Below are 72089 nucleotides of genomic sequence, written 5' to 3'. Positions count from 1 at the left end.
AATGCAGAATTACAAACGCGAAAAGGCTGACCACAGAGCACTTAAAATCAAATGAATGTGGCAGCTATTTTAAAGAATAAGCAACAGAAAGAGGGGAACCATCAACAAGACGATGATGATTTACATTAAATCGTTAAACAGACCTAGTAAGTTTACAGAGTAAATGTAATTATTAACTTCACTCACTGTTCATTGCAAAAGAATTGCCAAAAATGTTTTTCTAACATTTTCTCATAACATTTACATTTAACTGGAAGTGAAAAATGTGAATAAAAAATGAAATAAAGTGCTGGCTCAAAATCGTATGACTTATGCTGAAAATGTCTCGAATACTCAATTGATTTTAATATATTAATAAGGTTTTTAATTTCAAAGTGAGATATCAAGATAAATTAAAAGGAAATTAAAATAATAAAATAAATTAATTAATAATAATTATTAAAATAAAATAATTCCAATTAAATGGAACTATATCTTTGTCTAAATAGGAAAAATTACGCCTTGATTTTGAAGTGGGTAACCTTTTCCAGGTCAAGAAATAGTTAAATAATTCTGATTCAGAATGAAAAATCATGATGGAAAATAAAATTTGTATTGAATAAACAGATAATTAGAGACTAATTATAAATAAAAGTTATTCAGACTGCTTTATAATGTGAAAATATTTTGCGAAGACTTAAGGGAGGTGATATTTTGACTCGAAAACATTTGTAAAGATAATACTATGATGTGTGATTATGAGTCATCCAGAAAAATGTTGGCACAAAAAAATATTTTGCCCATTGCAATCTTTTTTCATAACTTTTCAATTCAATTCAAAGGTCAATGAAATATCACTTAATGAATATTATGAGATCATACCGCTCCTTATCTGCTGCAACTCATGTAGAGCCGCAAGAAGCCGGCTTGATAAGGTGCACAATCCCATCTTCTCCCAAGTGTCTTCTTTCTCCTTATCATCATGTCCAGCGATGACTCGCGCCTAAGGATAGAGCGGGTTAGTGCATACACAATAAAATAACACTTCCGAGGATTTGCACCACTCCAAAGCAGCACACAAGAACGTGACAGTGGCATCAATAGGAAATCATAGATTTACCACCTAGCCACAGCCACATTCCTGCATGACGCAATGGAATATGTAATGCAAACCCACGGCACAAAAATACTACAACTAACGCGCGAAAAAAACGTCTAGCCTTACGCAAATTTATGTTTATTGGCCTTAAGGGCCCAAAGCTAAGATGTCGTCTTCTTCTGGTCCCGCGATGCCATCCTGTTCTGTCTTCTCTTCTTCCGATGAATCTTCATTCTTCTCTTCACATCCAGCGATGGCTTGCGGACCTAGGGAGAGAGCGGGTTAGTGCATACACAAATAAATAACCCTTCCGAGGATTTGCACCACTCCAAAGCAGCACACAAGAACGTGACAATGGCATCGGTAGGAAATCATAAATTTCCTATCTAGCCATAGCCACATTCCTGCATGACGCAATGGAATATGTAATGCAAAACCACGGCACAAAAAAATACAACTAACGCGCGAAAGAAACGCCTAGCCTTACGCAAATTTATGTGTATTGGCCTTAAGGGCCCAAAGCTAAGATGTCGTCTTCTTCTGTTCCCGCGATGCCATCCTCATCTGTCTTCTCTTCTTTCAATGAATCTTCATTCTTCTCTTCACATCCAGCGATGGCTTGCGGACCTAGGGAGAGAGCGGGTTAGTGCATACACAAATAAATAACCCTTCCGAGGATTTGCACCACTCCAAAGCAGCACACAAGAACGTGACAATGGCATCGGTAGGAAATCATAAATTTCCTATCTAGCCATAGCCACATTCCTGCATGACGCAATGGAATATGTAATGCAAAACCACGGCACAAAAAAATACAACTAACGCGCGAAAGAAACGCCTAGCCTTACGCAAATTTATGTTTATTGGCCTTAAGGGCCCAAAGCTAAGATGTCGTCTTCTTCTGTTCCCGCGATGCCATCCTCATCTGTCTTCTCTTCTTTCAATGAATCTTCATTCTTCTCTTCACATCCAGCGATGGCTTGCGGACCTAGGGAGAGAGCGGGTTAGTGCATACACAAATAAATAACCCTTCCGAGGATTTGCACCACTCCAAAGCATCACACCAGAACGTGACAATGGCATCGGTAGGAAATCATAAATTTCCTACCTAGCCACAGCCACATTCCTGCATGACGTAATGGAATATGTAATGCAAAACCACGGCACAAAAAAACTAAAACTAACGCACGGAAAAAACTCCTAGCCTTACGCAAATTTTTATCCATTGGCCATAAGGGCCCAAAACTAAGCCGCAAATATCGCACACGTCCCCTTACGATGCTCCTCTTCTTTCTTCTGTGAATACTTGCGTCTGCAATCTCCTCTTCTTCGTGCAGTCTTCACTATTCCTTCCTTGAAGTCCAGCGATGGCTTGAATCTGTGAAGAGGTAAGATTAGTGCATGCACAAACAAATAAATAAATAACACTAACATGCAAGCCCTAACGCGACGCAACGGAGAAATACTCGCGAAGCACACGCAAATATAAATAATCACACGCAGAAAAATATCGCACGAAATCACACGATAACACACGCAATCGGATTCTTGCCGTTCTTCGAGCTCAATTTGATGTCTTCAATCTTCGTGGCTGGAAGGGAAAGAGTTACAAACATGTTACAATTAAGTACAAAAAAACACTCAGTTCAGGTGAGGGATTGTCAATGTCCACTCATTCCTGATACACACACACATTATCTTCCCTCTTCATTCTTCGAGGCCCCTGCGATGTCTTCAATCTTCGGGGCCTCAGCTACGTCTTCTTTCTTCATTCTTCACTCCTGCAATAAATGGTGTTAGTACAAAACCCACCCAAATACCTTAAAAGAGCTATACACACAAAAATACCCACATGGATTTCCTGCCTAAGAATGCATTCTTTGTCTCCTAGTACCGGTCTCATCCGTAGTAATTAACTTTAAAGTGCACTTTCTGGTACCTTTGTTTCAGCGCTGTTTCGAAACCTTTTTAAACTTGCTCCTTCGAGCCGTTACCTTTCGTGTACTGATGTTACCAAGAACTCGTGCTTTGATGATCGAGGGTGAATTCACTTTCCACCAGGAGTCTCTCATAACTCCAGTTGTGTGGTTCAGGTCGGCCCTAATTTACCATTTCACGTTCAAGATAACCTGATGTAAACCTGATGAAAATATACGGCAATTAACAGCGTCCGAGGAAAACTGCATTCTTCCCAGCATTCAACTCGAGTCGATGGATGGTGTTCTAATACTTCAATATTCATTCTGAAATTGAAAAAGCAAAAATGTGGATAAAAATTCGAGTCCAATCTCTCCGAATAACATAAAAGGAATTATCATTGGATGTCCCGCGAGGCCATCGTCGTCTTCTCTTCTTCAATAATCCTGCTCCACCCTTCATTCTTCCCCTCACGTCCGGGGATGGCTTGCACCTAAGGAGAGAGCAAAAATTAATTTAAATTCGGGGGATATTTATAAATATTGGAAATGGATGCTAAAACAAATGCTGCTTATTTAAAAAGAAGGACACAAAAAAAATTCTCTAAAAATACACTTATATTTTCAATGGCTTTTAAACAACAGGCTATTTTTTAGGGAGCTTGCTAAAGAGATATTGAATACGGTAAATATACTAAAATCTCTCCTAAGCGGATTAAATTATTGTACTTTAATGTGGAATACTTTCTATACACTTGATTTTAGCAGTGAAAGGTTTATATAAATATGTAAACTGGCTTAGAAATATATAACTTTAATAATTATTATAGCGACACTAGAGAATTCGTAGAATATGCAGTACCAAAGAAATACGTAGCAAACAAACATTTTGGGAAATATTACATCGTATCAACTATTTTGTTTAAAAAATAGGCAGACAACAAAATTTAAATATGTAACTCAAAACATTGAAGTTATTGACCACACGATGTTAGTATATTACAAGCTGAGCTAGATTCTTTAACTAAATTGGATTTGTACAAATTTTAATTCAAAGTTTCTTTGTTCCACCGAGATCACGATTTAACTTTATCTAGTTTATTTTTGATACGTTTATTTTTGATAAATTAGTACGGAACCTCATTTTTAATTCAATAATCGGAGTCAATATTTATATCTGTCATATCGACAATACTATTATCTGTTCATTTTATCTCTGCGGGTCAGCTTTCGTGAGATCCCGGACACTATCGGAGGGCCTCGCTGAAGGGGGAGGGGCCTTGCAAAAGGGGAAGGGGTAGTACCGAGAGAGAGAGAGAGCAGGAGAGACCTTAACGTTGCCAAATGTACACAGGCGCCCTAGTGTCACACTGAAAAGTTGTGACTCATACATGGCCACAGATATTTTGGGCCCGGCGGCGAAACAATGCATACAATGTATAGCTTCTTATTTAGAGGGGATTGAGGATAATCCCATCTCAGAAGCCAGGATATTGTCCGCTAAATGCGAGACCGCTAGTGAAAGGCATACATAAGCATAACATTCTGATAAACGGGGATTGCAAGGGAATTCGTGAGGATGAGGATGCAAAAATAATGGATAAAAGTAGCACGACGGGTATTTTATTAAATAATTTATTTTGTAACTTATTGCTGGAGTGATGTGGCTAATAAATCAACCTCCTCGTCTTCCCTCCCGATAGTGTCCATATTTTCGGAGTCACTTTCGGAGCCTTCAATAAACACGCTCGAATGTTACTCTTTTAAATCAGAGGTATACAAAACTATATAGGTTGTAATACCCAAAGGTAAATACAGAGTTGAGGAAAAGGGTTAGGGTTTGGTAATAAAGGGATCGGAAAAGTACTGAGAGGGAATAGGTGGAGGGAGGGAGTCGGTGCTGATGGGAATGCAAAAGGTGAATAAAAATTTTCTGGAAAGGCGAAGGAAAAGGATTGAAGTGGAAGAATAAGGAACAGTAAGTTATAAGTTGGATATCAATGGAAGAATCGAAGAGCACCTAGAGAACGCGCGAGATTTGGCAGCACAGCTAGCAGATTCACGAAGTTGACGCGACGGAGGTCTGAGAGCGACTGAAATTCCGAAGTGCTAGGCCACGCCTACTGTCTGCTGATTGGGAGAGGGAAAGTCACGTGTAGATAAACTTTCCCTCCTCTCACCCCAACTCGGTTAAGCCACACCAGCTTACCCGCAAAGATAAAGTGAACAGACTTTAGGCGGACATTCTTCTATTCTAAGTGCTCATTACGCACCGTTTATTATATCCATTGAAAATTGTAATTAAGTGGTTAAAATTGAAGAACTAATGAATAACATGTTATTTATGAGAGTGACCGGTAGCAATCCAGTGAAGTAAAGAACCGTGAGAATGCGTCCACTGGGCCCATTGCAGCGAATAAAAATGGCTATGGTAAAAAATGGGCGAAGGGCGCGACGGTATATGCAGTACTCTTAAGCAAACTGATGGTTAGAAGTTGGTGTTCGAGTGCTATCAGTGCCATGAAGAAAGTCACGGAGTGTCTGAATGCTAACATTAATACGAAGATTGACATTAGTACGCAGGGAATAGAAAATATATTGACATCGCTCAATCCAAATAAATCACCTGGTCCAGACGAAATCCCTTCTCGCGTATACAGAGAACTAGCCTCATAAATTGCCCCCTTCTTGCAGTTAATATTCAGTAAATCCATCAAGCAACACGAAGTACCTAGTGAATGGAAAATCAATGTAACGCCAATATTCACACATGAAGACGAGGAACAGCCATCTAATTACAGACCGATATCTTTAACGTCCATCTCATGCAACGTCCTTGAACACATCGTAGTCAGCTCGGTAATGAAACACCTAGACGCGCAAAACTTGTTAATGAGAACTCAACATGGATTCAGGAAAAGTAGATTATGCGAAACCCAGTTAGCGCTTTTCGCCCACGATATTCAAGTCTCCGGAGGAGACAGCATTCCAGTAGACGCGATTTTTCTTAATTTCAAAAAAGCATTTGATAAAGTATCCCACGGAAAGTTAATAATAAAACTGAAATTTGATGGTCTAGATCAGTGGTCTCCAAAATACGGCCCGCGCACTCGTTTCAAGTAGCGCGCGATTCTCGCTCGTTTAACTCTGTGAGACGCCGCTAGGAGCATTGCAGCGCTGTACTGCACGTCAAAGTCGCATTCAAGTGTTCGTAAATAAGAAATACGCTACCGGATTCTTCGGTAGGCGTTGGTATCGAATACTTCAGTCATCGGCAAATTCGATATCCGGCCCACGGGGGGGATTCGGAACTTGGAATGTGGCCCTCGCGGCCTAGTAAATCGGATACTCCTGGTCTAGATGAATATATTTCCTGGATAAGAGAACTTTTAAGCGAACGCGTCCAAAGAGTAGTATTAGACGGTGGAGTCTCCAACGATTTTAGAGTCTCTTCTGGCGTACCTCAGGGTAGTGTCATAGGCTCACTCCTATTTCTTCTGTATATAAACGACATTGGCGAAGTAGTACACATTAAGTTACGATTATTTGCAGACGACGCTGTAGTTTACAGAGAAATCCGTTCCAGCAAAGAAAGGGATGAACTAACGAATGACCTTGCTGCTATCCAAGCGCTGTGCGATGCATGGCAGTTAGAATTAAATTTGAAAAAAAAAAATGCGTACTAATGAATTTCTGGAAGAAGAACTCCTTAAAGGCAGTTGAATCCGTGAAATACCTAGGAGTTACACACAATAATGATCTATCGTGGAATAAATATAATCGGGAAATAACAGGTCAAGCTAATCGTAAAATGGATTTTGTTAAAAGAATATTACGAAAGTGCGACGACAAAGTGAGAGAAATCAGTTACTTTTCCCTCATTAGACCCCATTTATAATACGCTGCCAGTGTTTGAGACCCTCATGAAAAAGGCTTAATAACAGAGTTAGAACGCGTGCAAAGAAGAGCTGCCAGGTACAGTCACTTTCAAAAGTTGGTCCCCACGGCCAGCGCCAGCAACTACGTTTTCCGATGAGCTCGAACTTCCGGTATTGCCTATGCCTTCTGTGCTTTGAATTGGCCAGTTTGACTTACTGTCACCGTCCGCGAAAGTCTTAACCGATGCATTTTTCTCTATTCCAAAATTCTTCCCCAACTCCTGGTGCCACAACACAAAGCGAAGCTTAAGATCTCAGTGACGCGCACTGACAGTATTCTGGTCTGAGTAGTCTGGCTTGCACAGAGAAGTTTCTGCGTCGCAATACACATACATGGAAAAAACGAAAATCGGAATTTAAGTCTCATCGTGAAAGAGTATCTAAACGTTGTCAACAAAATATCCTTCTATATAACGCCTTTAACACTTTATTACCAAATTCTATAAATGAATATTGCTCTTTTTTTAAAGTATTTTAAACACTCTGATAGAGGCATTCATTATTCCTTAGCATTTTCTTGGGACATACATTATCCTACAATTTTCTAGTCGTCTCATCGCACGATAAATCAAAAATACTAATGTGTGCTAAAATATTATGTTTACTTCGGGATGATATTCATTCCAGTTGTTACTATAATTTCCATGAGCAAATATTTAAGCAATGCTTAATATATTCTTGGTATCAGTAAGTAATTAACTCACATCTTCATGTTGATCGAAAGTTCGAATGCCTTAATAGTTATTAAAGAGAGATTAAATAATCTCAACAGGTGCTAAAGAGAGAATGGGAACTTCTTCATGAAAACCATTCCCTTGAAGAAGTGGCCAGCAGGTGGTCATGAAACGACGAAGCAATTTCGAAACATCACTCGGCATACACCCGTAGTCTCTCTTTAATCACCATGAGCCGCGAAATTTTTAATCATGTCTAAATAGCTATCACAAAATATATTTTTTATAGTTATAAATCCATCGAATCGAATCCATTACATGATTTATTTGCCTATTTATTACCATTTTAAGTCACAATTAGTTTATCTTTTATCTTTACCCCTTTCATTGAGAGGTCTAACTAAGACTTTCCCCTTTTTCGTTTCATTTTGTCTGCTATTATCAATCGTAATTGGAACCTGGTGATATCATCCATGTCAACGCCCTTCACATTTTTATACATAAGTGATTTTACAGCAATAATAGAACTTACACTCACGCAATGAATACAATATGAATACAATGAATACACGTAATGAATAGTCAGTCTTGAGGGTTAACAGACACTTATCATATTCCTACAAGCACAAAACTACGCATGCATAATTTGCATTCGATAAAAATATATCGTATTGGGTAGCAGATGACTATTTCTGCGCATTTAAAAAAATATATTTACTACCAATCAATTATACTGGTTGGGGTGTGGCACTTTACGGTGGGGAAACTTAGAAGCTAACGCAAGAGAAGGAGAAGTTAAAAATGAAAGCAGTCGAGATGTGAGTATGAAAAACAATGACGGTGAGATGAACGTAGAGAAAAAGAAATGAAGAAGAGCTGTCCATAGTGGAGAGAATTGAGGTAAAGGGGAGGGATGAAAGTAAGGATATGGATAGAATGAAACGGCCTTATGTGAATGGGCGTTACCGTTAATTGGAGTGTTAAGTTCAAGTTAGGAGGGGCGCTGGAGGGATGATTCATAAAATCTTCCATGTTATCCAACATTATCAGGCTACCTTTAATAATAATCAAATACACTCCCATTTTCATTTCTTAAGGACAGGTAAATAATGTTTTTCCATGACCACCATAAATGGTTGACTCACAATCTTAATGCCACGATGATTTTGCTCACACTAATTTTCTTAAAAAAACACTGAACAGTACTTTTGTACGAGTATTCCCGAAAAAGAAGAGGACAACACTTCCTACGACGCACTGTGGCCTAAATGCCCGCCATTTTACTCAATGCACATAAATATCTCGCTGATTCTTTCAGTGAAAAATTATATTTAACTTATATAAAGAAATTCAAGCCAATCCGATTGCTCATCTGAAAAATATACTTAATGCGAAATTTATCTACTCTCATAAATCAATTACCTTACCGGTAGTTTTTGCCAGGTAAGTAATTAAAATACCTCCTCATATTTTCCACTTACACGATGGGGTTAAGTTGCGGTAGGTATTCAAAATGAAGGCACCACTTGTATTGCTAACAAACTAAAATTTGGGGAGAAACTGCTATTTCACTTGTAAACATTGAAAATACTTTGTCGCCGACACGAGTAAACGCGAGCATGGATGATGGTAACCGTGATACAAACGACAATATTAACATTGGTGTATATATTTGCGTATTATTTTTCACAAGACGATTTGGAGAAAAAATATTGAAGTATTATGCCCGGAATGCTCCGAAACTTTTATTTGTACTATGTGTGCTGTATAAATTTACCAAACGACTCATATGTTCCTCTATCTTCCTCGCGCGATGGTTTACTCGCCGGAAATATCCACAAATTCTTATCAGTGCTCTTCGATGGTGGAATGATTTGACTCTCGGGGGGGGGGGGGGGGTTTACGGGGCTTCCCTACCTCTGAAATCGTGCTCGGGGCTCTTGGCTAGGGTCAAAGTAGTCAAGTTGCACCAATTGTACAACCTGATCAAGTCAAATTGATCCCCATTGGACGAGGAACGCGTAAGGAATATGCGAAGGTCGACTTCGGAGAATAACGGAGACGGCAGGGATGGGTATGTGGACCGACTTTTAAAAGTGACTGTACGTGAAAGGTGGTTAAGATAGTCTTGTTCGGGTAACTAATATCTTAGATCTAGACTAGGGAATTGCTGTCAGACCGTAGATTGAAAAATAGGCTAAACTTTTTAGATAAATCGCTACCTGGGTTTGACAAGGTTATAACTGACATTATTGCAAAATTTGGTGTTTTCACCCAAGATAACTAAGTTTATGTTTCTCTATGTGTTGCACCGATTTTTATTCATCTATGTAAAATAATAACAGATTAAGAACAGTGACAAAGTTCCAACTGCAAGGAGAAAAAACTAATATTTGGTGTGACAAGGTTCTAACTGCATTTTACTTATTGTATAACTCGTATAAACATGTAAAAAAATAAAATAAATAACATATTTTTAAAAAGTAATAATTACTAGTGTATCTAGTGGATCACTAGTGTATGTGCCAAAAATCAAAAATAAATTTTTATTAATAATAGAAATAGAGCAGTTTAAAACTTTGACAAGGTTCTTCTCAAAACCAGCTGATGGTCAGTTAGAACCTTGTCAAACCAAGGTAGCGAAATTCAAGAGCAGTGTCTTTTCTAACTATTTTTGCCATATCTTACGGACGCCAACATACTACGGAAGATCAGATCAAATAAATAAAATAAGAGAGATTGACTGTAGAACAGACAGATTTAGAATGTCTTTTTTTCCGCTATCAATAAGATTTTATAAGGGCAGCGAGAAAACTCATAAATACATTAGATGACTTATAGTGCAGCCTACTAACCTATGTAAAACTTGATGTATGTTTCTGAATTTTATTATTATTTCTAACAGCATATGGTAGTATAATTTGTTAGTATGCGTGACGTTTTTTGTACTATGTTGTGTGCATGTGAGAATCCAATTGCATGCTGCATGCTGGAGATTGATCACCCCCTGCCAAACACCCTAGAGGTGGCTCGAATGGAATTATGTAGATGTAGACGTAACAATGAAGTTATTAAGGCTGTTAGCAGCAACAACGTCCCCGTTAAATTTCCAAAAAGTCCTCTAATATCGCCCATATCCGATGTCGTGTACGTCCCAGAAGCAACTATTACTATAATATTCGAGAATATTTTCAATCTAACATTTCATGAGCATGAGATTCGTCTACATGACGCAGTGATTAGTTACCTCTATTAAATAATAATCCGTAATCATGAGTCCCCTTTAAATAGCTTACAAGGCTTGAAATATGTCAAATGAAAGTGTTTTTTTCATGAAACACCAGAAAGAAAGAGAATGCAGCGATTTCCAGCACAGAAGCAGAATACTTGACCCTCACTAAAGGTACCGAAGAATAAACTAATCTAATCTTCTCCATGGAAAGATGATTTGTGTACTCATTATCTTCAATGATAACCAGCCTGCGCCGAGAATTGCGATGAATGAAACTAGAACTAAACATATTGATGTACTTCTTCGTTAAAATTATTTAAATGAGATCAACGACCATATGAAGTTCAGAATGCAGTTGGAGGAAGACGGAGAACTTCCACTTTTGGACGTTCTCGTGGAAAAGAAAGAGAGTGGATCACCATGGGCATCTCCTAATCACTCAGCACATATAAATGGAGTGATGAACACCTTGAGTTACCGCTCCAACACAAGTATCGATCAAAACAACTTTCCCAAAGAAAGGCGGAAACTAGGAGGCCATTCTACGGGGAAACGAATTCGACGACAGAATTATCTAACGAGCATTTAATAAGGTCATGAAAAGGACAAAAAACCGCAGAAGCCGCAAACTCCTCGCCAGATAAACTGAGCGACCGAAAGAAAGTCTACTGCACATAAAGGGGACGACGGACAGATTTGGAATTATCCTAAGAACATGTCAGATAAGGACAATCTCCTCTTTTAACGTGTAGATAAAACATCCCTTCACACCCATCAAGGGCAGAGATCCACTACACGGCGAAGGGGTCTACCGGATCCCTTGTCAAACCTTTGGGAAGAACTACATCGGCGAAACACGCGGATCAGCGAGAACACGCCAACACCATAGAGCGATTCGACTGGGGTAGTCAACTAAGTCCATGGTAACTGAACACGCAGCGCTGAGCCACGCAGTCGACCTTAAAGGAACAGCAATTTTCGACTATGTGAGAGACATATTCGGAGACTCGTCAGAGAAGCCTTTGATATAAAAAAAAGGAGGAGAAGAAAAATCTTAACAGAGACATCAGCATTCGTAACTTGGCAACCCGCAATTCGGAAAAACACTCAACAACCGACTCCTCCAACCTCCCGCTACCATCCGCCACCCCCCGAATACCTATAGATATATATGAGTAAAAATCCCTACTTCACCTGATTCACTTGAAAAAGCGACAACCATTCGTCGGAATATGTTGAAGCCACCCGAAAATTGACGCAGCGGCATAGTCCTAAAATGTTTTTCATTTGCATAGTGATGATCGCTATCTCTTTGTTAAAGGGCTTGCAAAGTATTACAAGGCTGAAATTTGGTACACCCCAACGGAAGAAATGATAGACAGCATTTTAGCGAAACATTTGAGAGAATTTAAAGTTGCAAAATTTAGTAAAAGGTTCATTTCAGCACAAAATGTGGTCACATGAATATTGTATCTTTATTGGTGAAAAGTGTGTTCCAGTTAGGAGGAGATGCTGTGTTACGTGTAACTAAGAACCCACTTCGACGTATTGGCAGCACCGTATTGATGTGGTTGTGTATGTGTTCTATTATGTGGCCACTTCAGTGAGTCTGTTCCCTAACCCACGACAGAGCATTGCATCCATTGAATTTTTACGAGGCAATGAAGGGCTTAAGTACATTGAATGCAGGGTAAATTATTAAAGGCTGTAATCCGAACAGGATGAATAATTTAAGGCTGATTTCTAGGGCAATCATTAGCCCTTACTGATGGAGCTCTGAAACTTCCTCCCTCAAAGAAAGATATTTTCCCCAACCCAATGGATTGGCAATGGCTAAAATCCATCAGGAGATTTGCCTTTCAATTAGGTGTATCCTTATGTCACCATTATGGAAAATAATGGAATCTGCGGTTGAAGTAATGGAATACCTCTGTTTAGGTTTACAGTGATAACAAATCTACACTTTTCTCGCTAAATCAATTAAACTGCTACAATACTGTGACGTGGAAGGCTAGGGTCGACCACTACTGTATGTCATAGCGAAATAAAACTGCTCGAAGTGGGAGACCACTTGTGGAGTGGAAGCTACAGACTAATTCTCGAAGGGTAGCCAAACGTTAATGCTGGAATAGGTTAAATGTTTAGCAAAACCACCAGTTAAAAAGCCACCTAATGTGTGATGAAAGGTTGGTAATGGTCAAGATTTAAACTAAAGCCAATAAGTACTGTATCTCAGAATATTTGTAAGCCTACAAAAAAACTGCTAAAAACGCAAAAGTTTAGTAAGTGCATGAAGGTATCACGGAAATATTCAAGCAGGTTAGAGGTGAAGAATATTGAATAATTCTCTACGAATGTATTGCAATCACTTGCGAATTTCAAGACGGTGGGAAAGACGAGATGATGGATGATGGATCAGGGATGATGCATCCAAAATGAAAGACTGACAAAGTATATTGCTAGTGGTTGCGAATACAAAATTAAACAATCACAGCTGAAGACGATATGCAAGGAAATTTCTAGTAGAGATGAAACGGCAAAAAATACCCTTGGGATTATATAGACCCAGGCTATGTCCTATGCTATGCTATGCATGTTAGTGATGTTATTTCACCGAAAATAATAAAAAATCAAATACATAAGAGAGCGATGAAAAGCATTTGGCAAGCAGAAAATAAATAAAACTCGGTATCAAGTGTAATTTTAGGAGGCAGATTAGAACAAAATAGCATCGGGTGTGACCGAGAAATCGGAGGAAGAGAGTCAGAAGAACTTGAGCAGTTGGCTATTGGAAGCAGCTGAAGAAGTTCTTGGGAGAAGGAAAATCATCAGAATGGATCACGCAAAAAGTCTCGAATCTAACTGAAGGCACCACTAAAGTACAAGAATACTAAAGCTGAGGAATGCTAATTAAAATAAGGAACGATATTTGTCATAAATCTAGGGAGACCAGAGAAGCGTGGTCGGGAATATAAAAACATCGTGTGCATGGAAAAGTAGAAGCTCGCTTGGGGAACCTCTTCAAATAATTATGAGCGTAGGATGAATACCGTAAGTGACAAAAACGGAGAACTTATGACTGATGACTAATAAAAGTAAAGACATGGATGAATATCTGTATGAGACGTGTATAGGAGGGCGACTTAGTACGAAATCAATTTTAATGGATATCGATTATTAAATATTCGAGTGTAGTAAAAGAATAGCATTAAACTAGGAAAACAAACTTTGGAAGAGGTCGACCAGTTTCTCACTATATTCCTTTAATCGTGTTCTTCCTTGAATAATTTGACGCGTCAGTAGTGTGGATTTGAATTCAATGCTTAGAATTTCCAATGAAGTTAATTAACAATGACATGTGATTGATCCACAATTCGTTTAAAAAATCCAAGTAGGGGTGATACATTATAGGGCCCAGCTATGAAGAATCAAGCATTGGGAACAAAGTCAAGTGATCTGAGACTGTGATAATCCTCCCGCAATTTCATAATTTACAACTAAAAAGGCACCGATTACATCAAAGAAAAAATTGGGAGATTACATGGATGAATATGCACGAGGAGAAATTAGCTCACGCTTAAAATATTTAAAAAATTGAAAAAGAGTCTAATAAAAAAGGGCAGAACAACGACCGATACCATCTGAAAATCACCATCAGTTGTTAGAGTGTAGCAAACTACAGGAAGTTAAGAATAGTATAAAACTAGGGAAACATACATTGGAAGAGGTCAACCACTTCAAATATTTAGGAGGCAGATTACCAGGTGTAGAAACAAGAGAAAAATTATCAGTAGAATAGGCCAGGCGAAGCGAACTTTTCAGAAAACAATATTGCATCAATTTGCTTATAAAAGCAGGAAGTTTTATCATGAAGTTTGGAAACCTGCTATCAGACTTACAATTCGAGTATGCTTCTCAATGGCAATGAATCATGGGCAATGACACCAGTGGAAAAACTGATGGGTATGCGGCTGTATGAGAATTAATTGGATCATTCGAGTGAGGACTGCGGGATTCCATATAAGAGTGGGATAGAATAGAAGCCTAATCAATACTTCAAGTAGAATACACACCATTATAAACGAACATATCTTGAAAAACTGATCTTGATGGCCTGATGAAGTCAATCCTCGACGGAAAAGTGGATTTTAATTGTGGAAAAGTAGGACCTCTTATTTCGTACTTAAAGAACCAGAAATGAACGACACGAAAGAGTATTTGAGGGATTCAATCGCTCTCCACGTTACATGATTAAATATTAAAATGCAACCTCTCATAATTTACGCGAACTGCGAAAAACTTACAACAGCATTAATTCCTCCTCGTTGCCTTCATAGTCACGGAGATTCAGTTAACAGCTGAGAATTCGTAGCATAAAACAATATTATAAAGTAGTGAATGATGAAATATCTTAATAACAATTATTACAGAATAAGGTGATTTTTGCGTACCACGCAAGATTTAGTTGTTATTTAGTTACTAATAGAGACAAAGAGAAGCCGAAGATCTATGTATGGGAATATTCAAAGACCTATCAAATAATTTTCATGAAGTGAATTATATTGACTCACCATAATCCTTTAGCCATCCTCTTCCTTGACACCTCATCGCAGTGCCCCATTTGACCCCAACTGTTTCTCGGAACTGATCCACTACCCCAGCATTAAACGAGGACCTGAAAAGAAAAAGTGTGCATTAAAAGCTGGTAATATTCACGTGCTAAAAGTTTACGTTTTACATGGAGCATAACTAACAGTGTATATTGTATATTCTTGGTAAGTACTGTAAACGTTTGTCTAATATTTTATGATATGCTTGCATTGACGTTATCGAGGGGTTAGGTGGAAGAGGGGACTTTCCAGTTTCAACCTCGCCCGAATAAAGGCATTTTATTATTATTATTATTAACTAACGGATTATGATGAAATTAAAGGCTGCAACAAATTATCTTACTAACGAACACAAAGTTGAAATAAGTTGAAAAAATAAAGTTCCAAGTGAAGTGATTTGAATCCAATTATGACCGCCAATATTCCATTGCTTTTCCTCGTCATTAATATCATACGACCAATTATTGCGTAGCGGTTTCGGAGTGGCAGGTGCATGTAGTATTAACGAAATAAGTTGATAGCAATTTCCTAGGTTAAATACCAAGGACTTTTTTAAATGCCTCATAGAAACTATCACTATGTGGATTAACTCGACATTCAGGTACCAATCATGGAAAGGATGAATAAGACGTCCTGGCTAGCAACTGAAGAAATCGCGGATAGAAGCTTCATTTTGAAATTTCAGGTTCTCTCACAATCAGCAACGAACCAGCGTGGCTGGCACTAAATACACTGTTCCAAGTCTAATGTTAATACCCTATATTTACAGTCACTGCGATGAAATTCATCATTTTAACCTTCGACAAAAAGTAACTAATATGCTGATGTAATAGAAGTAAGCTACCAGAGTGCCGTGCGGATCATAATTCCTACGATTAAGCCGTTATCTTTGATGTTCTTAAAACCACGATGCATGTAATGATAAAACTATTCACAGATCACTTAGTCATTTCAAATGTAGACACTTCATAACGGAATGTAATTGTCATAATTTACACATATTCCAATCGGAAGTACTTAGTCGAGGGCCAAACGAGTTGAATGATCGAATATTCGTTCTGGCAACAAATCAAGTACGGAATTTAGTCCAATCTCACAAAATCGAAAAATCTCGACAAATTTAAATTCTTAGGTCACAAGATAAAGAATAAAAAAACAGGACGCTAATAATCGGCGAGGGTATTTACCTATCACTATCGTTCTTTAAAAAAAACACCCTGAAACTAATATTAACTTCGAGGAACATTTCACACGTTGTAATAAATGTGGGAATGTGGAGGCAGTTGGCGTAATAAATATTGTCCCTCAAAATACATGCCACTCTGATCACGATTACATATTGAAGTTGAACAAATTGTATTTGCGAAGTATCCTACACTTCAGAGAATAAATTGAAAGGGCATTGAAAATAATATGAAAAGGATTCACAAAAGAAGTAGTGATGGTACTCACCTCTATACCCCTAGAGAGCTTGCCGCGAACTGAAGTCCAGAAAGGGAGGGAGGGGATGTTCCGACACTCCGTCATCCATGTCACGTGTGCATGTGACGTCACGATAATTTACAACAGATTTATTTATTTAGGCAACGATAAATCTAAAAAAAGCGCTGGATGTCGTAAACGTCATTTGAGATTTTATCCAATAAAATACATCGATAAATACGGTCATGTTCTATATTATAAATAATGAAATATATCGCGCGGAAAATCAATAATACGATTAACCAATGAGATTCGTTCATTTGGTGCTGCTGTTATACAAAAATAGCGCGGAATTTCTCAAGCGGCCAACGGTCGAAACTCACGTGATCAATGTTCTAGAAATTTCTAGTCATCTGAGAAGGTCATTAGGTACGTTTGCAAAACACGTCATCGCATTACGAAAAACAGTACATCAACTCCGCATTCAACTCTCGTCCGCATAGCAGCAACTCCCCTTCCCCTTGTTTACGAAGAAAGAACACCCCATTCCCTCACCAACCGTCCTTTCGGTAGAATCACACTTTTGAATGTTTTAAATTTGTTAAATTAATTTCCTGGACTGTTTCAGTCGTTCCTTCGTTCGTTGAAGTCACCGTCTCATTATGCGGAAACGAGGATGGAGAGCGATTACTACAAGCTACATATCAACAGAAATACTAAGAAGAAATACAGCGTTACTGACTGAGGTAAGTGAGCCCAAGTTATTTTTATGAAATAAGGACCTGAGAAAATAATTTTAATCACGGCTATCCTTACGCATAAACATGTCTCTAATATAGCTCATCATGTAAACTTATTGCATACGACAGTGAATAGCGGAGATATGTGTTGTGAGTTCACAAACGATAAGAGCATTGCTAATCCTACTATGCGATAAGTATATAAGGGATAAGATTATTTGTGTTCGCTTTAGAGCATAAACACTCTCTACTTTCATATGCATGCGATCCATTTTATTGTCATCGATGTATCAAATTTATCGAAAATTTGAATATGAAAACCAAACTGAGCATTAGTAGCTTCGAAGCAACCAAGGTCGTATACATTGCTTAGATTAATACTACTTTGGATTTACGTATTTTTTCGGTGGAAAAGATTCCATGAAACGGAAAAATTCTATTTATTTGCCAGTTCCGAATGTGTCAGTCGATATTCTCATAATTGATGCTCTAAGTTTAATCGCAGAAAAACTTTCAAATGACCCCCACAAATTATTTCTCATCTTGTTAATTACTCGAGTGCAAACTATGAAACCTTTACAGTTCCAAATGAAGATCTTCAATCTTCGATATGATCAATGATATGGTATTCAATTAAGTCCTCAATGTGATCATCTTTTTTCATTATACCACAGATATCGATGAAGCATGCTAACTTGCATGATCGGTTTAAATTTGTTCATTTATAATGGCGTTAGTTAGTAGCCTTCGTCTTTCTTGGCCTCAAAATAGTGTCGTTAATCCTGAATAATTATGTCATTTTACTTTCTTGTGCACGACGATGAAATCAATAGCTCTTGATTGAAATATAAAAATAACATAGAAGTATTTATTTTTTCTGGTCATTCGCAGATTCGTTTCCCTGTCAGCCAAAGTCAACTTAAGCCATGTCTGGGTGGAGTAACCAGATGCTGTCATCTATCAACAAAGAGTTTGCTAAATGGTTCATTACGAACCAACTGAAGATATAAGTCACCAGCGATAGTTATTACTTCAAGGAAAGCATAAGGACGGACTGATGAAGTTGATTTCTTTCCGTTAAGATTCTTGGTCTTCATCGTCGTATCTTACTCGAGGTAAGTCATATCGTTAGCCTTTCATCAATTGAATTAATCGGTTTTTGTAACGGCGCAAATAAATTATCTTTGATATGGTAATTTTATTTTTCACTGAAGGTATAAAAACTGGCATTTTAAGTAAGTTTAAACCTATTTTAAATTAATAAAAGTTTTGGTTTAATTTTCCCTGAAATAAAACCATTTTCAGTTAGAATTGATGATGGATTTTAGGCGCCACTACGAGTTAGCTTATTAGAGATTCTGTGTTTAGAGAGGCTAAGTGAAGGAGATTCAGCAATCGCCAAGTTCATTGACATTAGTTTGGTCAACTCTACTACAGGGAATTTTCAATTGATAAATTGTAACTAAATGAGTTTAAAGATTTTAATCAACACATTTCTGCATGGGAATATTTCTGAATGTGTAATTCAGACTTTGGAAGCGAGGTTTGATTATCAGTTTTGTGTAATTTAGTGATAATGGTCATAGTCAACAAAAGCTGAAGAGATACAATTCGTCCGCCTTATAACTTTTAGACATGAGATAAGCCGACAAAATATTCGTTCAATATACCTGAATATTCTTTCACAATTCACGAGTTATGGCGGTACAACAGGAAAGGTTTCGTGGTTTCCTTCAGCTATCAAACGGTTTCGATTTTTCCGTAGACAAGGCGACGAAAAAAATATGGGGAGCGGTTCTCGTCGACAAACAAGTGAAAGAAGTAAATGGGGCAGAAATAATGAGTTGGCACTTACGGCTTGTGTTGTATCTGAGATTTAGACGGTCGGTATGCAAGGGATCAATGGAAGGTATATACCCTGAAAAACGGCGAAGATTAGCTTTAGATCATAAGCGAGTAACATGTCGATAAAAAGATAGAGCCAGGAATATAACCATAACTAAGAAAATGTATTCGGTCGAGCGATAGAGGTGCGTCCTTTGAAGTCATGCCATACAGGTTAGAGGTGGAAAAAACAATCTTAAGACTAAGAAAATTATCCAGCTATCACCATTTGGGGTGACATTGGAGAAGAATGCGGTCGAATCCGCATTCTATACATTTTGCGGTTACTGCTTCACGCAGGTTTGCACGGTCATGCGTTAACAGCGCAGAGGGAAGTGGAAAGAACGTTTATCTACTTCTCCCAACCAAACACCTTTCCCACTTTAACACACTTTTCCAAAGAGGTGATTTTAGTTGTTCTGTCTATCTGACCGTTTAAACTGAACACATACTATTTTTAGAACTTTGTCTACACGACACTGCTTGCACTTTCAGGCACTTAAATAGAGTACAAACTGTTAGGAATGGCGCATCAGTACAGTATCATTATAGGGTGCAAAATTGAAGTATTAGAACATTGCGAAGTTAATTATTATTTCCAAGGCATCGCACATCAACTTAGTCGAGCCTGTGAAAATTGGTGGCCAGGTCACGCGATTGCCAAAGTGCAATGATATCATTTAATGCCTAGTGAACAAATCTGAAAATCCTTCTTTATATAGCCCGCTACACTAAAGAAAACGTTAGCTAGATCACTCTTTTCATTTTCAATGAGACGCCACGCATTGGGTCAAGGATTTTCCTTCTCCTCAGAAAAAATGGAGCTAAATCACTTCTGTTTTAAATTATTTTCTGCAAAAACTGTTTTACCTTCATGTTGAATCAAACTGCAAGAGGAGAAGACTCCCTACCTTTTATTTGCTGGCGGATGCATCGTCGACAGGGCTCAGCTTTACAACAGCCACTCTCCAAAATACTTGTATTCACAAGCACTTCACATCGAACACAACACTGACAATGAATTATTTGATAAACCCTAGACACTTTCACTTCAGTCTTTAGATGAATGAACACTCGTTCATGCCGATGAGTAATACATTCAGGTAGCTTCACATAATTCCAAGAGACATGCACACTGCTTCCATCATTATGAAGAACCACCGTTATCGATCCAAGCGTCGAGGCAAATGCTTTAAGAGATCGTCGACACCTCGATTTTAGGATTGCACTGTCAATCACTGCATAATTTTTGTGTTTTTCATTCCACATTTCGTAAGCTGTAAAGAAAACAGAAGTAGAATTAAGCTATAGCACTAAAAATACGGTACTGATGAAAGGAAGAGTTCTTAATCATTATCCTCGGAAGGAACATGAAGGCTAAACCAACATTGTGGGTACAAAAACTACAATAATTGTGACCAAATTAAATTGCCAAATAATGTATCATTCTTAAATACAACAAGTATGATTAAATTTGTAGATTAATAGGTTTATTTACGAGAATAGGACTTACACGTACACTTCAGCGACGGAGGATACACCCCCCTTACCCAAACCGAACTGCTGTGAGACTCAAATTTCACTAGGTATGTTAGAATGAGGAATAGAGGGAAAAACCAAAACCAAAGTGACGCATAGCTTCTTACTAACAGTCCTGAGAGGTAATGGAGGGCGGGGAATCACTAAGGATATAAGGGGAGGTTGCCGCGTACAAATAGCTCAAGTCAGAGTCGAAATTGCTGGCCCGATTTTAAGTCCAAGTGCATTGCGAAGGCGTTCGGGAGAGGTTCGGTTGGTGCGTCGTAGGGTGGAGAGATGGTTGTGAAGGGGAGGTATTGAAGGAGAAGAAGAGAGGATGGGGGAAGGGGAGTCAGGGCACAACAAAAGGGACCATCTAAGCCCTCTACATTCCTCCATGACGTCGCATGCATTGGTCACAAGGTTCGTTTTACTGCGAATAGTCGCTGAGTAAGATCTCATGTTAACTTAACTGTGTTAAAGCAAATAAAATTACAAGTGCGAGTGAAAACGTGAATTTATGAACCAAATCCCCTGAATATGGACGTATATTATGCTATTATGCGTAATATTACTATGACCGTGCGGTGTGCAAGCTGTGGTCCTCTTGCATGCTGCAAGTTGGTGATTAATCACCCCCTGCCAAACACCCTAAAAGTGGCTCGCCGAGAATTAGGTTGATGTAGAAGTATTAGAACATGCACAATTTTCTGCTCAATCGCCTTCACAATTGAGTTGGTTAGACGGTGAATTTTCAAGTTAATACATCAAAATAATTCCTTTCACATTATTATGTATCCTATTACCAAACATAAACCACAAGGAGAAGTTCTTAATCACTATACACGTAAGAAACACGTGATAAATATTTCCAATGATAAGTCCTAACTCCATTATTATTGTAAGCTTTAATGGTTCAACTCGACTATAAATTATTACGGGTTTAACTTCCATTCGAATGTCAATTAATTTTCGTAGCATGAACTGTGGTATCAAGTACTGCAATAAATTACTTATTACTATCACCGCTTAATATTTAATATTATTGCATAATTTTTATACCTGGGGGAGGTCGTGTCTATGGCGGCAGGTGACGAGGCTTGTAGTCTTCTGTTCCCCCGGGAAACCAACCACCGGTATAGAAAGTTTTAAAATAATGGCTAATATTTTATGCCTGAATATTTTTCATTCGTGTTAAGTATTTCTTCTTTTTGATCTTCCTGATTTGAGTGGCATCGCATGGGCGCCAATCTGGCCTTTTTCAAATGAGGATAAAATTGACCCTTGCCATTCATCTAAACCGGTATTTCAAAAACCAAATAATTTGTATATTATGAATACATTAATGGTGGGTAACGAATCGCAATCAATGCCTTCAGTTTCCTTTGATGAAGGAAACTACCCTACTCTGTCGCGATAATAACGCATGGTTTTGGATCATCGTTTTAAGTTATTCATTTTTCATTTTACCACGAAGGTAACCCGTGAAATATAGAAATAAGGTTCACTAGACTGCCTCCTTTGTTTCCAGTATCAATTTCAACGATTTATGTGAAGAGAGAAGGAAATTTTTATATAAATTGTGACTCTGATTATTTGTGCGAAAAATCCACAGAGAAAAAATCATTCGCCTTGACCGGGATTCGAACCCGGATCCCTCGATTTCCGGCCGAGTGCTTTAGCCAGTTAAGCTACCGAGGCGTCATTAAACTTGCGGGTGACTCCCGTAAAAGTTATCACCGTGGCTAGTCCCGGTATACTTAAATTCGACTCTGATTATTGATTAAAAATGAGTTTCCGTACTACTTTATCCAAAACAAACGTATCAAAAATAAACTTGATAAATTTAAATTGTGATCTAGGCGGAACAAAGTAACTTAGAATTCCAATTTGTACAAATCCAATACAGTTAAAGAATCTTGCTCAGCTTGTAATATACTAACATCGTGTGGTCAATAACTTCAATTTTTTTAGTTATACATTTAAATTTTGTTGTATGCCTATTTTTTAAAACAAAATAGTTGATACGATGTAGTATTTCCAAAAATGTTTGTTTGCTATGTATTTCTTTGGTACTGCATATTCTACGAATTCTCTAGTGTCGCTATAATAATTATTAAAGTTATATATTTCTAAGTCAGTTTACATATGTATACAAAAATGTATCTTTCACTGCTAAATTCAAGTGGATGTAAAGAATTCCACATTAAAGTACAATAATTTATTCTGTTTACGAGAGATATACCTACCCTTATATACTATATTTTTAATATGCCTACCTTATTCAATATCACGATAGCAAGCTACCTAAAATATAACCTGTTGTATATAAAGTAAATATAAATTATTCCACATTAAAGTACAATAATTTATTCTGTTTACGAGAGATTTTAATATACCTACCCTATTCAATATCACTTCCATATCACTCCCTAAAAAATAGCCTATTGTTTAAAAGTCATTGTATAAATATGTTAACTTCTAGAGAATTTTTTTGTGTCCTTCTTTTTAAATAAAGAGCTTTCGTTTAAGTATCCATTTTCACGATTTTTAAAGGTAGAAGGGTATAATAGTTTGAATCATTCCACCTCAATTAAAAAAAATATGTCCCGTAGGGTCTCAGATTTTGATAAATTCATAGTTGATATTTTATAGTTGAAGCTGTAGGTCATACTACTATGATATAGACTACCAGTCTATGAGTACACGTCCATAGACTGGTATTAAATGTAATCGGAAAGCCGCACGGGAGGAAAAGTAAACGTTTAAAAAATTTCAAAAAATATCATTCAGGAGTTGATTTAAATTTAATTTTTGTTTTTCTAAGGTAATGAATGAGCCTACATTCTAAAGAATAAATGCTTGGGCCAATTTTGAGATAGATTATTTGAGAAAAGTTGATTAACAATGTTTTAAACATTTAAATATAACAATAATAGGGAAGTGCACTTTATAAGTATTTCACTCAGAGTGACTTCCGAATGGACTTAGCTGTAAAATAAGCAATAAATAATGGCTCTACGACAATTTGATAGTTAAGTTGCGGGATTTATATAATTTAAGGCAATTTCTTTTGGAAACGATCGATATCGTATTAAAACCACATTTAAAAATAAGATCTCAGGGTATTAAGTTTGAGGTTGAAGTAGACCCATGCAGATATCAAAATCTGAGTCTCTTAGGTACAAACGCTTGTTGAATTAAGGTGGAGTGACCCATATTTAATAATCTAACCCCCGAATTTAAATTTATTTTTTGCTCTCTCCTTAGGTGCAAGCCATCCCCGAACGTGAGGGGAAGAATGAAGGGTGGAGCAGTAATTGAAGAAGAGAAGAAGACGATGGCCTCGCGGGACATCCAATGCTAATTCCTTTTATGTTATTCGAAGAGATTTTACTCGAATTTTAATGCACATTTTTGCTTTTTCAATTTCAGAATGAATATTGAAGAATTAGAACACCATCCATCGACTTGGGTTGAATGCTGGGAAGAATGCAGTTTTCCTCGGACGTTGTGCATTGCCGTATATTTTCATCAGGTTTACACCAGGTAATTTTGAACGTGAAATGGTAAATTAGGGCCGACCTGAACCACACAACTGGAGTTATGAGAGACTCCTGGTGGAAAGTGAATTCACCCTCGATTATCAAAGCACGAGTTCTTGGTAACATCAGTACACGAAAGGTAACGGCTCGAAGGAGCAAGTTTAAAAAGGTTTCGAAACAGCGCTGAAACAAAGGTACCAGAAAGTGCACTTTAAAGTTAATTACTACGAATGAGACCGGTCCTAGGGGACAAAGAATGCATTCTTAGGCAGGAAATCCATGTGGGTATGTTTGTGTGTGTAGCTCTTTTAAGGTATTTGGGTGGGTTTTGTACTAACACCATTTATTGCAGGAGTGAAGAATGAAGAAAGAAGACGTAGCTGAGGCCCCGAAGATTGAAGACATCGCAGGGGGCCTCGAAAAATGAAGAGGGAAGATAATGTGTGTGTGTATCAGGATTGAGTGGACATTGACAATCCCTCACTTGAACTGAGTGTTTTTTTGTACTTAATTGTAACATGTTTGTAACCCTTTCCCTTCCAGCCACGAAGATTGAAGACATCCAGTTGAGCTCGAAGAACGGCAAGAATCCGATTGCGTGTGTTATCGTGTGATTTCGTGCGATATTTTTCTGCGTGTGATTATTTATATTTGCGTGTGCTGCGAGTATTTCTCCGTTGCGTCGCGTTAGGGCTTGCATGTTAGTGTTATTTATTTATTTGTTTGTGCATGCACTAATCTTACCTCTTCACAGATTCAAGCCATCGCTGGACTTCAAGGAAGGAAGAGTGAAGACTGCACGAAGAAGAAGAGATTTCAGACGCAAGTATTCACAGAAGAAAGAAGAGGAGCATCGTAAGAGGACGTGTGCGATATTTGCGGCTTAGTTTTGGGCCCTTATGGCCAATGGATAAAAATTTGCGTAAGGCTAGGAGTTTTTTCCGTGCGTTAGTTTTAGTTTTTTTGTGCCGTGGTTTTGCATTACATATTCCATTACGTCATGCAGGAATGTGGCTGTGGCTAGGTAGGAAATTTATGATTTCCTACCGATGCCATTGTCACGTTCTGGTGTGATGCTTTGGAGTGGTGCAAATCCTCGGAAGGGTTATTTATTTGTGTATGCACTAACCCGCTCTCTCCCTAGGTCCGCAACCCATCGCTGGATGTGAAGAGAAGAATGAAGATTCATTGAATGAAGAGAAGTCAGATGAGGATGGCATCGCGGGAACAGAAGAAGACGACATCTTAGCTTTGGGCCCTTAAGGCCAATAAACATAAATTTGCGTAAGGCTAGGCGTTTTTTTCGCGCGTTAGTTGTAGTTTTTTTGTGCCGTGGTTTTGCATTACATATTCCATTACGTCATGCAGGAATGTGGCTGTGGCTAGGTAGGAAATTTATGATTTCCTACCGATGCCATTGTCACGTTCTGGTGTGATGCTTTGGAGTGGTGCAAATCCTCGGAAGGGTTATTTATTTGTGTATGCACTAACCCGCTCTCTCCCTAGGTCCGCAAGCCATCGCTGGATGTGAAGAGAAGAATGAAGATTCATCGGAAGAAGAGAAGACAGAACAGGATGGCATCGCGGGACCAGAAGAAGACGACATCTTAGCTTTGGGCCCTTAAGGCCAATAAACATAAATTTGCGTCAGGCTAGGCGTTTTTTTCGCGCGTTAGTTGTAGTTTTTTTGTGCCGTGGTTTTGCATTACATATTCCATTGCGTCATGCAGGAATGTGGCTGTGGCTAGATGGTAAATCTATGATTTTCTATTGATGCCACTGTCACGTTCTTGTGTGCTGCTTTGGAGTGGTGCAAATCCTCGGAAGTGTTATTTTATTGTGTATGCACTAACCCGTTCTTTCCTTAGGCGCGAGTCTTCCCTGGACATGATGATAAGGAGAAAGAAGACACTTGGGAGAAGATGGGATTGTGCACCTTATCGAGCCGGCTTTTTGCGGCTCTACATGAGTTGCAGCAGATAAGGAGCGGTATGATCTCATAATATTCATTAAGTGATATTTCATTGACCTATTTACTTTGAATTGAATTGGAAAGTTATGAAAAAAGATTGCAATGGGCAAAATATTTTTTTTGTGCCAACATTTTTCTGGATGACTCATAATCACACATCATAGTATTATATTTACAAATGTTTTCGAGTCAAAATATCACCTCCCTTAACAGTCTTCGCAAAATATTTCACATTATGAAGCAGTCTGAATAACTTTTATCTATAATTAGTCTCTAATTATCTGTTTATTCAATACAAATTTTATTTTCCATCATGATTTTTCATTCTGAATCAGAATTATTTAACTATTTCTTGACCTGGAAAAGGTTACCCACTTCAAAATCAAGGCGTAATTTTTCCTATTTAGACATATATAGTTCCATTTTATTGGAATTATTTTATTATAATAAGTATTATTAATTAATTGAATATTATTTTAATTTCCTCTGCAATACGGGAAATTTTATTTTTCATTCGAAGTTTTTTAAATCTAATTAAAAAGTGGGCCTATTCACTCTGTAAGGTCAATGCGCCAAAAGAAAATTTATTGATTGATTCGGCCATGAAGCCGATTTTCTAGGTAATTACTTTGTGTCTTTATGAGTGTTAGTTTTTTTTCGATTGCAGAGTTCGTTGGATCGTCTTGTGTGAGTTGACTACTCGAGGCCTCGATGAATGCACGAGCAAAGAGATCGAAAGATTACAGCTGGGTGCCGCAGGCAGACGGTAAGATTTCATTCCTTCCTCTTCCAAGTTTTGAGTTCAGTTCAGAACCATTATTTAGTGATCACAAAGGTACACTTTTATTTTAACATTCAGGAACCTCGATGATAAAATTAATGACTGCGTGAGAAAATAAATAAATATTTTCACGTTTCCATCGCAAAAATATTAAGTTGAACAGCACCCAAAATTAAGATCTCGCGCTTTTTTAGAAACACTCATAAAACTCAATCCCGCGCTCAATCTCAAGGCATTGATTGGTTGACGACGACGATGCCGTTTGCTTTCATATATTTCGATTTGAAGCTTCATTTCCATTAAATTTAATAATTCGAATGAAGGACAGTTATGGGGGTTTTCGTGAACTATCATAAGTATTTACTTTGCAGTTTAATTTTCTCATTGTAATTTGTAGGTTGAGGTTTCCATATTGGCCTTGCTTTTGGTAACTCGGCAACCGTCATGCGCGCTCAAGTAATTACTTCCTTTGAGACCCTAACTGAGGGAAACATGATATACCGGTCATATTTTCTACCTCTCTGAATTTTTTCCGTGAATTTAATGAGTATAAGTGACATATTTAAAAAAAAGTCGCAACAATAATGTTACAATGATTGATACACTTTTTTGTTTAATTTTGGGTACTTAATTTCCGGTGACGCGTTTTTCCTTGCTATTAAATATTTATTAAGCCAATGGTGTCGAAAAAATCAGTATATATTTTTAATTTTTTTGGCTATTTTGTTTATGAAGTGATACTTCGACCTCTGCCTCTTTGCATGATCTTGAGAATCAACTTACGTTATTTATTTCGTATCAGAAGACTTAATTATTGAATTACATCCTACAAGAAATTATTAAAATACCTGGATAAAATATCCTCCTGGATAGCTGTCGTGTCCCTAATATGAATGCCATATTTGTAACTTCTGTTTTCGTCTTTTTAAATAATTTCATCGAATTGATTTTTATAAATTCGTTATTGTTTTCCAATTCATATAATAGTACATATATTAAATGCAGAATGACATATATTTGCTATCAATTTTTAGTAATATCCAAGAAGTCTAAGTAAGTTGTAAAATATGGTTATATAAATAACACACTCAGCTCACTGTAATGATTTCCGGGAAATTTTTTAATATTGCCCAATCAAATCTTTAAAATGTTTAAATTATAATGAAAATACATTGAAATGTAGCCGATTATATAAGCGCCAAATAATTTGGAATTACCCACTCTTGTATTTTTTTAATTTAAAAATTTTTTAGACAGTTAAAAAGTTCATATTTTCTGAACGTCTTCCTCGAAATGATATTTCTGAGCAGAGAGTTAACGTTTTAGGTCTCCCCTTCGTTGTATTATGATATTTTTTTGTTATTTTACCACAGGGCAAGCTTGGGGACAACGACAGCGATTGCATCTGGAGACAACTGTGGAGGTCCATGAAATGGACACCTGAAGGTTACTGCGCCGACAACTAGAGACTTGAGGATTTTATCGTGAAGAAAGGAAGAATGAAGATAGGAAGAAAGAAAACACCAAGCTTGAAGATAGTTGTTTTTTTGCGTTTTTTGTTGCAATTATTGTACAAGGTGTTTGTATATTTTTTATTAATGCATGTATTTTTTCCAGCAGTAGTTAGGATTTGCGGCAGGAGAGTAGGGATTTTATGCTGCGTCCTACCGTCGAGTTGAAATAACTCACAATCAGATTAGGCAGATCTTCGTATATCGTGGCCACGATTCCGTATTTAGGCGTTCAATTAATTCAGGCGTATAAAGCAATATTTAAGTAGGCAGGGCTGTATGAATGGATGAATGTGATTTTATGAATGAGTGAATGGAATGTGATTTTTTATGAATGAGTGAATGGAATGTGGTTTATGAATGAATGAATGATATTAGTAGTAGTAGTGCTTGATTGTTATGAATTGCTAATTATATTTTGTGTACCTTTTTTATTCTTATTAATTTGGGTCGTAGTGTAGTGCATGCCCCCCTCAAATCCAAACTGTTCCCTCATCGTGGGGAGGGGGTGTAACAGGGATAAGTCATTAATTTGCACCAAATGCTTACAAAGTTGCAACCTTATTGGGAATGTGATGGAATATTTTTTCTTCTAAATTTTTTTGTTTTTCCGCATGAGTTGCAAATTGTAAAGGTTATTTGATAACATGCAAATATGACTTATCCGTGGCTAAAACAGTTGGTGCATTTGTGATTTGTATTTAAATATCTGAAACCATTGAATATAATATATGATATGTTGCTATCATCTTTATTCCAGTGCTTAGTACTATTTGCATTACTGTTTTTGTGATGTCTTTCGATAATATTGTACAGAGCCTTTGTTAATTTTGTAACTAATGCATGTATTTTTTTCCAGCTATAGATTAGACTTGGGGCAGGAGATTAGGGATTTAATATTGCACCTTACAGTTGATAAGAAATGACTCAGAATAGGCAGGCCTTCGTATATTACGACCATGAAAATATAATTAAGTAACACCCTGACCAGAATAAATTGTACCCATTGCTAAGGTCGATTTGTATTATTGTTATTGATATTTAGCCTCGATTTATTTAATGATATTATTTTAATAGCATTTGAAATTATTAATTTAATAAATTTAAATGCTATTAAATGGTGTGCATATAATTTCTCCCTACTTCTTTGTACAAGCAAAGGCAATAAAACTATTTTCTATGACTATTTTACTAAGGAGATGTTGTAAAAATAAAATATTTTAATAAAAATAAAAAATTCAATATCTTTGTGATTGATGACATAAAATAAAACATTTTACATGTAATTTTTGTGAAATTTTAAGTGCTGGTACAATTCCAGTGAAATGGAATGTCGTTAATGTTTTTACAAATTTTTACATTCGTCAGTTGACAATTAGCCTAAATGATGTGAACATATTCAGAAAGCATCCATCAAGGTGCAATTACATTGGGCATATATTCTGTGCATAAAAATATTTTAATTCGTTCAATTGTATGCAAATGGGAAATTTGTTAACATTGTTAGTCCATTTTTTGTAATGATAATATGACAGTGTTACACAAAAAGATTAGGAACATGTATTTTTCCCGCTATAGTTTAGATTTGGAACAGGAGAACATGGGTTATATATTAATTACTAGTCACATTATCTGTCGCGCCGAAGGCGCGTTCAACGCCGTCCCGGAAACCATGTTTACCACAACCAGCCCGTTTACAATACAATGGGTTTTTTGCGCATATGTTTGTGTTGTTTGGGGCAGTGAGTGTTTGCGTTAGCAGAAGCTTACATACTAAACAGTTGATTATATATAAAAAAGAAATTTTACAGAAGTAGATCTTGTAAAGTATATATTTTTTGAAGATTATTTTGGTAATTTTTAATTATTTATTTTTTCATTTTTTAATCGTTTTGTAATTAGTATATGTATATCTTGAATCTTTTCAATTGCTTTAATTTTCTCTTTTTTAAATCATTTTATCTTTTTGTTTTCTTCAATTATTATTTTTTTTTCTCCAGAAACATATTGATTGTTACAAATTTATTTGAAAGTATTATTACTCATTTGCATAGCTAATTTGCATTGTGTTTGGTTAAATATATAAAGCTCTTAGACAGTAAGATGGAGGGGGAGGGGCTTTGGGATATCAGCCTCAATAATAATAATATTTATACATATAAGATGAAAATATTCCAGGTTAAGCACACACAGTACAAGACAATTTAATAAAAATCTTTCCTAACTCTGAGGTAGGTGGTAGGTGCCCCTGAAAATTTATTTACATTCATCTTTAAGAGTGTATTTTACTGTGTGCGCCCAACCTGGGACATTTTTGTGTTATACATCTCATAGAGGAATTTCCTGAAGTATTTATACATATAATGGTAATCAGGGGCGGATCCAGGATTTATTTCTGGGGGGGGGGCAAAAGTGCGACCGTATCCAGGATTTTATTTTAGGGGGCACAAGGATATACTTCGTAATATAGAGCGAACCCAATGATAATGGGACCGTATTAAAAATATTGCATATTTTTTAGGGGTCTGGGGGAGCACGAACCCCGTGCCCCCCTCCCGATCCACCTATGATGGTAAGTTATTAGTTGTATTTATATATTGTCACTTCTTAGTAGGGTAAGGTAGCTACCCCAAAATATCAGGTGCAGTAAGGTCCAGTATTATATGTATATATTTGAGTGCAGCAAGAACAATCTCACATGGTCACTAACAATAAGTGTAATACATCAGGGGCGCAGCTAGGAATTAAGGCTGGGAGAGGTTTAGGTGCAACTAATACCGGGGTGTTTGGGGGTATGGAATACCCACCAGGATAAGCGGTATTTGCAAGATTAATAAATTGCAGAATTTTAAGATAAATGGTTCAAAATGGTGAGCTTTACGGCTTTCGGCTAGGGATATTTTATTAGTCCCTACGCTATTCTATTGGTAATATCAATCCAATTTAGTAAAATGGATTAACGGTAAAAATTTCTCTGAGCTCTGGGGGATGGGGTTTTATCCCCCTAACTCCCCCCCCCCCCCCCTCGCTGCGCCACTGTATTACATCACTGCTCTCGCCGGCGATCCCGAGACAATAATCGCAGCCGCTCCCGTGCGAACTCCCGTCCCCCATCCAGCGACGGAGCGTCCCCTATGCTGGTATCACGCGAGGTTTGCGGAGAAGGCGCATCGCCGTGAGTCCCCCTGTAAGTTCGCGGAAAACAAGTAGGGCAGTTGGTAAACGCGGCAACCGGAGGTGAGCGTCTTCATATGTTACCCGGGGGGCAAGGGTTCGAGGGTTCGTCACGCTAATACATTTTGTAGTCTTCATGTTGATAATGCGGCGACACGTATTTCACTAATTTTAATTGCAGCAAACATGGGCGTGAGAAATGTTTTATTATCATAACGGCGATTAGGTATTTTAACTGAGCCATTTATACGCGGTGATATGAAGGTTATACTTGTGTTTGTTAATTGAACTAATGTTTTGGGAATGGCTCTTTTTGTATGTAGGTTCTCGAAGTAAACATTGCAGTAATGTGAATTATAAGCGTTAGAGAGATATAGCAATTTATATCTGTTTTGTGTTCTTATTTAATACATCTGCACTCACACTGCTGCTCCCGCGGGCCTTATTGGATATTCTAAAGATATCATTTACGAATATACCTCCTGATATATCATACGACACCAATAGCCTTCCAAAAAATCCTCTTTAGAGCCAAAATGACGCCCTAGATGCAAAAATCTGATAGATTGGAGGCTTTTACGTGGACGGCGAGAATAACTTATAAGGAGGTATCCCTGTAAGTTGCCCTACTTGACTTTAGGTGCTGGTGGGCGTCTACTCATCCTCCCCCACAATGCTCTATATGCCATTGTCTGGCGATGCACTCAGCGAAAAGACGATCAGCGGAGGGGTTGCATTACGACTGTCCGTCTGTTCATTGGAGAGACGATAAAGGTCTGGTTTCGCTTGGCCGTCCCGTGGCTGCGTCCGACTGCCATTCGCGATGAAAGTATCAACGAGAGAAAGAGAGAGAGAGAGGAGGTTTATACTTTAGATTGTGTCCGTGGCGTTAAATTACCGCCACTGCGGAATCGGCTAAATGAAGCTGAACTCGTTCGCGTTTGAAGGCCAACTCCTCCCGTTATACCTCCCGAATACCATTTTGAATTGCAGTGTGACCGAATTTCATAACAAATAAGTCGTTATGAGCATAAAATTTTCTCGCTGTTTGCCTCCGTAACCACTGCTTCCTTATGGTGCGAAAAAAATCCTAGAAATTTAATTATCTATGCCACGATATATTAAATGACGAACACGAAATAGCTTGTCCAGTTTCCAGAAGGACTCCAGAAGGACTCAATATGGCGCGTAAATTTAAGTACTTACGGCAGAACGAACTAAAAAGAGACTTTAGGGATGCACTTCCAACATTTGCTCGAAGCAATCAAGTTTCCACGAAAGAAGAGGTAGTTCACCAATGAAATATTATGTAAACTAAACAATGACTTAGCCAGGAGGTTTCCGGGGGGTCCAGACATCCCCCCCCAGAAATATAAAAACAAAATGATTTTCCTTCATAGAAGAAAACAAAGTATTGAAAAATTATGAATTTACAAAATATTTCTTTAACAAATGAAGTTTTTTCGATTATGACTAGTGTTAAAATTTGTTTAAAACGCTCTACTTAGTACCCTGTTTTTCTAAAAAATTCCCTCCAGGTTTTGGACCCCCCGAACGAAATTCATGGCTACGCCACTGATACTAAATTCAGCAGGACTCAAATCAAAAGGTTTAAAAGCTTATAGCTAGCATTTCAGGCAACAAATCCAGGCTTTTACTTAGCGCTTTTTAAGATCAATAAATACCGATTCGATCGATGGATTTTTCTTCCTCATAGGAAAATCCACTAGGATTGGTAGAACATTAAGGGGATAGGATACTTCGGGAGAACTCCGCTGCAACGGTCGCTGGCATTTAGTTCCGAAAGCGACCGCTGCGTTTGAATTGGAGGGGAAGTTGACTGGGTGGAAGGGGGACTCGAGAGCGAAGAAAAATTCATGGTTGGGGAGAGGGACTGAACTCCCCTTCTGCGGTGTCAGATTTCGGTCCGCTGGCGGTCGGGATCTCGGATAACCTATGCAGACCCCACGGAGTTGTTTGTGTTGCAAAAAAAAACTCTTGAAGCCCAAAAAACTCTTTTTGTGTTTTTTGTGTTACTTTAGTTGATCAGCCCTTCCGTCGGTCTCTTTTTCTCTGGATAGTTCCCGCATTGAATTCCGCTCGCTTTCTTCACGGTGTCCCATTTCTATTCATCCTGTACCTCAATGAATGCATCGTAAATAAGATTGCAGTTTATAATTTATAATATAAAAATAAAATAGACCGTATGACTTGACTTATTCCACGCCGGTAACCAATATTGCACAATATAATTAATCGAAACGAGAACGCGAGAAATCGTGTATCACTTTCGTTAATTGCAGTTTCATTTTTCTCTCTACCGTTTGTTGTTGCAATCCTTCACAAAATCCACGTTTATATTACTTCAATACTCCGTTTTATTGCGCACTTCAATTATAATTTTTTCCTATGATGGCAACGACAGCATAATTTTTAGTACAGCTGGGAGGAATCCTAAATTACCTCTATTTCGAAAGCTTCAACTCCAAGTATGAAAGGTGAAAGTATGTCTTAAAATTCGAAAATTTTTACAAGTGGTCTATTTCATATGATACATATACGTGTTTATGATTACATTTATAAAAATTCATACACAGTTATTAAATCTCAACTCCCCTGGAATCATGCAAAATTAATTTTTTCTTAACTTTGAAGTTTGTAGCGCTGTAATCGGCACTGAAGCTGAGGAGTCATGATATCCTCATTTTTTTATCTTACTCGTTTGAAAATGCCCGGAGAAAATTAATGTCGCGCCGCAGCACGAAAAATTTCGACTCGTTTCACAATTGGTGAAGGGTATTCAGAGGTGGAATTAGTAACTTCATGTATTGCGATCTCATTACCCGGTAAGAATCCCATCTCTAAAGGCCGTTTTACACGGTACACGGAATTGCGCAATCTGACGTACGTGCGAAGGCGCAATCAAAATTGCGTCGTGTAAAGCGGTGAATTACTAGAACACATGCGAGAATGCGTGGATGCGAGACGGCAAAATAGCCACTGGTTTAATTTCGTTCATGCATTCGCGCAATTCCGCGCCATTTTAGAAATTAATGCAGCTCTAACCTACGCAATTCCGTACCTCGTGTAAAAATGCCTTAAGGCTGAAGCCGGAAACATTTGATGCGCGCGTGACTCGATAAACAATGCGGTTCGCGTGGCTGAAAGCTATTATTTATTTCGATGTATGTATAGCATATTGTAAGCACTAATGGAAGTCGCACTTAAATTTGTTACAATATTAATTAATTTATAAAATTGGTCCAGAAAAGAAAAATGCGTCTTACTCAGCCATGCCATAATATATATGCGATAATCCAGGAAAAACCAGTGGCCGGGGCAGAAGGCTGCTGTTGGCCGCACCGCGATATACAGGGATAAAATATTACCATATTTAGTCTCCAGGAGGCCGGTGTGCAAAGAGAAATGAAGGGTAAAAAGTTGAGGGAAAGTATTGATTAAAAAACATCAACTCCGGTACAATTATTTATTGTAACCAGGTGTATTCTGGCATATTTTAGGCAACATAAAGTTCAGGTAAAACTCTTTTAATTTATCCACCATTGCTGTGGCCCAAAACTGCTTTCCCTTTGAATTCTGTCAATTATAATCCCATGAGAAGACCACACAATAAAATCGCAATATTGTTTATCCCATATTTCCAGCTGTCCCTGTACTCGATAAAAATATCTGTTTCTCCTGCGTAACTTATATTTTCCTTCTTTCACTTCCATGAAGGTAGCTCTTTTATTTTTAACTCCTTCCTCAGGAGTAATATACCTACAATTATAGGGGCACTTGATTTCAACCAAGCCTTCACCATCAGATATTACCCCATCAGGACTAGCAGCCAAAAAAGGTAATTTGTCATCAACAAAGAGACCTGCGGGTAAAACTATATTTGATTGAAGACTCATATTCCCTGATGGCAGATTTTTCGTTAGCATTTCCCCAATCTGTAGCCTTGTTTCCTCTGAAGGAAGGAAACAAAATATCGTCTGCCACTTTCTCCCTAGATGTTGTGGGCCTTAAATTGCAAATACGACCAAAGAAAGAGGCCGTCAACCTTTTCCACATTTCCGCCTGCCACGTCGCATTGAGCATTTGCTCTCGTGTTTCCCTCTCCAACTTTTCCCTTGAGGTTTTATCCATTTTTAGTGATGATAGGAAATTATTCATGGAATCTTGGCTGGCCAATGCGATGTCACTTTGTACATCAGGAACAAGCCAATAATGTTTGTCTGGTCCCTCAATTCGCAGACGTTTCTTTTTTGAAGTTTCAGAGAATTCCAGTCGTCGCTTTCTTATGTACTCCCTATTCCTTTTGGAGGAAACAGAATTTTTTTGGGCATTCTCCTGGGCTCTTGCTCGTCAGTCCTTTATGAATTATGCCATGTACATCATCTTTCTCATTGAAGGCTACCGATGCAATGGCACACCTAGTTTCATAGGCCCCCCTTAAACATAAATTTAACCTTTTCCCTCCTACGTACTTAGCTACATAAGAGTTGTAGGACTCCGCAAGATTGTTTGTCATGTTATATATCAAACTAGCGGAGTGACGAGATAATAGACTGTTGGCATAGGTGATATCCTCCCATATGCCGCAACTAATGAAATGAGGGACCAAGTTTTCCTCTCCTTCTTTGGGCCCTTTGCAATAATATTTGTCACATTTATTATGGTCACCAAAAACATGATTCGATCCTTGCTCTATGTCCTTCTGTAGGAGTTTGACCCTTTCCGACCCGGCCATTTTCGCTCTGAAGGAGATTGCCCCACTCACAGCTACCCTCAATCTTTGCAAGTTATTGTTTATTGTTCTCCTGTACCCAACGGGCACTGCCCCTTTTGAATTTCTTGGCCGTCGTGCAATATCTTGCAGTCTACTGCTGTAATTTCTAAGTAGGTGGTTGACGCATTCTACTTTTTGCACTGCTAACTGCTGCCCATATGGCATTTCCCTAGACAGCCTTTGCATTATGCTACTATCACCATCACCTGTAATAAAGAGGATTTCATTACTTGAGAGCGATGTTGTTTGATCGTGAATGATTTCATGATAAAAATATATTAAATATTCAAGTTTTAAAATTAACTTCCAACTAAAGTATTGAAAGAAAATGAATGCATATAGCTTCTAATGAACAAATATTTTATGCACATTAGCTACGTAAGAGTTGTATGACTCTACAGGATTGTTGGTGACATTATATATTAAACTAGGGGCGTACAAAATAGGAGACGGTGAACTACATTAAAATGCGTTTTTCAATTCTGTGAGTTTGCGTATTCAAAATTAGGTTCCGAGTAATTCAACCTAACCGAATCAACAAATCCACCAAAGTCTTATTGCAATTACCTATCCGTTTTTTACAAATGATCCTCAACTCTGAGAAGGCAATCGTCTACGTCTGATTGCTCAGCTCGTCGATATTCATCCTGTTCCTTAGGGTCCATTTCTCCACCATGCCAATTGCTGCATCCAGGCTGAGGTGATGATGGCCTAAGGGGAAAAAACGAATTTTGAGAAAAGGAATTTGCTGACGGTGATGTAATTTACACGCTAATTATAATTAGGAATTAGCGCTCCCTTGAATATTTCTGAATTATTATCAACTAAATCGTAGGTATAAGATTTAATGTAATTATTTTGCAGCAATATTTACCTTTCCACTACACCTGTTCCGGAACCCGATGGCGATGATTCTTCGGAATGAACGCTTCCAGTTTCAACTGCTACAAAATAAATGTGTAATAAGGCTTCAGGCAAAGGAGGGAATTTTTATTCTCGTTATTTTTCTTGAAGCTTAAATAATTGGTACACTATTAATACAAGAGAGTCATTTTTTAAACGCAAAATGAATTGAATTTCACTGTGAAATTACCTGCTTCCTTAGGTTTTGGAGGGTGATATTTCCTCTTCTTTGGCTGATAACACTTACAATATCTCCACTTCAGGTAAGGAGTTGGTTTTCCATAATCTGCTGTCCACAATCAATCTCGACACTGACCCGTCGAAAAACACAGGTGTATCTTGCTCTCGTAGCACGCTTGAACTCTCCAGCCTCCCGAAACAAAATATTTTTTTTCTCCGAATATGACGCCCGACGTAGTGGAGCAGTGTGAGGGGAAGGAAGGCAAGGGATTGGTAGTGGGGGAGAGAGAGGGGAAGGAGAGAGACCGCCAAAGAGAGGGGAAGTGGAGGTGGGGGGATCCTTCTCTGGAAGACGACAGCGCCAGGTCCCCGCCAGCGCTGTGATGGACGTCGAGCCGTAGAAAGGCCAAAACATCCATCACGCTCAAGAACATAACGCGAATCTGGTTGCATGCACGCTCTACCGGTATATATATTTGAAATTATGAAAGACGCAGCCTTGACTCAAATGTTTGATCATCTCTGAGTCTCAATTTGGAGCGGAGTAATTCTCACGAGAAAAAGGAGATTTTTTTGGGAAGTTTACAATTTTTTTCTCCCAATAGGTTTTTACGTGTGCAACTGTGAAGACATACAAAACCAAGGCTACATATATCCTATGTTTTTTAGTGGAAACAGTTCCTCGTTACATGCAAAAATGGCCCCCTAGCGACCTAAATGGTAGCTTGCTGCAACGGCACTTTTCTGGCGTGGTATCCAGTCCCCTTAATAGCTCACGCTTAATTTCGCTAATTAGTAGGGCCCCCTTCGCTTCCATAGCGTTGGGGTGTTTTTCCCTCGTCCCCTCCCTTCCGCTCCTATCCCTTCCCAGAGGCGTCGGCGGGCTCCCATCGCGACGGCGCCTCTATCCTTTTTCCTTCCTCTCCAGCCCCTCCCCGGGTGATCGGGCGAATCAAGCCACTGGCTTGGTTCCTGGCCCCGGTGCGCTTTTTAAGATCAGTAAATTTAGCGCCGAATGAGGTCCAAGTCCATAAGTCACGTGTTGTATCATTAAATATAGCATTGTTTTCAAAGTAATTGACTTGGTCTCCCTATGAAGTATATCTCAAAAAAGAAGGCTACAAACATTCAAGAGCCATTGGTTAGAAAATAAGGGGAGAAGTAAGTATAATCAAAGTTCCCAAAATGATTTAACTGCCAACATGAAATGTTGGACCTTGAAATTATTTGCTCGATCCCGCTCTCCGAATTACTGACTGCCATACATTCACTTCCTCCTATTTCATCAATTCCCTCCCCCAATATTTGTTCATTAAGAAGATATTTCCAAAAATCATCTAGAATTATAACGATTAAACAACTTAAAATTACATGCACATAAAAAAATAGCTTATTCACTAAAATTATGTATTCCTTAATTTCTGGAAAACCGTTTTAATACCATGCTTTCAATTGTAACTCTCTGTCAAATAATTATAGTTAGTTATAGTATGCAGATTTTTCAGTGGCTATATATTTCAAAAGCACTCCTTAGGGAGACACAGAGCCGAGGCTCAGCTTAAAGCACATTTTCACTAACTTGAGCAAGCAGAAAAATGTAGTTTATTGGAGATCACCTTGGATGGTAACGGCGCGCAGCAATTACGGTATCAAACAGAAAATCTTTAGCACCCGATCTTCGCTGCCAGTGCTTTTACTCAATTATCCACATTCACGTCTTCTTTCCGATGGCTTTGGCAAGTGGAGGTCATACATTGCTTAAAGCCTCCCCGAAATGCTGACGGAATATGGCCTTAAGAGCTCCACTCCGAATAAACTTCGCCTGAATCGTAATGTTCTTACCCACAAACCCAGCCGATTTTATTTTCAATCTTTGGTCTTCTCACATTCCCCATCTTTGTTTGTACATCGTCTGCATGCCCTGAAGACGATGGACAACTCGCCCATCGAAACGTCGGCCGAGATGGAGTTGTAGAACCTGACCCGGTGGAATTCCCGTGTAACCTTCCACAATTCTATACGCCGGGAAAGCCTACGATCATTCTTCAGGATTAAGAAATTCTTTTTGGGAAGTAGTAGTCCGGTCTGGCAAACTCTTTTCAGAGTATACCCTTGGAGAAGTGGTGGGAGCAATTAAGGGGCATTAGCTGATGGTTTAGGTAGGAATTTAAATGCTGTCAGGCTCATAAGGTAAAGGTGTAATAGTAATCGGGGGAGATTTTAATCTTCCATCCATAAACTGGGATACTTACACTGTAAAACCGAATTCAAGGAATAAAGAAATCAGCGAGGTAATACTCAACATACTTGCAAATCACTCTCTCGCCCAAGTAGTTGACAAACCTACGAGAGGAAACAAGCTATTAGACCTTTTAGCAGTAAGCGATCCTAAGTTGATAAAACAAGTCGATATTATTGACGGTATAAGCGACCACAGAGTAATCTTTGCAACATTAAAAGTTGATGTGGTGTCAGCCGTAAAACCAAAACGCAATATTTACCTATTCGATAAATGTAACTTCACTAAATTTGGCGAGATGCTTAATGACTCCTACAAAAAATTCGTTGTTACATCAAAGGACCAAAGCACAGATGTAATATGGACACGTTTCTTAGAAATTCTGCGCCAAGGAATGAACGAACATATTCCGCAAAAACTGAAATGTGATAATAAGGAACCTCGCTGGTACAACAACGATGTCAGAAGAGAACTTAGGAAACAGAGAAAACTATACAACTTGTACAGAAAGTCCATCACGTCTCGTAATAAATCGAAGGAACTTGAAGCTAAAGAAAGTTACGCTGCTCAACGCTCAATAACCAAGAAATCAATGCGAAAGTTTGAGAAAAAAGTACTTGGTGAATTACTCGAAGAAAATCCGAAATCCTTTTGGTCGTACGCGAGAGAGCTTCAGGGAAAACATTCAACCGTAGATTCGTTATTTGATAAAGATGGTAAACTTGTCACCGAAAATATTTACAAAGCTAACACTTTAAATGCCCACTTCGAAAGTGTATACACTACTGACGATACCTAATTCAATTTAGACATCCCATATACTGAGGATTTGATGGAAGAAATATCTATAAAACGTGATGGGATAACTAAACAACTACAATCGATTAAGAATAGTAAATCTACGGGTCCGGAGGGAATACCCGCGCGTGTCCTCAAAGAGTTAGCTCCACAGATCGCGCCTTACTTAGAGATCATATTCAAGAAGTCACTCTCCGAAGGGAAGTTACCGCCCGACTGGAAAATTGCAAGTGTTACACCCATTTTCAAAAAGGGAAACAGAAATGACCCAGGCAACTACCGTCCAATTTCCCTAACATCAATTATAGGCAAGATACTTGAACATATCGTTGTTAGTAATATCATGACTTTCTTGGACAGACGTAACTTCCTCCATGACTGTCAGCACGGATTCCGAAAAAATAGATCCTGCGAAATACAGCTCGCGCTCTTTCTTCACGACGTTATAAAATCTGGTGAATCGAAAAGACAAGTTGACGCACTATTTCTAGATTTTAAGAAAGCTTTCGACACTGTACCTCACAACAAACTTTTATACAAATTACAGTCATGCGGATTAAACGAAACAGTTGTAAACTGGATACGCGACTTCCTCAGAGATCGTAAACAAAAAGTAGTTCTTGACAGAATTAGCTCTGATGTTGTAATTGTTACATCAGGTGTTCCACAAGGAAGCGTAATCGGCCCCCTGTTGTTCATTATACACATTAACGATCTCTGCTCCCGCATTAGCAGTAAAATACGCTTATTTGCTGACGACGCTGTCATCTATCGCGAAATTAGTGTGCACTCTGACTATGGAAATCTATCATCGGACTTAAACAACGTTCATTTGTGGAGTTAAGAGTGGGGACTCGAACTTAATCTGAGCAAATGCATGGCGGTACATTTTTTGCGGAATTCGTCCAACACTAACAATGTTTATGCAGTGGATGGCATTAACATAAAGGCAACAGACGTAGTGAAGTACCTGGGAGTTACGATAACCTCGAACCTCACGTGGGGAACACATATAAAGAATATTTGCGGCATAGCCCTGAAGAAATTAGGATTCGTCAAGCGTATTGTGGGAAGATTTTCCGATGAGAAAGTAAAAGAAAGGTGCTATTTCGCTCTTGTCCGACCGCACCTTGAATATGCAGCGAGTGTATGGGATCCAGTGCAGAAAGACTTAATCCGCGAGCTGAATAAGATACAAAGGAAGGCTGCGCGTTTCGTCAAAAACCGCTACGGGCGTACAGACAGTGTTACCCAGATGTTAAGCGAATTAGGCTGGGAGCCGTTGGAGACTCGGAGGCTGCGCGCTAGGCTTAGATTGCTTGAACAATTAAGAATGGATATCTTTAAGAGCGACACAGAGAACATAATCTTAGAGCCACACTATATTTCCAGGTCCGACAGAAGCGATAAATTAAGAGAGATTTTTAGCCGAACGGATAGATATAAGAATTCGTTTTTCCCCCGAACAATAAAGGACTTTAATAAACGCTTGTCCCAACCTCGTTAGAGCACTTCTTTTTTTTTTTTTTTTTTAATAGCTGTAAACGGCTGGTGTCCTAACACCCCCTGCCACACGCCTTTTAGGCGGCTTGCGGGCTATTATGTAGATGTAGATAAGGTGACTCACATGAAATTTAACTCTCCTAATGACACCCTACCTTGAATTAGTGGATATCTAGCAGTACCTATGTGCTATGGTATTTCCCAAGCTTTTGTTTGATTTAACTGCTTTAGAAAATAATGAAATTGTTGTTATAGATTATCATGGTAACAGAACGTTGCTGGACTCAGAATATTTGTAAATTTTTATGTGCCACACCTGATATGTCAGCCTCCGTTTTTGCAATTATGCATTGTAATAAATATTGTGAATACAAAGTTAAATACACCAAAGGATGGAGTTCACCATGAAAACATATTTGACATAGCCGGGATTCGAACCCGGATCTCCCTATTGTCGGTCAGGCTTGTTAACCAGTTCCACCACCAAGTCATTTTCTCAGAGCGAACTTCATCCTTTGACATGCCTGACCGGCAATCGGGAGATCCGGGTTCGAATCCCGGCTAAGTCAAATATTTTTTCATGGCGAACTTCATCCTTTGGTGTATTTAACTTTGCACCCGTGTGCGTGACTGCGTACAAAGTCACTTGTTCCTGCAGTGGATTGTGAATACAGTTGAAGTTTCGAAAATCGTGTTCTGATTTCATTTCTGAAGGCAGCCCAGGTCAGGGATGGCGAATTACAAAAAATATTGGGGGGGGGGGGCAAACCGTGGATCTTGCCCCTGGAAATTTTATAAGTAAGTAGTGAGTTTAAAGTTTTTCGAGCATTTTAGAAGAGTCATATGATCGGCATTAGAACCCTGATAACTCGAATCTCGATAACTGGACACTCCAGGGAAAATCGACAAGCCTGACACATTTTTTCCTCACACCCACAAAGAGTTTTTGAGGGGGCTCGGGACCCCTCAGGCCCCATCGAATTGGCGCCACTGGCCCACGTCCATTTTGAAGACATGGCACGCTCTCGCTGCCATTCGTATAGGTGTTCAGCGTTAGAGGCGTTGTAGGGCCGGCCATTCGGCCTTCGTCTTTTGTTACCTCTCCGTGTCGAAGGCCGAGAAGTGGGTCCCAGCGAGCTGGCATGATACCCCTTTGAGTGGTACCAAGAAACTCATGCAGTCTTTACATTCATTCCTTCTCCCGCCCCTATTTGCCTTTCTTCTTCCGCTATCTTTCCTTCAATTAGACCTCCGTACCGAGGCCTCGAATTCAAAATTTTAGGAATGCCTCTTCCTAAGAGACCCAGTCTTAACCACGGCATTCTATTGGAGGGATTTATCTAGTACAGATTCCGTCCGCAGAACATTAAGCCAGAGCTATTTAGGACGATTTACCTTTTTGCGATTGCTCATGGCGGGCTAAACTCATCATTTTCTTGCCTACTGTATAGAGTGCATGGAGGTATCAGCCATCACATCTTGACCTAGCAAAATGGCTCTATTCCGAAGATATATAATCACGAAATTAAACATTAACTTGGCGGCGAATGATCATCATGAAGATGATAAATTACACTGTTACTACGGAGCCGCCGACCCTGGCCTCGGCGATGGGAGTTAACCGACGCTGACCAACCTCATAGGGAATAGGTTATTAAAAGAAAAATACGGTATCTTATAAGTACTGCATAAGAAATAATTGATTACAGCTAAGATAAGGCCCAATCGATGGAAGCATCATTAGTTCCACATGCGTTCGCCATTCCGAATGCCATAAAAAGATTGAAAAAGTCGTGGAAACATAGGTGATCACCCCTTGTTAGTTTATATCAATGAAATTTGAATTTTTACCGATCATCATTTAATAGTTCCATATTAATATAAAAAATCGAAAGAAAATTCTGTTAATGATACTCACGCCTGGCCCACGGGTAGAATTATTTTTTTGCGGAATCTTGAGTCATTGATTTTACTCTAAGTTGCTGCAAAATTATGTTGGCGTCGATTGTGGAGGTTACTTATCTTATGAAACCTTCAGGGATACCCGAACTCTGGATTGCGTTATTCTGCTATGCGAAATAAGATAATTGGACTTGATACGCAAAATTTTTAGACATGAAAATCTAACAAATTATTTGAGGCACTTGGAGATATATGCAGGAAAAAAGTAGATATTAAACTCTATCAGGAAAACGAAGATAATGCCATTAAGCATGTGTTAAAATACATACTCAGCTAGTACTTACTTTTAAAACCTGCTAACAGGTAAAAAAAAAAAGTTAGAAGCAAACAGTTATCATGCGAACAGCTTGCCTGTCAAAAAAATTCGCAATAAATAGTTTAATAGGGAGCATATACAAGCAGCCACTTTCACAACCGTTTGCATAAAAATATTAGTTTATAGCTTAGTTGCAAATACGATGGAATAACTGCAATAATGACATATTTATGCCCACCCTATACATGAATATCACATTTAATTACGTGAAAATGTGAAGATACAGACAGTGTTACCCAGATGTTAATCGAATTAGGCTGGGAGCCGCTGGCGACTCGGAGGCTACGCGCTAGGCTAAGATTGCTTGAACAATTGAGAATGAATATCTTTAAGAGCGACACGGAGAACATAATATTGGAGCCACACTATATTTCCAGGTCCGATAGAAGCGATAAATTAAGAGAGATGTTTCGCCGAACGGATAGATATGGGAATTCATTTTTCCTACGAACCATAAAGGACTTTAATAAACGCTACTCCCAACCTCGTTAGAGCACTTCATTTTTTTGTTTAGTTGTAAACGGCTGGTGTCCTAATACCCCCTGCCACACGCCTTTTAGGTTGCTTGCGGGGTGTTGTGTAGATGTAGATGTAGATACTGCCATCAAGTCACTTTAAGTTCTTCCCGCGTGTCTTATTCAAAGAACAACTCGATGAGCTGTTATCATTGGCTATTGGTTATCAACAACACGTGAATACCGAATCATTAAGCTTCCGCCCAAGTCTGTTTTCCACACGAGTTGAGTCTCAAAAGGTAAGCACAAAGTCGGCCGGATGTTATTTGAATGCATTGCACGTGTGTGGTACACTACGTAGTTGATGCACAGATCCTTCCGGAAATGGCTAGTCCTCGGTGATGGAGATACAAAATATAAAGGCTGCACGTTTTGACATCTCCTCAGTCAGATTCTCTGGCGACTCGCAAGCGGCGAAATTTCCGTGAGTGCTCTCGTAAAACCCAATTGATACGCTAAAATGGTTCGCTGGCAACGACTCGTGTTCCTCATCTTCATGCTGACACTGAGCTACGGAAGAAGTGGTAAGTTACTCATAACATTTAATGTCAAACAGCACCTCCGAAACTAGAGTCGGGTAATTTTTTCACCTCGATTCTATCCGCAGGTAATTTCATTCAATTAGGACGGGCACTGTTTATTTAAAATTTGCGGACATGCTATTCTAATAGCTGTAATTATTTTACTCTTGGATATTGCAACTCTTATTCGATTCTCTAACATAAATCATCCTCTTGAATTACTGAAATGATTTTCACCGACTTTGAAACCGTGTCCCGTCATTGCTGTCTATTAAACTTTTTATTGAATATTTTGATGGCAATGGGACACACTTCAAACAGACAAAACCGAAGAAACCTCATGTACGAGTAACCGCACATGAAATATGAGTTAACCCATTAAGTCGCTGTTGATTCAAATGAACCTTTTCTCCATTCGTCATGAGCTAATATGTTTTCGTGAACTTCGGAAACTCTTCTATTTTTGTTCATTCACTCAATAACCTATCGTGGCTTATTTACTTTTGAATTCTGCCGTAAACATAAAACCATATACTTACTTGTTTTTCTTCAAGAGTCATCATTAGCTAAACTCGAATCGTCTTGAGCGGAAATATGATATGAAAAGCTTACTTGTCAGGACTTTTTTATACTCTATTTCTAATTTGCAATTAAAACGTTAAATAAATTATTTCTCTATTATTTAATTTTCAAATACGTGTCCTAAGCCTTTATGCATGTATTCATTCAATTATTTAATTCTGAACGGTCCAGTAATTTTGAAAGGTATCTTTGAATTCCATCAGAATGTTTGAAAAATCTACGCAACATCCCTTCTCCTTTAGCCTTAATTTCAGAACCATGACTTCAATTTCTACCGTTCAGAACATAGTGAATATAAATTCACTGTTACAATCATATATCTTAAATAAGTATTATAATATATAGCTCATGGTGAATGGAAAAAGTTTATTTGTATTAAGATGCATTCAATACGTCAACTAACATTTCATGTGCTGTTTTTCGTCTATACATTTTTGTTGAATTTTTTGTGTTGAAAGTTTCCTACACCTACCTACCCTAACTACCTAATAGGCCACTTAAACCTTAGGAGGATTTTGACCTCACCAACAATTCCTCTTCATCTCCCTCGGTCTTGCATCCAGCTACATTCTATATACATTCTTCTTGTCTTCTTCAATCTGATCCTTGCAGCGTGGACGTGGCCATACCGGAGGTCACTTTCCCCTTTGTATACCATTGATACCACTTTTATAACAGTGTCCTCTCCTCTTTTTGTTACATGCACTGCCCACCGTGGTCTTCTACTTATCATCTGCTATCACTATTATGTCTGGGTCTTCATAAAGTTCTCGTTGAAAGTGTCCTGTTGGCATCAGAAAATTGAATAATATTGCCATAAATCGTTTACGTACACTTATAATGATATATATTTCATATATATGCCTTGCAATTCATTTTCAGCGGCTCATGATTCAACGTCAGACGACATAGAAGGATGCTACGCGAATGACCCGATGAACATAGCGAACGACGTGTCAATGGACTTCCTGATACCCTCAGCGAGGTTCGAGATAGAAGGCATCGAATACACCGTGTACGAGGATAACCTGATGAACTGGTGCTCAGCGAGATCGCATTGCATAGCCCTGGCGGACGGAAGTCACCTGGCCACGGTGTCCAATCGGGCCATCTTCTCAAAGCTCACGGATGAGGGGATAACCAAAGGCATGATCTCTTAAAACAAGCGCTAGCACTATTTAATAATAGTTTTACTTAAATGTGCAGAGTATCCAACGATATTAGTTTGCGAATGGCAGCGATTCTTCCGCGTTTATCCTTTCTACTGGAAAACATTTCGCCAACTTTCCTGTTGGCTTCCTCTGGTCCACTGAAGTGTCGATGCAGACATTTGGTCGTCTTGCCCTGTTTGGCGCCTATTTAGTGTAAGTGTGCTCTAATTGTTCGAGATCTTTGAAGACCCGTTTCCACGCGCTGACTAGAGTGTAGCCGTCTTCACGGTTGAAGTTCGTGGGTGTTTTGGCGATTTCAATTGCCTCCCTGATTATCATTGGATAGCAGCGGCCTTCTTTATTCGATAGGGAGGCGTTGTCGAAGTCAATTTAGTGGGTCGGTCCACTCCATTGGTGTTCCACCACCGCTGAATGGCTGCATTGTCTATTTTTTACGGCTCCAGAGATTCGACAGGCAAGAACTTCAACTGCGATATAGGCTACACTCTCGCCAGCGCGTGGAAACGGGTCTTCAAAGATCACGAACAATCAGGGTACATTTCCACAACATAGGCCCCAAACAGGTTGCATATAAAGGCGACCAAATTTCTGCATCGACACTTCAGTGGACCTGAGAAAGCCAGCTGGAACGTTGGCGAAATATTGCCCAGTAAAATGGATAAACGCGGAGGGAAACCCGGAAGAATCGATGTCTACCTTTCTAATCTCCGCGGAAGGCAATTTGGAAATATTAGTTCGCTTCTAGCTTTATTGGCTGATTGACGTCATGAGTAGTTGGTAAGTTTTGCCTTTATATGTATGTGGAAGTATAGTTTGTTATTATGCGTAATATTTTCATGTCCGTGTGGTGTGCATCAAGTAGTTGCTAGTCTTTGAGGTGGGCTAACATATGTATTTTTTATATCAATTACCCCCGAAAACAGCACAATGTGGCCTTAACATTGGGAGTTTAAACAATCAACAACAGACGATCACATACACCCAAAACCTTGTAGGGGCAACCTATCCAGGCGGGACTCGAACTCGCGACCTTCGGTGTGGTAGGCGAGGACATGTCTCCGACGCCACCGAGGTATGAGACGTTCCGTGTTTTTCATATTCATTATCAAAACGTTATAGCAAAATGCGCACTGAATTATACGCTGACCGAGACGAGTCCCGATCAAGAAGGTGAAACTGGAATACCGATTAGGACCTAGATCAGTAAATATTGCATTATGGGTGAAGTTTTTTCTTTGTTAAAAATAGTTTATATGCAGTAATTTGCGAATGGCTTGTCCCCATCCAAAACGGTGGACTTGCGTCTTCGATTAAAATTCGAAATTTGGTGCTGACTCCTCCCGCTCCAGTGGAAATAGTGGGTTACATTTGGCGTGCCCCTGATATAATCGGTATAAACTTAAGGGAACAGTAGGGCGGATCGGAAAAATCGATTTTTTTCAAATCCATCTGGCCCAGTGAAAATAAGTTGTGGGACCGATCAAAAATAAGGCCTGAAAATTTTGAGACCTCTAGGTGAACCCCTGACCCTCGCTCAAATGCAATTTAGGGAGGGAGGGTCGAAATTCGAAAAAAGTAGTATTTTATAGTCATTCCTTATATATTTTGACGAGTTACTGCCCTATAGACCAAAAATTTTGTGCATTTTGACGTATCTGCCACCGTTTAGCCACAAAATGCCTAATTTGAGTCCGCGCCCGCGAAGAAAATATTCCATTGCCCAAGCAGCGTCGCGGACACAACAGCCGCAGGCCGATCCCTTCCCCTCCACGCTCGCTTCTCCCCCTCCCACGCCTCGAATACAACAAAATTCATCCCGCGCATGCTGCTAGGAGGTCGTTTATCTTTGATTATATAAATCGGAAGATGGTAGAAGGTAATAAAGGAAGCGCAGTGAGACGACTTGTCCCTTATTAGGCGCCTCGTCGGCGTTGAACAAATCGATGTTACCAACGTTTAGAGAAGTGATGAAATATTTTTAGATCCGAGAACGCAGGAAAGGAGCCTACGGTCTAAGAAAAGCCCTCTCGGGGTTCACCTAGAGGTCTCAAAATTTTCATGCCTTATTTTTGATCGGTCCCACAACTTTTTTTCACTGGGCCAGATGGATTTGAAAAAAAAAAAACGATTTTCCGATCCGTCCGAGGGAACAGGGGTCTTATGGGTCTATCGCAATCGCAAATTTCCATCTTTCAGCTATTTGGACCGGTGGCCGAGCCAGAGGGGGTCAATGGGTCTGGGATAATTCAAGAGATGGACAATTTTCGGATGACGAAGACAGCGGCTTCGTGGAATACTGCCTCTACTCAGACATCAAATTGGGCACTGACATTACTCCACTCCGTATCGAGGACTGCGGCCGGGAGCTGGGATTCATATGCCAGAAAGGTATTGCCTAAAGTAACCTGCATATTTCAGGGTCAATTTTGAGTAAGCAATTCAGTGGGGTAACTAAGGGCGAATGAGGGGGATACATCCCCCCCAAAGCCTCAAAGAAATGGAGTGTTTTTATTTTATGGTGTACTAGCTGACACGGCGAACTTCGTACCACCTGATACTCAATGAACAGCTTAGTTACCCCTATTATACATCGAGAGCGGCTGAATTGATTTTAATATTTTTAACATGTTATAATAAATTAAGAAAAAAATCAAGAAAACTACAATAATAAGCATTACAATGGCTTGCTGGAAACGCATCTTCTTTATTCAATCTAAAAGGAGCAAACTGGAGAACGTGTACGCCGAGAGATTTTCCCATTAATTTTCTAATTTTTATGTTTCTACAAAAGAAAATTTTGACATTGTAGTTTTATAAAGCAGTTAAAGTTAACGTAAAAATTTTATTCATTCATTTATTCCTTTATTTGTGTTGTTAACCGTAAAAAAATGTTTTCAGGTCAAAGTCTGTTGCGTATATTACACCCAAGTTTACGCAACACTAGACCCATGCTTGACTGACGCTCAAAATCTCGTGGGCCCTTCTCGCATCCATAGCGTTAATGTGTTTTCCCCGTTCCATCCCTTCCGACCCTTTCCCCACTCAAGAGGCGTCGTCGAGCTCCTATCGCGGCGGCACCTCTTTCCTTTTTCCTTACTTTCCACCCATCCCCGGGTGATCGGGCGAATCAGCACGATTTCTGGGTCCTGGCCCCGGTTTATTGTACCCTCGAGGGGCTCTCATGGGCCCTCATTACTTCTTCTTGTCAATTTCATTATCCATGGCGAAGGGACACACTCGCATTGTCATTTCCAAGCTCGCTCTATTACCAATGAGAAATCTGCCTGGTCCGCATCAGCCGTTCGCGTTCATGTGTCGGCACATGTGTGTGTCTGTGGCCATCACGCACTCGGATGATATGCGAACGGGCGGGGGGCGAATTTCCGCACTCATGCGTTTTTATTTCTTTATCATACTTTATGTTCGCCCAACATATACATAATTATAGGGTGAACTATCCAAGAATGTAACTACAAAAAAATTGGAAATAAATTGGTCACAGCCACAAAAATAGTAACAATCATGATAACAAATGCTGAAAAATATTAACTAAATACTATCACAGTCGCGAAACATATTCCTTAGCATCTTTTACAAAGCAATTTCTTTTTTATGCAAGTATAGATCGTTGAAATTTTTGTTAAATACTACACAAATACTTCGCATTGGCGTATTGGAACAATAACTTGTTTTAACCTTTGATGTGTAAAATGTTCTTTTCTACCAGGTATTAAAATTTGGAACTATTATTATTATTTCCTTCAGTAACTCGTAACATATGCCATTATTCATGAAATCATGCAGAAACAGCAGATCGTTTATGAGTCTTCTATTTTGCTTGGTATGGAGACCAAACACTTTTAACAAATCACTATAACAAACATAATTTTCGAAAAGCGGATACACATGATATAATACAAAATATAGAAATCTTAAAAATCTCTATTGAACCTGCTCTAGCATTACAATATGTTTCTTTAAATAGGGATTTCAAATAACCCATATTCCCACTTACTTCTTACATAAGAGTAATACAATGTCTTACGTACCATCTCAGAGTCAAAATATCTTGACATACGATGCATAAAGCCCAACATTTTACATGACACCATGCTAACCTTCCATTAACGTCTATGCAACCTTATCTGCGCGCGTCCATGTGAAAAGTGTCATTGGGACTCGATTGAGGTAATACTAAAATGGCGGCCGAGGCGCGTTTGAGTCACCGTTGAAACTTTCATTACAAGTAACGTTCAGGAACACAGCCCAAGTACTGCAATGCCATGCATTCGCTACCTCTCACCATTAACCATTAGCCTAAAATCATGCATGTGCATATTTTAAATTCCAGATCCACCCAATGAAGGAGATGAAAGCTGCGAGGATACGGATGAATCGCCCTGCGATTCCTCTTCGTTTTACGAAACGGAAGAGGAGTTTGAGGAATGGGTGGAAGATCCTTAATTCGACCATGACGAAGAAAATTTCCAGGAAAGAAGGCATCTTGCCTCTCAGCCGTCACCTCTAATTGAAACTGTGATTTCTTCGCTTTTAAATAGAGAATGCAGTCCTCATAACAACGTTGGAACTAGCATGGAGAGATACAGGTATATTGTATCTCTTTATGCTGGTTCCAACCTGTATACCTATATGGTCTCTGTATACCTGTATTTCAATAAAGACGGTTTAAGATAACCTTTGAGTTATGGCATTACTTCAATACTGCTTTCCAATTTGGTTAGAAAAACTTGCTAAATAGTTTTATTCTTAAATGCAAATAGTTTTTTACATTCAGATTGTAAATTGATTTATAATATAGCTAAATGGGTTCTGAAAATACGAGGTTTATAGTAGGATTAAGAAGAATCTTGGGAGCCTCCCCTTACATCATGCACTTCCCTCTTCAATTCACAATAAGGCCTACGCCCTTTAATTCTATCTTTTAAAAATCCTATTCTTTTCCTTCCTCTCCCTCGTTTACCCAAAATTCTATCCTCCAACACTGTTTTCAACATCCCCTACCCGCTCAGGAATCGCTCCATCCATAATTTCGGTCTCCTCCGCATCTCATCTAGGAGCTGCCTCTCCTCACCCACCATGTCCAGCACTTCGTCGTTCCTCCTCCCCTACGACCACTTCAACTTCCCCATTCTTCTCCACATCCACATCTCGAAAGCCACCAATCTTCTCTCGTCCTCCTTCCAAAATGTCAACATTTCCGCGCAATAAAGTGCTTCACTCCAGAGGCCGTATTCTGTAACTCCAAACCGATCGGTGCGGCACCGATTCGTCGGGTGTGACGTCACACCGACTCCCGGCAAGCAGTCGTGCGATTCTGTACGAACCCGATCGGTGCGGCACCGACGTGAGGACGGGAGATCGTCGGTTGCCGTATCGACACCAAAAAGGTGTCGGTACGGTCACCGACTAGTCGCTTTCATTAATTCCCCCGATCGAATAGTACTTTTTATTTTGTTTACCCCTCATCAACACTTCACGAGCCCCGTTTATCACCCGTTTAGTATTGGCGTGCCACGTGTAACTTGACTTCTGCATTTACTGTATTTTTACAGTTTGACCTCTGCGACTCCTCTGCACCGATGGAGGGATGTAACACATCTTCCATTTCGTAAAGCCTTTTGGCCTTAAGGAGACTTTTGACTTCTTTCCCTCGCAATACATTGCTTGAGCTCTTGAGAAAAACTTTCCCGCTAGTTTTTCACTGTTTCTGCAGGTTTTGCCTACGATTATAGCACCAAGGCCAGACAGAATGTGAAGCCTCTTTCAAATCGTTAAATTTGCATACCACATATCGTAAAAGAGCATTTGAATGCGGCGTCATGCAATGCTATTCAATGATAACTACATAAATACTCTCTACACAGGATTCTCCCGTGGTTCCACTGATTCCCACAGGTCGAAATAAATAGCGGCGCTCCAGTCGCATACGTACACGTCAACTTACGTATTAGCCCGCAAGAGATGCGATACACGGAGGATGTAATCGTTTATTGCTAAAATTCAAACTCAATTAATTAATATGAAGCTCAATTACATATCTAATAGCTGAAAAAACGCAGTTAATCATTTACAAGTGAAATGTAGTCCCTTCAAAACAATAAGCCAGTACTTGTTGTACTTGTTGCTATAGTTCTACGAAATGGACTTCGCTGCAGCCCCACTTACCCTGCGGCCCTGTATTATCAGTAAGCTGGAAGAAACAGCCGCTTATAAGAAAGAGTGTGTCTTTTGTCCCCTTCAAAGTAATCCCCATGAGATATTATACACTTGTGCCAACGGTTTTTCCAATCTTCGAAGCACTTCAAAAAATCATTTTTTTAAATCTTGTTCAGCTCCTCCTTCGATGCCGTCTTTATCTCGTCAATCGTAGCGTAACGTCGTCCTTTCATGGGTCTTTTCAGTTTAGGGAACAAGAAAAAGTCACAGGGGGCCAGATCTGGGGAATACGGTGGCTGCGGCATCATTAGTGTGTTGTTTTTGGCCAAAAAGTCGCGCACAAGCAACGATGTGTGAGCAGGGGCGTTATCGTGGTGCAAAAGCCAATTTTTGTTCTTCCACAAATCTGGGCCTTTATGGCGGATTGCTTCGCGCAAATTGCGCATAACTTGCAGGTAATATTCCTTATTGACCGTTCTACCCTGTGGCAAGAACTCATGATGCACCACGCCCCTGAAATCGAAGAAAACTGTCAGCAAAACTTTCACATTCGACCGAACTTGGCGCGCTTTTTTCGGTCTTGGTTCGTGCGGCAGCTTCCATTGAGATGATTGAGCTTTGGTTTCCACGTCATAACCATAAACCCACGATTCGTCACCAGTTATGACCCTCTGCAGCAAATTTGGGTCGTCGCGGACCCAAACCCAACCCAACCCAACCCGACCCGTCTCATGCCCAAATCATTGATAAAAATCGAATGGCACGAGCCAATCGATATGTTTAGGTCCTCAGCAACTTCTCTAACGGTGATTCGACGATTGGCCAATACCATTTTCTCCACTTCATTAATTTTTTCGTCTGTTGTTGAAGTGCTCGGGCGTCCGGCACGCTCTTCGTCGTTCACATCTTCTCGGCCTTCTGAGAACATTTTGTACCACCGATAAACGTTGCTTCGGTCCAAGGTAGCTTCTCCGTATGCCACAGTCAACATTCGGAATGCATCCGCGCACTTAATTTCGTTTTTCACACAAAATTTGATACAGGTTCTTTGATCCATGGTAAAAATCGAAGACGATCCAAAACACGTGCAAGCAAAGCAGCTGTCAACAATTAAGTAAACATTCAAAATGGCCGAGCTTGTCGGCATAAGTGACAGACATGAGTACCAACATAACGCCACAAAAAAATCGAAATTCGATTATACGTAACCCGCGAAAAATTCAAAATTCGCGATACTTTTTGAACACACCTCGTATACAAACATAGAAAGAAGGGTTATAAACTTCCCCTTATTGCCATTGTTTATCAAATCTCTTTTATTTTAATTTTTTATTGTTTACATTACTATTTATTAAAATTAAAACTCATTTCATTCACTACATATACGGCAAAATTGATCTGATAACTGATGAGAGACCGCTCGCTGAAAGTATGGTTGACCGTCCCCAACTCTTCCAGAAGAACCCATTCACACCCTGGCTCTCTCTATCCCTGGACATCAATGGTTCTTTTCAAGCTATTCGAAAATTAGGCTTAAATTGTAAGAGTCCACAATTTCAATAGAAAAGAATTCAAGTACACGTGTATCTTAAAGATGCGTCGTGTAGTGACAAGGAAATAAAATAGTTAAAAGATAGATTCTGGGGAAAAAACTGGGGAAACATCTCATGCCACATGGGAACAAAAAATTTCTCGCACAAAAAATTGAAAATTTCAGAGAGAATCATGGTAATAATAGGAGGGAACACTCAAAATTAAAAATTGGTTTTTGTTATTTAAAACCAAAAAGATGTGAATGAAAAACACACACGCCAAATTTTAGAGCTCAAATTCGATTTTTAACCGAGATAAGTAGCTTTGAAAGTCCGCCAAGAGCTTCGGCCACGCCCACGGCGCGAAACGTATTTCTATTGGCTGACGCCGCGTGACGTGTGAACCTCATGAATGTCGCGAGAGTAATGCTTGAAGAAGCCGTAAACACACTGCGTTCGTGGAAATACTGGCCAAAAGTTTATCGTCATGGTGAAACACAATGTTAATTTTGTTCTCGCAGATACTAGAAGCGTACTGCCATTATTAACAGGGACTCTGGACAATTTTTTTTTCTCAAAAAGAATCATTTCATTGAAATGAAACTCCTTGAGATGAAATGTTTACACTTTTGAAAGAGACAGTAATCACGGCTATTACCATGGATTTTTTAATTTGTGGACTTACCATCATAAAATCCTTTGCTTATTACTGTTTTTTAGTTTCCGGAGGTAAATTGTGAAATAAATGAACAAATGTGCTATAGCTATAGCTGTTTTCTTGCCCTCTGAAGGGAGGAAATTCGGGGTTCTCTCCGTTTCTTTTAGGATTAGCATTCAAATTTCGTTGGAACAGCATTTTTTAAAGCAGAGCTCTCGCTATGGTCCACCAATGTTCCTGATAAATGTTAAATTCAGTTTCGTACTATGAAAAATGGTAAACAATTGTCATCAAAATGAAAGAGTAACTCAGAGATGGGGATTTTTACGTGAAAATATCCGTAATTTCACTGATATTTACATCAGAGTTACACGTACAGCCACTTTCAAAAGTTTTAGGACAAAGTTAGTGGCAACACTTCTGCTTCTCAAGGAAATTTAGTATCCTATACTCCTTTCGTAGGTATCTGCTGCACTCCGCTGACATTCCGCTTGTGATTATATACATGCACACAAAGGGACAAATTATTTTATACTGCGGATTTATCATTCCGCTTCTATTTATGTAGGGTGTAATGATTATTTCGTGAACATTTATTGCATACTTGCACCGGTTTTTACCCTTAGTGGTTCAAGTAACTATTATATGAATTTTGACATTAACGGGTCGCCGCGGCGGTGGTCTAGTGGGCACGCTTTGGGCTCGGGTAGTGAAGATTTAGGGGTCGGGACTGTCTCTCATAATTTTTTCAGCTCCTTTTCCTACTTATTAACAGCTTTTTTACAATCGTAATTTCGCTGTATTTGATTTTATGCTCTTATTATTGCCGATGCGAATTTTTAAAATTAAGAGAAAAATGGTGGATAAAATCCTGGTGTTAGCATTAACGTACAGTTGGAAGTCTGGCGAAAGGAGTCACACATTTGAATTTATTATTTCACAATTATTCTTTTTCGATTGATGATAGTTCAAAATATTTGCTAGTATTCATTCAGTAAGTATTTGCCTCCGGTTTCTCTGTTTTGTTGTTAGATTTGCAAAGTTATCCGTGTTTATTATTTACTATTTCTTCTTCTATTTATAGACCTGGCGGCACCGGCACCGGCGGAGTCAAATGTGCTTATTTCTGTTTATTGTGAGTAATTCGACATCGTAGTGTTCCTGGAGTACAAATTTGAGTTTATCATGTATTAGTTTGTACTATTTGACACATCACCAGGTTAGCGTCGAAGACCCTTTCCGTTGCAGTGGTTGGCTTTTAATGCGCAATATAGAAACAAAGAGCGAAAACCAGGGCAAATATGCAGTAAATGAACACGAAATAATCATTATATCCAACATAAATTGAAGCAGAATGATATATTTGTAATTAAAAAGTAAAATTTCCCGCTGAGTGCGTACCCACACAGCACAGGATATTCCTGGGATATCCCGTTTTGATCCCCAATGTTCCTATTTCATCCCAGGGTTATTGCGAATCATTATGGGATATTCCTGGGATATCCCGTTTTGATCCCCTATATTCCTATTTCGTCCGAGGGACATTGCGAACCATTGTGGGATAATCGCGGAATATTTTTTGACAACGGGCTTTTCTATACGTATAATAACTGAGTCACAGGGGTTACTAAATGATATTACAAAATAATAAGAATAACTACTTAAACCGCTCGAGATGGCGGAGTTTTCGCCTTAGCATGACTGCTGTTCGTACTGAGCCCCTAGAGACTCTTCTTTCTAGTGGTACGGAGCAGGGGCGCAGCTAGGAATTAAGGCTTGGGGGGGGGGGTTTAAGTGCAACTAATACCGGGGTGTGTGGGGGTATGGAATACCCACCAGGATAAGCGGTAGGTGCGTGATTAATAAATTGCGGAATTTTAAAGATAAATGGTTCAAAATGGTGAGTTTTATGGCTTTAGGAGGGATATTTTATTAATTCTTACGCTACCTATTCCATTAGTAATATTAATCCAATTAAGTAAAATGGATTAAACTTAAAAATTTCTCTGAGCTCTGCAGGGGGAGGGGGGGAATTTATCCCCCAAAACCTCCTCGCTGCGCCATTGATACGGAGCATTTTTGGAGGACATTCGTTAAAAAGTGTCTCGCGGATAATCACACGCTTTCAGCTCCAACATTTTTCGACCCCTCCCAGTGAGAACTCCGCATTATCTCGGACTCCGAGGGTAGTTGTGCTCCCTCCTTCCCGGGTTTACGACAATACCTGTGGCATTGGTTCGAGGTCAACTCATGGGTTGCTTATATGTGTTTGGCACATGGATAATTGTTTCTTGCACGTGAATTGCAGACTTTGAATTGAATTCCTCATTTTTTCTGAGCCTTGTCAAATTTTAAACGAAGTTCTAAGGTCAATATTAACGCGTTTAATGCAGCATCAATTTCCATGTTGATGTTTATAAAGAACTCGAAATATAAGTTAATATTTATCGTAAAATTTCGTTTAAAAATTGTAAACGCTGCTCAAAAGACAAAGAATTCAATTCTTAGTTTATATTTATTGAGAAAATAACAAATATTTATTTTGAAAACTGACTGGATAAACAATTGCATGACCGCGGTCCCTTTTACCGCTAAGAGGGGTAATAAAAGACGAAGGGTCAGGGTAGTTGCTCCCGAACTCTGAGGGTAAAGCCTAAACCCCGCAGTATTGGGTCCCGAAACAAAGACGTCATACACCCGCGACCGTCATAAAAGAGGGAAAGCTGGGAAACGTATATATTCGGCATTCGATCGCTTGTGTAAGAAAATCTCCGACAAAAATTTACGGCTTTCGACTCCCGGGTCAAGAAAAGTCCACAAATATATTAACGTCTTTAGTAGAGAAAAGATTAAAATGTACGAATATTTGCTTTTGCAATTTTAAAATTGGTGAGATTCATATATGTCGTGAAAATCCTAAGGAAAGTTTTTTTCGCAGTTTTACTGGTTTTACTTTTGACTTTACATCCGGGTGACCACGTTTTTCGAAACTAGTGTCTTTGCGAGTGTCAGTTGAGGCTAGTGCGACAAAACTATATTTACTCTGAGTAAGCGGTAGTGTGGTTATTTTACAATACTTGATCACAATTATAATATCCTTTAATATAACTACGTTACCCGTGCGTTACTTACCAAGCACGAAGAATTTGCTGTGAAATTGTGCTGCTGGTCTATCCATCTCTTGGCAAGGTAAGTCATGCTACTGTACAGTAGTGTTATTTACTAAAACATATTGTTTGGGGTGGTGTTATCTACAATATATATTTTGATGATTTTAATTATTCGTTAAGAAGTCGTTCGTATATTCTGAGCAGTTTGTGGTACAGTAGACTCCCGACTATCCGGCTGGGGTTTATCCGGGTTGCGGATTATCCGTAATGATTTTCACTCTTGATCAATTTTTTTCAATATTTATAAAACATAAAATCGGACGCAAAATCATCGGAATTGATGAATTAATGCTAGGATACACCGGGCTTATTATTCCCATTAGAATCCCCTTCGTAAAACGGAAGCGATCGCGCGCTAGCTGCATTGACGGGAGCACCGTTCCTGTTTTCCAAGCCTCGCAATGCGTGACCGCGCTCCGTGATCACGGATACACGTCCCGCAGCAGTTTGCAACCTGGGCAAGTTGTGCGAGACGTGACTACGTGGCGTGGTGCCTGACAGAGTAGTTTCCGACGTCGAGCAGTGGTTTCGAAGCATTCGCGCAGACCACTTTACTGTATCCGTGATCACACAGCCACGGATGTGTTATTTTCGAAACCAAGCCTTATATAGAGCATTAACCCTTTCGCTGCTGTTCTATCTCCTCACATGCGGCGAAAAGGTTAAAATGCGTTTCGTGGGCCCATGGGATATGTACTTCAATAATGGGCGTGGTACACCCTCGGAAGGGTCGCTAATCCGCGGCCCTATCCTCGAAGTGCTAACCCACGCAGGGCCGTCTCATCGTCCCTCCCGAAAAGTGGCCGCTGTGACTGCAATTTTAAAATCAACCAATCAATCCGATCATCAAAAAATTATTGTTTTCATCGCACTCCTGCCAATCAAGCAATCAAGCACGTCTTTCAACCGTGTTTCTACAATGAAAAAGATTTTGTTAAATTTGCTAAAAACGCGTGGCTGCGAACAACCGGAAAAATGGTCATTTTAGCTAAGTTAAAAAAAATCGTTATTTTTCATTGCAGAAACACAGTTCAAAGACGTACTTGATTGCTTCATTGGCAGGAGTGCGATGAAAACAATCATTTTTTGATGATCGGATTGATTGATTGATTTTCAAATTGCAGTCAGAGCGGTCACTTTGCGGGAGGGAGGCTGCCTGCTGGTAGGGTCGAGGAGACGGGTCCTGCGTGGGTGAGCTAGTCGGGGATAGGGTCCTGGATTAGGGACCCTTCGAAGTGCTTCAGCGAAAGTGCTGACCGCATGGTGGGGAGGAAGAGAAAGTACGTCCACAGCAGTCTGCCGTGCGGACGTACTATAGGTACGTTCACAGCAATGAAAGGGTTAATAATACGAGTAAAACCATGTTATCGCCGCTAAAAAGATCGCGAACTGGCAAAGAAAGCTCGCATTGAGTCCGGGAAGCACTCTAAAATAACAGAATACCGGCATAATTAATATTATATTGTTTGTTTTAGGTAAATTAATAACATTGCAAGAAACTTAAGTAAAAGTTTGGGTTACCCGGGTTATCCGATTATTCGTGCCGTCTCTCCCCCGTCATTAGCATCGGGTTAATCGGGAGTGTACTGTAGTGTGCTATCTGTTTGCATCAAGGACTCACTTTTATTACTTGAAAATAGGATCTTTAGAAACCGATGTGTTTTATCTTACAACGTGGAAAGAAGTAGATGACTTTGTTAAGAATTATTGGAAACTCTTCTGCCCCTATTGTTGCATCTTCTAGAGACAGAAGTTTAGTTGTCAAATGGCAGACTACTATGAGTTTCATAGTTTTAGAGATGCCCTTAGAACTAAAAAAAAACAAACTTAAATTTACCCTTAAGTGATATTATCCCTTTCAGAATATTGAAATAATTGCAATACCATGCCGAGGAGGAGTAAATTCTTGCATGAGTTATCTTCGAGGCAGTTGAGGAGAATAGCAAGTGCTGCTTCCAAAAGAAGACTTCAGGAATTCTTTCCTTCCGGGCCTTCCTTGGTACCTAACGCTAGGGAAGTGATCGTCACCCATGATTCACCTCTAGCTAATGTATCTTCCCTTAGCAGCAAAGTATCTGATGACGAAAATTCTAACGCCCATGTGTGTGAAAATAATTCTCCGATATCGTCTTTGAAAGAATCCCTGGAGTGTAATAGAGAAAAATGTGATTTGGAGTCATTAGAATATGGCTCTGAAATGTCATCAATGGATAATAGCCACCCAAACTTGGAGACGACTAAAGATTCTGAGATTTATGGAACTGAAATCGCACAAGATGAGATTATTTTAAATTCATTTGCATCACAACGTGAGAGTCTCTCTATTGATCTGGCTCTGTGGGCAACTGAGGAACAAGTAAGTCACTCAGCTCTGTCGAAGTTGCTACAGATTTTAAAACAGCACGGTCACAATGATATGCCTTGTGATTCAAGGACACTCTTAAAAACCCCCAGAAAGAGTGAGATTAGGATGGTCTCCCCTGGCCGTTATTGGCATAGAGGGCTCCAAGCTGGAATCAAAGATGTTTTATCTAATTATCAAGGCCAACAATTGGAAACAATTGAACTTATTGTTAGCATAGATGGGCTCCCAATATCCAAATCTTCTAGTAGCACAATTTGGCCAATTCTGGGCTCTATTTATCCATCAAAAGAAGTTTTTATGATTGGTGCATATCATGGCAACAAGAAGCCTGACAAGTGCAATGAATTTCTAAGTGATTTTGTTGAAGAATTTATCAGTCTACAGCAGTCTGGTATTAATTATCATGGTCACATTTGTAACTTAAGACTGAAATGTATTGTATGTGATGCACCTGCTAAAGCTTTTGTGCTCAGTGTTAAGAACCATGGAGGATATTCAAGCTGCACAAAATGTCAAGTTGAAGGTACTTATTCAGAGGGTAGGGTGTGTTTTCCTGATTTAAATGCACCAAAGAGGACGGATGAAGATTTTGTTTCGAAGCATGATGAAGACTACCACCAGGGTTCTAGTGAACTTGAAAAAATAACAAACTTTGGATTGGTGACAAATGTCCCCCTTGACTACATGCACCTTGTTTGTCTTGGGGTGACAAGAAAAATGTTATATTTGTGGTTGAGTGGTGACCTTCGCTACAGGCTCAATCATTTAAAGGTTAAATGTATTTCTGAAAAGTTGGAGTGTTTGAGAAGTTATATTCCTTGTGAATTTGGACGTAAACCAAGGAGTTTAGAATATGTTAAACTCTGGAAAGCAACAGAATTTCGCCAATTTCTTCTATACTTAGGTCCAGTTGTTTTAAAAGCTTTCCTGCCATCAAAAATATATCATCACTTCACATCTCTCTCTGTTGCCATCAGGATTATGTGCAGTGCAACACATATTGCAACTCATCTGGTGTATGCTGAGAAATTGTTGCAGCATTTTGTGAAGTCATTTGGTGAAATTTACGGTAAACACCTCATGTCCCATAATATTCATGGGCTTATTCACTTGAGTGAGGATGCCAAAAAATTTGGATGCTTAGACTCTTTCAGTGCATTTCCATTTGAGAACTACATGCAAAAAATTAAGAAGCTCATAAGGAAGTCAGACAGGCCACTGCAGCAAATACACCGGCGCATAGAAGAAACACAACTTTCTGGCCATAGATTTCCCTCTAGAACTTCAGTTGGAAAACTTGATGAGAAATCAAGACACTTTAATGGCCCTTTGTGTAGTCTGAGTGGAGCCCAATACAGGATATCAAATATTATTGGTGGTGAAGTGAAAGTGAATTCGAAGTGCGATGGATTTTTGTACACTGCTGATGGTGTAGTTGTGTTTGTTAGGAATTTGGTATTATCAGATGAGAAAATTTATGTAGTGGGTCAAGCAATGGAGAAGAAAAGTGAGCTATTTACAATTCCATGTAAATCCTCTGTGCTCAATATATTCCTTGTTCACAAAGAACCTACACAGAAATTATCATTGTGGGGAATTGATCAAATTTTAGGAAAGTGTGTCCTTCTTCCCGTTGGTGATAATGAGTTATGTGTATTTCCTTTGCTCCACACGAGTAATGTGCGATGAAATACCCATTGAAATATGATTGGATGCTTTCCCGGCAAATTATGTGGGTGAACTGTTCTCGCGATTCCCACCGGGTTAATTCTTTCATAACGACCAACGTTTCAAGCTCCATCTCGGTGCTCATCATCAGGGCTGAATGTATATTGGCATTGGCCGTTATGAAAGTTTAACCCGGTGGGGATCCCGAGAACAGTTTACCCATAAAATACCCATTGTTTACAATAAAATTCAGTCAGGAGGAGGCTAAGAAAACAGTTAGAATAGTAGTAAAGGTCACACTCACTTGTGGGCTATGTTATTGTTGTCTGTGAGTACATACTCTATTATGTGCTTTTAAGTTGATTGGTATGCCTTTCTATGCTAAAAACTGACCAATTCACAGCAAATGTAATTTTCGTAATAGGATGTCGAGAGCAGATATGCAATTTGCTATTGTCGAGTTTTTTGATGGACTGCAAATCATCCCATCAAAATGGTTTGTGGATGAGAGCCGAGGAGAAGCATTTTTCCCATCATATTCTAATGATAAAAGATACTATAAGGCTGTGGAAGCAGTGGAGGACCCTCAGAAAGGGTGGTTGAAGCACCCCATTAAAAAAGTTTGGGGTTATGCAAGTAAGTAATCCACTTCACTAGTTTAAAATTTAATTTTAAGCTTAATGCAACTCCTATGTTAAAGTGCAACTCCTAAATTAAACTTTTATGTTTAGCTTTAGTACATTTTATTTGTTCTTATATGCAGTTTTCTTAATCAATCTGTAGGAAACATGGAAAGGGGACGGGAGAAACTGAAAGAAGTGGAATTTTTTTCTGACATTAATACTGAGCCAGAAGAGACTGAGAAGAAAAAAAGAAGAGAGAGAGCTGCTTACAAGATAAGAGAAAGAAAGATCAGAGAAAGAAAGTTAAGCAGTGATTCAGAGGAAAGAATCGATTCCTCCTCTGATGAAAATGGCCTGGCACCATTTCCCTCCTTCAGTGACACTGAACTCAATGAAGGAACTCAATCAGTGAAGTCAGCAGGTAACTTCATAATTCTTATATTTGAAGTGCATAGTGATATGAAAGGGACATGGTCTTTTTGTATTTTGTGACAAATTGTGGTACATAATGCCACCATAAAGCAGTCACTATTGCTCTTTTTCTAACAAAATATCTCTGAAATAACGAAAATGTTCATTCACCCCTAAACTGGGTTGCATCTAATTATTGTATTGTTATGTTCTGTAGGAACTGTCACTAGAGTTGCAGAACAGTTGGAAGGATTAGATGGCAATAATGGGAAATGTGGGGATAAAAAGGGAAAGAAAGATCAAGCTGCCCTCAAGAAGAGGAGATTATCTAGCAATGAGGAAAGTTCAGGAAGTCTTTCCTTTGACATTGTAAACAGTGCTCCATCGTCTTCTCTTTTATCCAGAGAATCTGAAAAGGCCAATTCATCTGGTAAGCTCATGAAAGAAGGAAGCTCTTAAAAGACTAGCAGTAGTGTAACCTCATGTGCGTTTTTGGTCGGAAAGGAAGAATATGCATACATTTCATACAAGCCATCAAGCCTTTGATATGTGCTAGTAACTACAAAAATTCGTATTGCTTGAGTTCAATGTCAAATAAGAATATTTCTTTATTCTAACATGTATCATGAATAAGTAAGTTGTAATAAATGACGTAGGAAAACAAATGTGACAGTTGTTGTGTACAGCCATGGTTAGAGGAGTGAAAGTCATTGCAACTTTTATTTCAATAGGTAATGCAGATATCTTACGCCTCCTTACTGGCCATGGAGTGAAGCTGAACACCATAATATCTACGCAGAAAGAGATTATGACCAGGCTTGATCGGCTGGAGAAGAAAGTTGGAGGAGGTTATGCGGATGAAGGAAGAGAAGACCATAACCATGACATGTCAGAATTGTTTCCTCTTATGTCTTTGAAAGACGTGGAAACTTTTGTGGAAAAACTCAAAGTAGAAAAGGAGCGGCGCCGAATGGTTGTAAGTTGTTATAATTTAAAAATCTTTGACAAAAAGTTAACATTAGTACTCCATGTATCAGCTGGTAAATATTGTGGTGACACACAGAGATTAAACCCTATTATGGATGCTTTCTTCTGTTGGATACATTTACAATTTCATTATGTAATTAACTAACCTTAATTATATTAACATCTTTATATATTTTAACAGGTGGACCATTTAAAAACTATTGGTGGCCGAGATATCAGAAATGCCATCTTCAGAATGATGCCATACCTTTTAGGCAATGAAGTAGCCGCGCTCTATTCGTGGAAGGGAGGCAAAGGGAAGATGATATTCTGCCAACTGCAGCTGAGTAAAATTATCATAGGTAATTATTAAATTTCCTGTGAGACAAGAAATAAGGGAATCATTTTTTTGTCCTTTCTCCGGAAGATTTCAACCATAAAGAAATATATGGTAATTTTATTTTTCAATATGTATTTATGCATTATTAACTGTGTTGCTTCTTTTTATCTTCAGATGTAACGAGACAACAGTTCAACGCTACGGAACATGAAACATCCGAGCCTGTTAAGAAGTGGCTGGCTAAAGCTAAGGAAAGGATTGAGAGGGGGAAGAAGTAAGTTATGATAAATGTACTTTCAGTTAATAATGTAATTGGTTGACCTATGGATTGCTATAGTTATGTGTATCTCAATAGATAAAAAATTCTCTGTCACAGTATTTCGCTGTTTAGCCATGGATCTGTTTCAAATATTTAATATCCTTCTTTATTGCTGCTCATTTCAAATCTATTTCTGATTCAAGTAAATATGAGAATCTTAATAAGTCAAATGAAATATCACTACAGAATAGTATTGTGCATGGAAATTAATAATATTTAGTATTGTATACTTTGCATTTACATAAATTATTTTTTCTTTATTTCTCATAGGAAGGCAATGAGTCAGCCGTTGCAAAATGGAGATAGCGAAGAAAACAATTGATTCAATGGAGGATGAAAATTTGTAATTAGGTCATAGTAAATGGCAAATTAAAATGCAACTAAAAAGGGGAGACCACCTATCTTGCTCCACCTTTTTTAATGCCTATATAATTCCAAAATAATGCAGCACAGTACAGATTGGTCGGTTGGTGTAGTGATGAGTGCCTCTATTTGGCTCTCATCCTTGGGGCCAGGGTTCGAGGCTTCATCACAGCAGTATATTTTGTAGTCTTCAATTTAATCATGCGGCAACAAGTATTTCACTAATTTTAATTGCAGCAAACATAAGCGTGAGAAAATTTTTTTAGCATCACAACGGCATTTATGTATTTAAGCAGTGTCATTTCGAACGGGGAGCTATGAAGACTACACTTGCTACCATCCTCAAAAACATGAGGAAAGGTTAACGGTGGGCAATGACTGTGGCTTTTTTACAATAAATTACATTTGTAGGTGATCCTCTTGTTATTATGCTGGAAGGTTGCGAAAGATTTTGGGAAGCGGTGAGCACAAGACACAATTTGGCGTAATTGTTGATTTTAAATAATCAACCTTTATTCCATCCTATTTTTAATTGAACTAATGTTTTGGAATGGCTCTTTCAGTATGTGCAGGTACTTGAAGTAAACTTTGGAGTAATGTGAATTACAAGTATTAGAGAGATATGGCAATTTATATTTGTTTTGTGATCTTATTTATTACATCTGCACTCACATTGCTGCTCACCCTGAGCCTTAACGGAATGTGCTTTTGGAAGAAAAGTTTTTCGTTTTTAATTTGAAAGTAATACAAAAAATTAACATTTTAGCGCACACCAACCCTTCTAGTGTAGTGTATGCTACCGTCATATCTCCGCGTCCGTAATGACTCTGCTTAAATACCTAATCCCCGTTATGATGATAAAAAAATTTTCAAATTAGTGAAATACTTGTCACCGCATGATCAAAATGAAGACTACAAATATTACTACCGTGACCAAGCCTCGAACCCTGGCTCCCAGGATGAGAGCTGAAGACGCTCACCACTTCACCAACTGACCCATCTGAACAGTGCAATGTTATTTTGGGAATATCGCTCGTTAAAAATACCGCTCGAAACTTAATTAATTGCAACCAAGCTAAGGCCCATTCAGTGTAACCACTATCAGTTCAGAGATGTGTCCGCCATTTCAAATGCCATAAAAATACGTCATCGAAAAAGGCAGAGCAAGGTACATGGTCTCCCCTTATTAGTTGCATTTTAATTTCCAACAGGTTTTATTGGGGAAAAGTTGTTCATCTATTGTTACTTAGGGCCCCTCACAGACGAATATTCAGCTCCAGGTAAAGAAATAACCACTAATTAACAGTACTTTTTGGGGTATATTACCTCACATTGAGGCCTTCCATTTGTTCATACCTTTTGTAATTTGGTTATAATAAATGGCAATTTAAATCCAACTAAGTAATGAAATATTATTTAATTTATAAATCCAAAGAAAATGCATTTTCCTAATTCAACCCTCAGCAATGCTGAAATATCCATACAGAAGGCTGGCATAATTATGGGATTTTTGTATTTCTTGGAATAAACACCATGTTTCCAGAACATCTTTGAGATATTCATGGCATTATTCCAATAGAAATATCAATATATTCTTATGGTGATTTCCTGGGAATATTCCTGAGGAATATCCTGGGAATATTCCTGAGGAATATCCTGGGAATATTCCTGAAGGAATATCCTGGGAATATTCGTGGACTATCCCCAACAGCACACATTTGGATATACATAATGTATTTATATTGTATTTTCATGGGTCACATACATATTTATTTTTGTTATGTATAACATGTGTAATACATATGTATTATTGGATGTATTTCCTTTGTATTCATACATATGTAAAAGTGGTACGTGTTACACGATAAATACATTTGTATTTTTGAAATTTGAATACTTATGTAAATGTGGTCAAAAATACAAATGTAAATATCGTGTAACACTTACTACTTTTACATATGTATGAATACAGAGGAAATACATATGTAAATGTGGTCAAAAATACACAAAATATACATTATGTATATTTCCTGTAATTTTTGACAGGTGGATTTTCGTGGCGTCTAGTGAAATGTTCAGAAACATTTATGCAGAAATAATATGTTCACTGCAAACGCCAGATTTCCTCATTTCAATGATCATTCATCCATTCGAATTTATACCCAGGAAGCTTAAAAATAAATCATATACTGATCGATGTGAGCAAGGGTAGTATGGCGACCATATTTATGTTAATTTGTAAATGCACGCGAAATACAGACGTATTACATATGTAAAATTCAGTTTCCATCCGCGAAATATACACATGGAAAATGGGTCACAATACATGAAAAATACAAAAAATAGTTCTTGCACAGCGCAAAAGTAAAAGCGAAGTTTAATTTTTTAAACAATATTTTAAATTAACTGTTTAAACAAAAAAATTAAATTCTCAATTCTGTCGCAACAAGCTAGGGAAGTGAGTGGGAGTGATAATCTCGTTAACAGTTAGCTCGGCATTTCGTTCGAGACTACGAGAACGTCAAGAACGTGCTGTAGGAGGAACTCCGGCTACTGATGTATAGTTAATTTTATATTTGTTTGTATTATTATACGTATTGGAAGAATTGACATAGTGTTTTAATCCTCGATAACCGGTGCGTGTGGATGGTGCGCTCAAACCGAAGCTATGTTTTGCTGGAAATGTGCTTCAATCCCGCACGTTATTGCGATTCGTGCAAGCCAGCTCCAACAGTTTCCTGTCACTGGATAATTAAGGTAAGGTATGATTTATCTTTTATTATATTGTACGCATAAATAGACTACATTAATTATGTTATTTGAGTATATTTGGATACAACTACCACATTGACCACATTGCGCCAATAGAGGTAATTATTTTGTTTATGTTTGGCTATTGTTTTCCTTTTTTGTTGAGTTATGTATCGAGGAGACTGGTGTCCATTGAAGTTATATGGTAAAACATAGTAATGTCAATCTTGTACGTATAAATTAATAGATTATGCGTCGTATAGTAATTCCGTGCTTCGCGGCTGAAGTTACATTTTTCTTCTCTTAATTAAGAGCAGAAAAAATTGTTTAAAGGAATGTTTTCGTTCACGTGTAAGTTGTTTTATCGCTGTTTATTACCACAACCTACTGTATTGTAGTTCTTGCATTCCTAGTTATCCTATGCTTTAGTCATAACATCTTTGACCTTAGACTTATCAGCGTAGCCTTGTCACTAATAGATTCCTCGAGGTTCCGAGCGGTTTTGCCCTCTACTTCTAATTATTTAACGAGCAAGAAGTATTGGTCGTGTAATATCGGTTCCCTTAAAGCAAAATGTAATATTTCTTTCATCTTGAAATGCAGTCAATCAAGGTGCATTTCGTCATTATTATTAACACAAGATAAATACGTAATTTTCATGCGAAAGTTTGTCATTATATGTAAGAAAGAGGTGCGTATGGGCCAAATTAATTAATTATAATTTTATTTTCATGCTCTTTCGCGCATACCCAGGAGGCGACGATGTAAATAGCTTGGCCTGGACAAGAGGAGAATGGATTACGGAAAAGACGACGAAGCAAAGCCAGAAGACCAGGTGGAATTGTTAATACCGAGGTAAGGTTTGAGGGAAAAAATTTTTTTTATCCATGATGGAGAGGTTTCTTAAAGTTAAGCCTGAAATTATCGGTTATGTATGAAATTTATTTGTTTGAAAATTTGATATCACAAGTTTATATTTTTTCAGTGTGAATCATCCGATACTAAATCATGGTACTAATAAATTAGTATAATGTAATAAATAAGCATACCAATGGATTCACGTTTTCCCTAGTTAATTTATATTTAAAAGTAGTCATATGATCTTTTCTCATATTTCTCATTCTTCTTAAGAGAAAGGCTATTAATTTTGTAAAATGAAAGCATATCCCCAAAATATATGATTTCTCAAAGGACAATGTCAAATCTGTGCTAGCTGGGACCTCGACATAATTGGTAAATGAAAAAATTTAAAACTTATGTCTGGAACCTAGCAGAGAAGCCAAACTTTCATTTGCATTCAGAATACAGAATTAGTACTAAAATTACAGACTTCACAGAATTCAAATTGAAAGGCCTTGAGCTCCTATTCAGATCTTACAAAAAGATATATTTTTGCATGACTTTTAAACTTGACTTCTTCTTTTCTCCTTTCAGAAAGTGGTTAATTGTGCAGAGTTGGTTTCCTGAATTCAGGTTTCTTCTTGTGCAATGGGTTACAACGCTTGTTCCATGCTAACATTTTTTTCTATTTTCCAACTCAAACCATTGTTTGTACTTGATTTATCTTTGTGCCATTTTTTAAAACTAAGTTTCACCTACTGTTTGCTGGCCCTTAATGCTTGTTAGCAATATTCATGGCCACACTTGTTATTTGTGTGTATTATTTTATTTTTCTCTTTGAATAAATGTTTTATTATCTGTATGTTCTGGTTTCCTTATATTTATTCATCCGTTTGATCCATATTGATATTAAGTGGATGTGGGTCAGAAAATCAATATGTATAATTCGTGTACGAGGGCCTGCAGATACATATGTATATTACATGTAAGGATATTCAGATTTCCAATTTGTAATACGCATGTATACATACATCCTGAGGGACTTTTGAGCCACTTTTACGTGAAATATACAGACGTAATACGATTGTATTCCTTTGTATACATATGTATAAATCATGTATGGGTATTCAGATTTCCAATTTGTAATACGCACGAATACATACATCTATAGGGACTTTTGAACCACTTCTACGTGAAATATACCGATGTAATACGATCGTATTCCATCTTATACATATGTATTTGGGCACGTATTTTTTGTGTATTATTGATGTAATACAAATGCCGTGTTATCTGGGATGCTGGGAATATTCCTGGACTATGCTGAGCATAATCCTGAAATATCCCAGGAATATTCCTATGAGAATATCCCGGGAATATTCCTGAACTATGCTGGGAATATTCTTAGAATATCCCAGGAATATTCCCGCAGGATATTCCTGGGATATGCGTTAGGGCGGACGTATAGTATATACCAGGAATATTCTTGGGATATCCTGAGAGCATTGAGAATATTCTAAGAATATTCCAATATACCTTAGAGAATATTCTAAGCATATTCATGGGATATTCCTCTGCTGTGTGGGTATATATTTAAGCACATACGAATTTTTTGCGAATTGTGGCCAAAGACAAAAAAAGGAGTTATGGAAACTAAATCTCTTTGAGAAGCAGAGGATATTTACATTAAAATGGCCCTCACACATTCTATAACAGCCTATTTCTGAAGGAATGTGCAGTCTCCTTGCAGCGTCGCACCACCGCCTTCCCCGGTCTGGGTCGTTTGGCTCCACAAAAAATACTTTTCTGGCGATTAACGAGAGGTAAATTCATATCTCGGCACACAACAATATACATAAGATTTCCTCCCACTCATTTAAAATTCTCCGTTTTATCTAGTATTTACTTATACTCGAAATAACGTATACGACAATGCACTCCTTATGCAAACATTGCAGATATCATGAGGTTCATACGTCATCAACATGGCGTCGCCCGAGAAATACGTTTTTGGCGCGGAATTCAAGTTGAAACTTCAAACTGCTCTAGGGGCGAAATTAATATGCGCTCAATGGTAAAATTTGGTGAGAGCCTTTCTTATACCCATTGCTTTATAAATAAGACAAAATATTTGGTAGTGTAATCCCTTCTATTGTGAAAAGCAGGTGATCTTCTGTAATAGAAAAAGTAGAAAGAAATTATGAAAAAAAAAATATTGCAGACAAGATTCAACCTTGGAACCTAAGCGTAGAAGTCGAGCAACGTATCCCCTGTACCACAGCATTATACGAGTATATGCACATGAAATTCTGAAAAGGAATCCAAAGCCAAATGCATTGACACTTAAGGCCTGGTTACACGGTGCATTAACCCGTACGGGTTAATGTCTAAATGTATGAACGCTAGAATGAACGGAAAAATTCAC

At 38.6% G+C, this 72089-nt stretch overlaps 2 protein-coding genes across 2 annotated transcripts; both read left to right on the top strand.

Annotated features, from left to right (window-relative positions):
* The first annotated feature begins 45585 nt into the window (after nucleotides 1-45585).
* LOC124166049 lies at nucleotides 45586-52176 on the top strand. Its single transcript, XM_046543642.1, has 4 exons — nucleotides 45586-45730; nucleotides 47192-47455; nucleotides 49678-49869; nucleotides 51833-52176. The coding sequence occupies exons 1-4, from the start codon at nucleotides 45667-45669 to the stop codon at nucleotides 51943-51945; spliced, it is 633 nt and encodes a 210-aa protein (XP_046399598.1). The 5' UTR covers nucleotides 45586-45666; the 3' UTR covers nucleotides 51946-52176.
* Nucleotides 52177-65027: 12851 nt separating this feature from the next.
* On the top strand, nucleotides 65028-67465 carry LOC124166026. Its single transcript, XM_046543601.1, has 4 exons — nucleotides 65028-65061; nucleotides 65254-65413; nucleotides 65566-65665; nucleotides 65981-67465. The coding sequence occupies exons 1-4, from the start codon at nucleotides 65056-65058 to the stop codon at nucleotides 66030-66032; spliced, it is 318 nt and encodes a 105-aa protein (XP_046399557.1). The 5' UTR covers nucleotides 65028-65055; the 3' UTR covers nucleotides 66033-67465.
* The last annotated feature ends 4624 nt before the right edge of the window (nucleotides 67466-72089 follow it).

Source organism: Ischnura elegans, chromosome 9, assembly GCF_921293095.1.
Source record: "Ischnura elegans chromosome 9, ioIscEleg1.1, whole genome shotgun sequence".
In the NCBI taxonomy this organism is placed as follows: Eukaryota; Metazoa; Arthropoda; class Insecta; order Odonata; family Coenagrionidae; genus Ischnura; species Ischnura elegans.
The sequence above is the reverse complement of the archived record's forward strand: the minus strand, read 5'-3'. Positions and strand labels throughout refer to the sequence as shown.

Excerpts from the sequence above, each read along its gene's own strand:
- LOC124166049 (XM_046543642.1), top strand. The coding sequence starts at position 45,667 with ATGGTTCGCTGGCAACGACTCGTGTTCCTCATCTTCATGCTGACACTG. Across the intron at positions 45,731-47,191 it reads ACTGAGCTACGGAAGAAGTG|CGGCTCATGATTCAACGTCA; the intron begins GTAAGTTACTCA and ends ATTCATTTTCAG. Across the intron at positions 49,870-51,832 it reads GGGATTCATATGCCAGAAAG|ATCCACCCAATGAAGGAGAT; the intron begins GTATTGCCTAAA and ends TTTAAATTCCAG.
- LOC124166026 (XM_046543601.1), top strand. Across the intron at positions 65,414-65,565 it reads GCTGAGTAAAATTATCATAG|ATGTAACGAGACAACAGTTC; the intron begins GTAATTATTAAA and ends TTTTATCTTCAG. Across the intron at positions 65,666-65,980 it reads AGGATTGAGAGGGGGAAGAA|GAAGGCAATGAGTCAGCCGT; the intron begins GTAAGTTATGAT and ends TATTTCTCATAG.